The sequence below is a fragment of the Chenopodium album genome, chromosome 27, assembly GCF_948465745.1.
Source record: "Chenopodium album chromosome 27, dcCheAlbu1.1, whole genome shotgun sequence".
NCBI lineage: Eukaryota > Viridiplantae > Streptophyta > Magnoliopsida > Caryophyllales > Amaranthaceae > Chenopodium > Chenopodium album.
In genome coordinates this window covers 9,896,011-9,968,099 of record NC_137860.1, presented here as the reverse complement: position 1 = coordinate 9,968,099, position 72,089 = coordinate 9,896,011, and the positions used below count along the sequence as shown (strand labels likewise).

Genomic DNA, 72,089 nt, shown 5'->3' with positions numbered 1-72,089 from the left:
GATAATGGCTCCCATTTTGTGCACTATGCTTTCCGGAAGATGTTGAAGAAGCATGGAGTGAACCAAAGATTTGGTCTTCCTTATCATCCTCAAACCAATGGGAAAGTTGAGGTATCTAATCGTCGAATTAAGTTGATTCTTGAGAAGACGGTTGCAAGGAGTAGGAAAGATTGGGCAAACAAGCTTGATGATGCCTTGTGGGCATATAGAACGGCTTTCAAGACTCCTATTGGTACCACTCCTTATCGCTTGGTTTATGGAAAGTCTTGTCACCTTCCGGTTGAGCTCGAGCACCGCACTCATTGGGCTATTAAGAAGATCAATTTTGATTTAGCTAGTGCGGGTGAGCAACGTTGGTTGGACTTGCATGAGTTAGAAGAGATTCGGTTGGATGCGTATGATTGTGCTAGCTTGTATAAAGCTAGAACTAAGGAGGTGCATGATAAGCTCATTGAGAAGAAAGAGTTTGTTCCGGGGGATAAGGTGCTTCTTTTCAATTCCAAAATGAGGCTTTTCCCCAGAAAATTGATGTCTCGTTGGACCGATGCTTTTGTTGTTCAAGAGGTGTTCTCAAATGGCTCCATTGAAATTTCTCCATTGGATTTTTCGAGGACTTTTAAGGTCAACGGACATATGCTCAAGCGGTATTATGATGGAGTATTTGTGGGGTTCATTCATGACATGACTCTCTATAATCCACCTTGAAAGAGGTGGAGGATGTCTAGCTTAAGACTCTAAAATAAGCGCTTCACGGGAGGCAACCCGTGTTTTCTAACTTTTTCTTCCTTTTCCTTTTGGTTTTTCTTTGTGTTTTGATGGTGTTTTTGTGATTTAATCTTGTTGTGTTTGATGTTGTAGGTTGGTTTGAGTTGATTTCCAACAATTTTGATGCCAATTTTGAGGTAAACTTGTCCCAATTCTTAAGTTGGAAAAGTGGGTAAGTATGAAGAATGGTGAATACTAGTGTTTATTTTCATGATTTTCATGTTTTTCACTATCCAATATGAAGTGTAGCTATTGCCTATATGGTTCCCCATGACCATCATAGGGGTGTGCGCACAAGATGATGGAGGAAGAAACTCGGAATTTATCTCCAGTATGTGTGCGCCCGCACATCAGCAATGTGCGGCCGCACACGAGCTCTGTGCGGGCACACATCTCTCATGTGCGGCCGCAACTAGCTGGGTGTACGAGGGCTTGTTTTCCCTCCTCTTTTAAGCCCGATTTTCCTTCTCTCCTTCTCTCCTACTTCATTCTACTTCCTTCTTAGATCTATTTGGGTTGCTCATAGTTATCCTTCATCTTCATCATATTGTTTTTCATCTTTCTACATCAAAATCTCCATAATTCTCACTACTTTGTTACCCAAGTCATCATTCTACATCTTTAAAGGTAATTTTCTCACTCCTAGTTTGAAAATTTTGGGTACTTTTTAATTGGAACTTGTTGGTATGATTGTTGGAGATGTTTATGTGTAGTAGTGTTTTTCTTGCTTAAATATAGATCTTGTGATTTTCTATCAATTGAGAGTATAATTGCATGTTTTATGTGATAAAGTTTCAATTTTTATACCTCATGAGAATTTGAGCATGACTAGTACTACCCTCACTCTCACCACCATTACTACCACTACTTGTTCTTATGTTGATGAATATGGAAATGTTGATGTTGGTTTTGTGAAATTTAATTATGATGATATTATTTGAGCATGTAATGAATTTTGGCATGAATCTTGTTGGATTTTCATATGATTAGTTTTAGGGTATTTTGTTGATGTTGATGGTGATAATGGAGATAATGGTTGTTGGTAGTATGGTATATTGTTGCTTTTCTTAATTGTGATTTGGGGTAATATTTGTGTCAATTGTGATGCCTTGATTATGCATTATTCACCTCTATTGAATTTTTGTTTAACCCATGGAGTATTGTGCACTTTATTTTTCCCCATATTCATGATTAATTTTTGGTATACTATTCCTATTTTTGAAACCATTCTCTTTGTCCATTATTTTGTAGATGGGTGGTTCAAGGCAAGCTAAGCGCACCAAGGTTACAAATTCAAGGAGAACTATTGATCCAACTTCCACCATCAAAGAAACATACGGCATCAAGTTCACGGTTCAAAAGCATTGGGACCGATTCGAGAGTCTTTCATCAAGGAAATTGTATTCTACGAGATTTTATGATCATGACACCACTACTCTTCTAGGGATCGACGATGATGTATGGATGTTAGCTCGGAATTTGGGCCTTGAACAATTCATTAACCTTAGTGCTCCCACCTTTGCAAGGCTCACATATGAATTTCTATCGTCGCTCGATGTGCAAAAGAGTAACAACGACAATGAATGTCCAACACTATCTTTCCAAGTATTCAATGACGATTATTCTATTCCCCTTTCATTCCTAAACAAGATGTTCAATTTTCCGGAGCCCATCGAGGGTGTGCCTTTGATTTTTCCGGCCTATGAAACTCTTCATCGTGACCATAGGTACGATAAGAATGATTGGTGGGATGATATTTCTATTGAAGACGCTTATTGTGCTCAATCGTAAAAGTCGGCCTCAATAGTCCATGGAGCGATGCGCTATTTTAGCCGCATCCTTACTTATGCATTTTTCTCCAAGGAATCTCTTGGAGCCATGTCTCAAGAACAATTAAGTTGGCTATGGTTGGCTAGTCGACCCAAGGATGATGAAGTGGAGGTGATCGACTTTGCAAGGCACTTGCTCGACCGTTTCATCGACATTAGGGACGACTTCTTTCTCTCGGGTAGCATACAAATAGGGGGTATGATTACCATCATTGTGTTGTCACTTAACAAAAAGTATGCATCCAAGATTGAGGATCTTAAGGAGATTAAGAACCCTTGAGAGAAGTCTTCATCTTGTTTGTTGGGCACGTTTGCCTTGATCACCCAAAAGTTCATTGAGCGCACTATCATGGATGATTTGTTAATTTGGAAAGTGTCGAGGACTACCGATTGGTGCCTTATTCCCTATGAAGGGTCGATGGTGAAAGACAAAAATTCATCCTACCCTTGGAAGCCGCCCAAGAGAGATATTCGAAGTTCTTTTCGTCGGGATTCCATGCCTTCTTCGGGTAATGCTCATCCAAGGTCTAAGGCCTCATCATCTAAAGGAGGTAACCCTAGTACTTCTTCTCCTACTCCTCTTTCTCCTTCATCTCCTTCATCTCCTTCCTTGCATGACTTGTCTAGCTTGCATGAAAAGATTGATGCCCTTACTTTTGCCTTGTCTTCTTCCTCTTCTATGGGGAATGGTTGTTTTGAGGGTAGCTTTGATTATCATGCTAGGAGGGTGTATGACTATCATGTTTCTAGGGGGGATATTGAGCCTTATGTGAACTACCCGTACCTCCCGGTCCAAGAGGGCCCTATCCCACAGTGGGAGCCTTTTGACAAGGCGGTGGGGCCCCGTCTCTGCTATCCTTATTGGGAGGGCCCACAAATGGCACATAGTTCCATTCGTGGGACCTCTAGAGGGGATTATGATTTCAAGAGGCAGGGAGGGTGTGACTGGAGTTATGATCCAGGAAACCCTACTCATTTCCCTTCCCCTGAGACTGAGGAGAGGTGGGGTCGTTCGAGTCCCCCTGTTTTGGATTATTGGTCTGAGTATTTTGCTGCTGATGCCCTCAGGAGGTTAGGTAGGGCTAAAGGGAAGGAGGTTGTTTCTATGGGTGGGAGGAGTCCTAGTTCTACCCCCTACTTTAGTGCCGAGTTAGCCATGTTGGCTACCCCTCTCCGTATGCATGTTTTTTGATTTTGTTTCATGTTTGCCCTACGGTTGGGTTTAGCTTGGGGGAGGGGTAGCTCATTTCTATCTTGGGGGAGTTGGTTTAGGTTGGTTGTGGTTTGCATGTTTTCCTCCTTGCTAGTGGTTCATTTCGCATTTTCCTTCTTAGCCTCCATGTCCTCTGTCTGCTCTGATGTCTCTGTGATGTTTTATCTGCTGATTTCTTTGATGATGACTTACACTGTTCCTTATCTATCTGCTCTGCTGTTATTCTGACGATTCTTGTTGCTGATGATGTTTCCTGATGTTTCATTGTCTCTAATATATATTTTTCATTTCCTGTCGTTATGCTGCCGAATTTTCGGCCGATTTCACTTGGAAGTTACTAACAATTTTTTTTGTATATAGATTCTTTTATTTTGTTTTTCTCACTTGGTTTCTTGACGAAGCTTTTGTTTATGGAATGCAACGAGGTGGCTTCTACTTACTTCGTTTATTTTTGCTAAGCTTGGGAGCCCGGTGAGATCTTTCTTATTTTTCTCTTTATTTTTCTTGGTTGCATAGAATAGGATTAGTTTAGGGGAAGTTGAAGGGTTTGAGGATGCATGCTTGTTAACACATAATGTGTTTGGGATCGATGACATTGATGTTGATCGATCACTTGTTTGTCGATTGGGATTCTTATGTGTTTAACTTGCTTTCTAGTCCTTTTCATACTATTTCTCCTATATTTCCTTTTCTATGTCTCCCTTTCTTTTACTTTCTTTTATTTTCCTTTTCTTTTACTTTCCTTTATTTTTCTCTTTATTCTTGATGTAATTTTGAGGCATTATTTTTCATTTTTCTTATGAAATGAACCTTCTACATTGGACTTGTCTTTTGCATGATTTTCTTCCTAGGTTGTAAGGTATGCACGGTTTGAGACTATGTTTGGTTGACTCTAGGATAGTGTATGCTAGGGTAGTTGGTTTGAACTAGTAGGATCATGAAGCCGGATTCTACTTGCTTGTGGCATGTTGGTAGTTGCTCCCTATAGTTAATTTGACACCACTAGTGAGTTATTGCCACATCCTTGTGAGGTTACTTGTTTTTCTAGCCTTCAACATTTCTTGTATGAGCGGCGTGGATCCTTGACTATGCAAACCTAATCTAATAAAGGTTGATGTATGATTCTCAAACCCGAGACCGAACTATCTAAAAAGGAAAAAGGCACCTTTTTCGGGGTGGTATTCTTAATTTTTAGGATAGCTTTACTCTTTTTGTTATTTTTGGGTTTACATTTGCCTTCTTGAAACCATTTGAGCCTTATCTCTTCTTTTCAAGCCACATCTTTAGTTATTTGAGCTTTTGTTTCATTTTCTTCTTTTCTTGGTTTTTGTGAAGCAAAATGATCATTTGTGATGGAGTTTGTGGTGGATGAATTGGAGTTTTGGTTTTTATGAATGCAAGTTTGTGATATCATTTTCTTTGTGAATAATGAAAAATATTTGAGTAACAGCTGTCCTACTTCTAAAAGGCGTGGACAAATAAGTTGCTTATAGAAAAAGCCGTCCGAATTAAGTAAAAGGCAAGGACATTGCACATTCAATATAAAAAAAAAGAGAAGAAACAATTGAAAAAGTGGAAAATTCAAAAATATTTTGATGTCTTCTTTTCTCCTTCTAAGCATTGAGGACAATGCTTCTTTTTAGCTTGGGGGAGAAGCGTGTACGCTTTTTGTATATATTTCTTTGTGAGTATAGCCTCAAGTAAGCTTGGGGGTGTTGTTTGTTGGAATATTTCCAATAATAATGTTATGTGTGAGAGATTATCCCACATGGAAAAAGTAAGAAGGGAATGTATTGTTTATATTGTAAACAATTAGATATGAGTTATGAAATGGGCTAAGTGGTGTTTTTGGACATGTGGGCTAAGTGGCTTATATATATTTATAATCAAAGATTTAGCACTTAGCACTTGGCCACTTGACACGGACACGGGTTTAAAGCCTAAAACGATAATTAATTTTTGTCAGTTTATTTTAACTCTGATTATTTAATTATATATTATTTAATATATAATTAAATGAAAATTGAATAGTTACAATTATCATAACTGTTCATTCTTATCTTTTCGTTAACTGCCAATTTTAATCTATTTAAGATCAATACTGGATGAATTCACGTTCATTAGTTTTTCTCCCCTTTTCTCTGTTTTTCCTCAAAAAGTCCAGGGTCTCAAGATCATTAGTACTAAACTCTCTTAAGTGTTCAATCTTTGTATCCCAAAAACGTGTTCATCATAGCCTTGTTAGTACGGTGGGGCGAATAACGTTTTTAGGAAAGTATTCTTCGTACAAGCCTAGATCCATTGTATATTTTGTTGTTCCAATCTATTTTTCCACCAACATTGTTTTTGTTTGGTGATAACTTAGTCTTGGAGTAAAGATATGCGCAATCTTTGCTTCACTATTAGGAAAACCACCAAATTTTAAATTTTAGCCTACCTTCACCCTTATTGCCTTACGTTACAACCTTGGGGAAAGACCTTTTGACCTAGATAGTTGTGTCGCTATTCAGGGGAGGGCATCATGGGTCATTGCCTAAGGAAAGGGGATGCATAGTCAAGATTGTCGAGTAGCCTAAAAATAATTCTTTTTCCGGTTCCTTCGAGGAATCATTAGGACACTCACTAAGGGGAGATTTGAGACTAGTGGGGAGAACGCGGTAAGATTGTTTGGGATGAAAGTGGATTGTGATAACTAGTTCCTATGCCTAGCATACCCTATGTTTCAATCAACCTTGGATATCTTGAAACGTGCATACCTTAACTACTTGAGAAAGATTGTCATTCATTTGCATTATAGTCTTTATGTTAGTTCATTTCGCAAAGGTTTGTTTTCATTTTATTTTCCTTTCTTTTTATGGTTTGCCTCATTGATGTTTGGCGGAGAGTTATGGGTCAAACTCTTAGGATACCCTTACGAGACCTCACTCGTCCTCATAGGCGACTTTGGGGTTTAAGGGGCTTGTTGTAGCTAAAAACAACCGTGATTCCTACGACAGTGAGTTTTAGTGTATATTCTTATCTTGAGTCTTTCTTTTCATTTTCAATAAAATTTTCATCCTTTATCTTTCTTGCTTTGTTTAGCTCGAGGACGAGCAAAAGTTTAGCTTGGGGGAATTTGATGAGCGACATTTATGGCACTCATTTGGTCCCTTTTTGGATGATTTCTATTTCATTTTATCTCTCTTTTCTTTAGTTTTCCTTAGTTTTATTCTTGTTTTCTTCATTTTATGCTTTTTGTAGTTAGTTTCTCTATTTTATGCATTTTTCTAGTTTACTTGCTATTTTTCCCTTTTACTTGCTTTTTATCCTTTGATTGTAGGTTGTAATTGATTGTCCAAGGATTCCCGAGCTTTCTCTCCATAGTTTTCCATTGATTTTCATGCCTAAAGCTTGTGCAAGAAGTCTCAAATCAAAGGGAGGACCAATGAGCATGCTTCAAGGTCTTGTATATGCCTTCTTCATGGCTTCTACCCTTCAAGAAATTCAAGGAAGTTCCTGCCTACCTTGTCCTCCGTCACCATCATCTAGGATGTGTGCACCGCATGAGCTAGGACGAAGAAGAAGAGAAGGAAGCAGCAGAGTTGTGCGGGCGCACTCGAGGAGTGTGCGGCCGCACATCTGTCGAGTGCGGCCGCACACCAGGTGCGTGCGGGCGCACCTATCTGGGTGTGCTCTCATGCGTACCATTCTCTCTCCTCTGAGCGCCCGCACCGGCGTGGGTCTATTTTTGGACGACTTTCCCAACTTCCACTTTGTATTTGGTAGTTATTTCTATCCTTTTATAGGGGATAAATGAGATCTTCAAGAAAAGAAAGGAGAGAATTAGATTAGATTAGATTTTAGAGAGAGAAAACACTAGTTTTTAGCATTTTTAGAGAGAGAAAGTGAGGGTTGATGATTGATGATTGAGGATTGCTTCATTTGATTTGATTTCCATCAAGTTTGTAAGGATTCTTTACTCTTTAATGCAATTCAATGTTTGATTTCATTAGTATTGTTGTTTGATTTGGTTAATTGATTGTTTGATTGATTTTGATTTAATTTGTTGGTTTCAATTTGATTTCAATTGATGAATTTGGGAAAGATGATTAGTTTAGCTTTGAATTTGATGTTCTTCATGGATTGTGAGTAGTTTAATTGCTAGGGTAGTGGTGAAGCATGTATTGATGATGAATTGAGATTAATTTGGGGGAAATTGATTGAGTTGATAATGTGATTAAATTGGTTGATTGATTTTGTGCATGTGTGTGCTTGATTAGGCTTGATCACCCATGTTATTCACACTAGATTGCATTGTGAGTTCACATTGATACGGACCATTGATTTGTGGCTTACATTTACTCGATTGAGATATCTTGTGATGTTTCCTAGCTAGTGTTTGATGTAGTTGACGCTAATTAGACCTCTAGGAGAATAGCTTGGTGTACTCTCTTGGTTGCAATTTCGGTTTTCCCTCATATTGCTTGACTTGATTGGTTAATTCCCCAAGTTGATTGAACTTCATTGTTGATGCATGTGGATCCATTCCCCTAGTGCCTTAGCATTCAATTAGTACTAGCCTTTTTCATTTCCTAGCTTAGCTCTAGTTTCTACCATAAACCCCTACTAGACATCGGAATAGCTTAACTTAGGCATCGTGCATTCGACCTCCATTCCTTTGGGTTTGACCTTGACTTACCACTACACTTTATAGGAATTAGTTGAGTTACAAATTTTGTTTGATTGGGTGGGGTGGTAGCCCAACGACCTACCGTTCTCCTTCCCACCATATTCCTAGCCTATTAGGGGGAGAGAAAGTGGACCCACGTAAGAAAGAAATAGAACTTATGTGGAATGCGACACAACTTTTAATGTTAGACGACCCTTGAACAAATATGTGTGCACAAGAAGTCAAGAAAATTGTTCATTTACAAAGTGTTGCAAATCAATTGCCTGATGCATTTGTAGGCACAAAGAAGGTGACAAAATCACATATACCATCAAAAAATGCTCATGCACGTTATGAAATCCCAACTGGTAAAAAGGCCATAGAAAATGAATCTCAAGCACGCAGAAAGCATGGGAGACCACTTGGTTCAAAAGACTCTAAGCCAAGAAAATTGAAAAGATTGGATGGAATAGAAAATGAGACTAATGATGTTCCCCCATCAGAAGGTCAAGGAAGCCAATATGTGGATAAAAGTAAAGAAAATGATGATTATCCAAAAGGGGACGAACAAGAAGACAACCCTACGGGGAATGAACAAGACGTTCAAAACATCGATAAAAATGAAATTTCAATGAATTATGTCTCTACCAAGACTCAGTGGAATCAGAAAGATGTTATCGTAGATGAAATATTTGCAAATTTCATCGCAATTGACATTGTGTCTGACGAAAATGATGTTGAACCAAGAACAATAGAAGAATGTCGACACAGGAGTGATTGGCCAAAGTGGAAGAAGGCAATGCTGGCTGAGTAAAAGTCACTTGAAAAACGTGAAGTTTTCGGAAAAATAATCCTTACACCAGCAGGCGTAATACCCGTTGGATACAAATGGGTATTTGTGAGAAAACACAATGAGAAAAATAAGATAGTTAGATACAAGGCAAGACTTGTAGCTGATGGGCGTTAGAACGGTCGCTCATTCCACACTCAATCAAACAAATTTATTAACAAACACCTTACAACCCAAGCATAATGACAAGTAAGAGTTCGGTCCACAAGGAACGGGACATGGTTGCTAAAGATCTTAACATTTAAGCTAATTCGAAGTCAATGGTGAATTGGGGTTCGTCAAGTAGACAAATAAACTATTGTTCTAAATCAGTGGATTAAAGACACTAGGGAATGGGATCCACTCAACCAAGGCAATTAGGCAAACGGGGAGTAAAATAGACAAGATATAGCAAGGACTATATGTAAAATCAACCTCATGCAATAAGAAAACAACTCACACTACTAAACTTCGATTCCTCATTAGTCTAGCAATAGATGATACATAATCAAATTGCAATAAGTAATGATATACTAAATTTACGCTTCCATGTCAAATTAGGCATATCATGCTATCAAGCTCCTAAGTCAAGGGTAGCTAATCCTATCATGAAGAACTAACAAGCAATCTCATATAATCAATTTAATTGAAATACAAACATCAATGTTTCTCCCACATTTGCATAACTAACCCAAAAGGGTGAGCTTCAGCCAACCCCTAGCAAGAGGACTACTCACAACTCATGTTTATCAACATGCAATCAACAATTAGGGTTCTAACTACTTCAATAATTTGAGAAAAGTGGTTAACAATTGAAATAACTATCATCCAATAACAAATTACCAAGAACTAAGAAGATTTAAATACCATGCAAAAACCAAATAAAATCTGAAATTAAGTAGAAAAGGTTGGAGAAATTACTAATTGAAGCTTCAAATGTTGAACACAAATTGCCAAACCTTGAGAATAATTCTTGAATTTCCTAATACAATGATTTGATTTGATGAAAACTAAGCTAAATTAATTAAATGGAATGTTCAAACTAAGAGAGGTTTCTGAAAACTAGGCTACTATTCTCCTCTACTAAAAGATCTAAAGGAGAAGTATTTATACTCCCTGAAACACATAGGAAAATCCGTTAAAAGAAAACGGATTCCCAGCGAGGAGCGCCTGCTCCACAACGAGGAGCGCCCGCTCCTAAGCTAGAAACGCCCGCTCCTTTCGGCTGCACGCCCTATCCAGAATGCTTCAATGAAAAGTCAGATTTGAAAGTGTTAGGGAGGAGCGCCCGCTCCTCACATGATGCACGCCCGCTCCCTTGTTCCACAGCATGGGCAGATTTCAACTTCAAAGGGAGGAGCGCCCGCTCCTGGTCAGGAGCACGCCCGCTCCTAATTGACTCTGAATTTGGGCAGAATATAGCTAAAGTCGAGAATCGCCCGCTCCATGAGAGGTGCACGCCCGCTCCCCTGGAGCGCCCTCTCCAATCTTTAATTCTCTTGTCTTAAACACTATTCATGCACCAAAAGCTTGCCAAATTGAGTCCATAGACCTACAAAACGTGGACAAACACAAACCAAGAGGGGGAAAGCCGAGACAAAACATTTTCATTCAAAATTGGGTTCGAAAGAGGGGAAATGATCGCAAAATCGGGTTTAAATTTACACAATAAGTAGTCAAATAAACCACTTATCAAATCCCCCCAAGCTAGCCAAATGCTTGTCCTCAAGCAATTCACATTGCCCAAAAACAAACCCAAAGATCAATTTGCTCAAAGAAAAGCACATGCATAAATATGAGAATCCTTAAGCAATAAAACTCGAGCATAAGGTACATGCCTAAGATCAACCACGGTCATGACTAGCCAAAGCCTATCTAACCTTCCCGAAAATACTCAATTCAAGCCTATTCAACATATCTTATCGCGTCCCTATCAAAAAGTTCAAATCCCCCCTAATGGTAGTGTCTCATGACTCCACGAAGGAGCTGGAAAAACATAGATAAAGCGGGTTTCGAACGCTCGACATCTCAATGAAAGAGTACCCTCTCCATATGCTTGCGAATCAACTCCCTCCACCGATAAAGGCATCCACTACTCTCCTAATCATTACAAGACTCAAGGACTACGAGACAAAGTTAAGGCATATATATAAAACTAGAAGTGTTTTGCAATATGAGCCAACTAAGTTGTATCATTTATAGCAAACCCAAAAAGGCTTCTAACTTTGACCCAAGTTGCAACTTTGAATGAACTTTTTAGAGTACACCCCCAAGCTTAATTGGTTGCTAGGGTGGTGACAACACATTCCTTCTTCGCATTATTTCCCTTTTCTTTTTATTCTTCATTCATTCCCTTTTTCTCTTTTTTTTTTTTTTTTTTTTTTTTTTTTGTAGAATACATCACTAACTACTATAGAGAACTAAAAATTAAACTATGGAAACGGTAATAACAGAAATAGGGAAAATTTTATGCCTTAACCCTTTGTGAACAAACATTACATGACACCTTTTATCAATACTAAGAGTAGTTTAGGCCACGGCCTTGGGAGTTGAGACTCAACTTCTCGATCTAGGTACCAAATCAAAGAGGATCCTTGCCACTCATGTAAAATGTAGTAGGCTTGAAAAATAGTAAAACCTCACCTTTTGTGGAACAATGTGGGATCAAATACTACCATCCGGGGATCAAATTCCTTTGAGATAGACGACTCCATCTTACCACGAACCTAGACTTTAAGTCTCGTACATTCGGGAAAGTTATTCTCACACTAGCCTAAACTAACCAATTCTATGTTCAACCAAGGGCATCTAAACCATGCTCGAAATTTTATTAAAAAAAGAAAACAAATATCCACCACATACAAGTCAATATCATCATTGCAAACCGATCAAAGGCAAACAAAATCTTTTTTTTTTTAGCTCATTTTTTATTTTTTTTTAGAAAGCTGAAAATGGGGGAAAGGAAAACTAATTAAAGAATTTGGATATTAGGGTTTTGGATATTAGGGAATTTCGATGTTAGAGGGGTTAGAGGATAAGAAAAAGAAATTTGGATATTAAGGGAAACCATCATCATAAATCCACACAAATCATCATCGAAATTCATCATCAAGAAAAAAAACCAAGGACAATGCCAAATAAACCATGATACCAACCAACAAGCAAACCAACCAAAGAATAATCATATCAAAGCCATAGATAAGATGCTCCAAATAGCACACACATAAGGAGAAGTGAGACAAAAAACATCAATTGTTCTAGCCTAGGCATGCCATAAAAACGTGAAAAGGGCAACAACCAACCTAAAATAGGCATGCAAACTATAACATAATACCATATGAATCCTACCACAAGTCCCAAAGGCTAGACTAAGCCTTTCATGCCAAACATTCCACATACAAACTCAAACTTCTCCATACATAGCACAAAAGGCATCACAAGAAAGCACATCTCCTATCAAAACCGAAAACTACCCTAGACACAAAGACCCCAAGACTTCCCCCAAGCTAGACATTTGATTATCGTTCCCACGATAGATGGACACAGTGAGAAACATCTCCCCCCAAGCTAGAACTCGACACCGGCCTCGGTGTTACACATGATGGGAAAAGAAGAGAAGGGAACGGTAAAAACAAATGTCTAAAGGCTACTTCCGATCATCCTCCCTAGGCAGCGATGGCATGTAGTTATAGTTGAAGTCTACATCGCCAGAAAATGAAGGTTGATCCACGTATGGAGGAAGATCATAGTTGGGGCAACTACGATAGTGACCGTAGTCCGGTGCATCACTAGTGCCCTAACCACCATTGTACCCGGGTGGGAACTCGAAGTATCCCCTTTGGGGGTGGTTATCGATCTCCTCGGGAGTCATATTACCACATGTCTCGGGGACGTGGTAATATGAAGGGTCCCCCCTAAAATCACAACCCCCGGGTTGTGTATAATCGTAGGGAGGGAAGGATCGTTGCTCCGAAACGGAGCTACGAGGTCCTTGCCAATAAGAGTAGGTGGGTTGGTTGTTGTTCCAACCCGCAACCGGCCCCTCTTGAACAGGGCGGTTAGGATAGTTTACATAGGGGAGAAAGTCTCCCCTCTCAACTTGGTTTTGATAGGTCATTTGAGACACATAACTTTGATATTCATTTTCTTCAAGGATTCTTTGGTTGGAAAGATTTAGGTGGTGAAAGGCCGATTCAAGGTCGAAGGAGGAAGAAGAAGAAGAAGAGGAGCCGCCGAAAAACCTAAGAACGGTAGAAATACTATGGCGACAAGGTTGAGATGGTTGGTCAAGGTTGGGAACATTCACGGGGAGTGGCTCAATTGGCACTTGCCAAGTGTTCCCCATGGTGTTCTGATGAGTGACATTTATGTCACTCCTAAGGAGTAGTTTTAGAGTCTTTTCCGTGTTTATTTTCCCTTATTTTCCTTTTATTCTCTTGTTTTCTCTTTAATAAAGTTTCTAGTTTATTTTGGTAATTTTGGTGTGTTTTAGTTTATTTTCTTTATTTTATTAGTTTTAGTCTATTTTCCTATTTTATTTTATTTATTTCTATTTTATTTATTTTATTTTATTTGTCTTGGTTTTATTTTATTTCGTCCTTTTTCTATTTTCATTTTTATTTATTTCTATTTTATTTATCTTATTCTATGTCCCGGTTCTCCAATGTGTATTTTTGGTTGTGTAGGTATGTTTTCGGGTTGAAGCACGGATTTCAAAGTCAAGTGGTTTGCATTGGATGTTCGAGACCCGAGTCAATCAAATGCATAAGCTGCTGCTCTTCCCTAATTCTGCTGCCAGCCTAACCTACACCACCCTTCTTCTTAACCTACACCACAACGCGCAGCACAACTCACCCACAAATACACCAGCAGCATCTCCCCTGCTCCTAGCCACCTCTCGCAATCCCATCACCAGCCACAAAAACAACAACGATAACTGCAACATCAACAACAACTTCTATCAGCCAACACCAACATCGCAACTCCCCTAATTCTACCACAACCACCACCAATTAAACCCCGCAACTCACGCAGCACAAAGCTCAACCTCCCCTGCTGCTCCAACCTCAACAACACCTCACGCACCCATCTCTCCTGTTCCCTTGCTTCACCCCGCAACACCACACACACACCACAGCATCAACCACCTCCAATCATCACCAGAAATTACCACCGAAACCACCACGCAACACCACCAACAGCAACACCAATTACAACCAGCAGCAACCCCTGCTCCAATTCACACACCTCGCGCAACCCCAACAACCACCAGCAATCACAACCACAACTCACAATCAACCAGCCGTACACAGCCACCACAATTACCTTCTCCCGCACCACCTCAACAACAACAAAACGACCACCAACAATCAGCAGCTTCAACCAATGCAACTCCAATTGCGACTACCCAGACCTTCGCGGCCGCGCAACTCTGTCAGAAGGCGCACAAATTGAGTCCAAAATCAGAGTCGAGGCAAAAGCTATCGCGCGACCTCTGTGCGACGTCTGTGCGGGCGCGCAATTATGGGTTAATCACGAGCTTCTCACGCGAGTTTTAATGAAAATTTAACGGCCTTGATTGATTGAAGCTGATCGACGGTGATGATTGATGATGGTGAATGGCGGTTGAATGGTGGTGATGGTGATGAATGGAAATCAGGGAGCCGAAGAGAAGGAAATAGGGTCTGATGGTTCGTGATTTTTGGGGGAATTGGTGGGTTTTATTTTTATTTCTTTTTCTTTTCCTTTTCTTATTTTCTTTTCTCTTTATTTCTTTTCTCTTTTATTTTCTTTTTATTTCCTTTTCTTTCTTTATTTATTTTCCTCTTTTATTTTTCTATTTTTCCTAGTTTTATGAAGTGAGTATAAATACCCATTTTTGGGGGTAATTAAAGGGGGGATCCATTTTTTTTCTACTCTCTAATTAGTTTTAGGAGAGCTTCTCTCTCTAGGTTTAGCTTAGGATTAGAGTAGTTTAGAGAGAGAAAGTGAGGGTTTCACCATTGTTGAGCTTGGATTTTGAAGAAGAAGATTGATCATCTTGTTTGTAGACTCTCATCTTCAATCAATGAGAATCTCTAACTCTCTCTCCTCTATTTTTATTGCTTTCTTTTGATTATTATTTTTGTTGTTGGTATTGCTTGTTAATCATGTTGATTCTTGGTTATTTGTTAATTAATCTTGTTATTATCATGATTAGTGAGTAATTTCCCCATTAAGGGGATGGTTGTGGTGTAGTTGGATTTTGAGCATGTTCTAGGTTTAGAGTTGATTTATTTGTGATTAAAGTCTTTATATGCTTGATATTCTTTAGTCTTCTTGCAAGTGCACATTGTTGGTTGATTAAAGGTGAATCTTTGCTAACAAGGAACGGAAGTTGACTTAGTTAAGGTTCATTATTATCGATTGTTATTTGATAGTACCTCCTAGTATATGGTTCTAATGTGGAAGCATAGAGGCTATGTTAGGAGAAGCCAATTGACCCCGGAAGGCGGCTAGATTGGACTCTTTTATTTCGATATTTGAGCATGTTTAGTTCATAATTAATTCAACTTCTATGCTTTTGTTTATGTTCAAGTGAATGCTATACCTAAACCATTTCCCTTAATGTTTTATTTCTTGTTTTAGCATATTTAGACTTAAGTTTATTTATCTCCTATTCCGGACTAGCTTAATTGTCGATAACATTTGGTGGTGTTTATCCGTTCTCTGTGGTTCGACCTCTATGCTTGCCTTATACTCGTATTAGGTTTGTTTAGGTTGTATAAATTGTATTTGATCTAGGGATAGACAATTGACGACGCGTTTATTCCCTTGTCAAATTGGCGCCGTTGCCGGGGAACGGCTTCCATTACCGTTGTGTTATCTTGTTGAGACTAGTCCATTGTATATATTTTTCCTTTGATTTATTTTTGTTCTCTTTGTTTTGTTTTTGTTGTTGAAAAATGGCTTGTATTTCTATTCCTCAATTTGATAATGAACCGTTTTGGGTGTATTTTAATAGACTTGAGGATTTCTTGGATGGTGTTAAGGATTTTACCAAGGGTGATTATTGTGAAATCATTAATTTGGGATTAAATGAGCATTTTAGAGGAGTGGTTGATAATATGCTAAATGGTGATCTTGAAACTATGTCTTTGGATAAAGCTTGGGATTTCTATTCATGGTTAGCTAGGGATAATTATGATTGGGAGAGGGCCAATCATGTGACTTATGTTCGGGATTCTCATGCTTTTAATGTTGATGCTAATTGTCATGATTTGTCTAATATGAATTCCCATGATGTGCTTGATGCTCCCCATAGTGACCATGTAATGCATGATTTCAACTCCCCTACCTCTATAGCTCAATGTAATGAGGTACATTCTAATGATGATGAAGTGCATGTTCTTTCTCATATTGCATCCGATTTTTGCATGAATTCTAAAGGTGTGTCCCATAGTTCCCTAGATGATTCCAATGAGCAAGCTTTTGACTTGTCTATCCATGATGATTTGGACTCAATTGAGATTATGGCACAAATATTTCTTGAGTTTCAAACGGTAGCCCATAACCTTATGAGTGAGTTCATTGATAAGGCTTCATTAGAAAGAGATGAGTTTGAGAGAAATTTGCCCCCATTCACTCCTGATTTTGAGATGGTAGGCCTTGAGAAAGGTATGGGAGATGTTGTTCAAGATGGTGAAGAGGAGGTTGAGGTTGAATCATTTGGAGTTTTTGAGCTTGAGGGAGATGTAGATCGTGAGGGTTCTTCATTTGAGGATTCCATGATTGATTTCCATGCCCTCATTAGTGATGTGAGACCTTGTGGTGAGGGAATAGCTACCCCTTTTCCCCTTTCTCATACACCTTTCTCCCAAAGGTTTAACCATATCCCCTACTATCCTATGTTCCTCCCATCTTTTCTCAAAGAACCGCTTAGGAATCCTCTTCCTATCCATGCTTCCGAAGCCCCCAACTCTTTTATTATTGATGAGGAAAAGAGTTATAATGCCAACCAAAAAGATTTTTGTGAGGATAGTTTGCCTCCCTATCTTTCTTTTTCTTCTTATTTTGTTGATTTTTCTTTTGATTCTTTTACTTTTTCTTTTCCCCCTTCTCTCAAACATAAAGTCTCCTTGCACTTTATGTTTGCTTGTCATATGAGCATCGCCTATGCTCTATTTCTCGATATGTTTGCCGGTGCATATGACAAGCTTTTGCGTTCTTTGTCGGGTTATTTCCTAGATTGGTCATGCTTGGACGTTAAACAAGCCTTTGCGGGAAGTAACCCGTGTTTTATTGCTTTCATTTTCTTTTGTCTTTAGATTAGATTTTCTCTCATGGACGTGTTTGTGTTCCTTGCTAGGTACACAACTTGATATACTCTTGCGCATTGGTGATGTTCAAGAATCAAGGAAATGTGCCTCAACTTACATATCATGTGGAATTCAAGCCTTATTTGTAGAGATTGTGGCTCATATGAGGTTATTTCCGGTTCTTGTGTGATTTTGCATTTATCCCATATCCGGTAATATCCTTCCTTTCCCTCTCTCTCATTATTGTGACTTGAAGATCATGTGTTGGTAATGTTGGATAAATTTTTCCTTGTTTTCCCCTCCTTGGTTTCATCGTTTATGATTTGAGAGCTTGGTTTCATTCAAGCTTGGGGGAGGGTATTCTATCATGTTTGGTGGGATGTTGATTCATATATGTCATGCACTTGAGTATATGCATTTCCATGTTTTTCATGCTTTTGGAAAATCCAAAAATATTTTTGTTTACTTCAAGGCAAGTTTAGCAAAATGTGTTTTGTTTGTACTTATTTTGGACATTATATCTTTTGGATTTGTTTACTCTTGAATGCCTTTCTTCCTAAGTGGTTAATGTGTGCACGGTTTGAGAGTGTCATTGGTTGACTCTAGGATATTACATGCTAAGGTAGCCGGGTTAAGAACTTTTAGGGCGCCATGAAGCCCTAGTTCACGTGGTATGTGGTAAGATGGTGTTGCTCTCTATAGTGGATTTGGCACCCTTAGTTGGTATTTGCTTAGTTATAATCCCGTGTGAGGTAACATTGTTCTAGCCTTCATCACTTTGTTGTGTGGCACATTTGGATCCTTAACTATGCATGTCTTGATCCTTGTTTTGATCTATAGCTCCCAAGATCGTGACCGAAGCACTCTAGGGGAGGAAAAGGGCACTTCTTTCTCATTTTTCTTTATCTTCTTTTTATTTTGTTACAAATTTGATTTTCTACTTTGCATAAACCTACTTGCTAACCAATTTGAGCCTTATGTTTCCCGCTCTTGTTTCAACCACATTACAAACCTAATGGCCTATGTTTACCAACCTTTTAGTTAGTGAAGCATTGGCATGTGAGGTTTGAGTTTTGAGTTGTTGATCATAGACAAGATGCATTTTGAGATTTGATTAGAGTTGAGCTTGTAACGAAATATGCAAATTTATGGAAATCAAATGAAGTTTCAAGAAAAAGCCGCCCAAAGTTAAAAAGGCAAGGACAATAAATAAAGTTAAAAAAAAGTGAAAAAAAAAACAAAAAAAAACAAAAACAACAAAAATATTTTAGATGGAGTCATTTTCTTCCTTAGTTTAAGCATTGAGGACAATGCTTTGTTCAAGCTTGGGGGGAATATTGTGTGTTTGTGTTGAATAAGCTTGGGGGAATGGCATTAGTGGTATTTTTGCTTGATATTTAGTGAATTCTTGAGTTATTTTTGAGTGTCGGCCGCACTTTTTGCTTCACTTAGGAATTATCACCAAATTTAAAATTTTTACCCCGCCTTAACCCTTAGCCTTACGTTACAACCAATAAAAAGACCCTTAGACTCTAGTGGGATAGGTCAAAAGAACGATGGAGGGAGATAGACTTCAAACCTATGGAAAGAGTATGCATAGTTGAGATGTCGGGATTACCTTCTCAAATTTGTCATTTCTTTATATTTTTCCGGTTCCTTCCTGGAATCTTGAGAAGCTAGCTTAAGGGTTGATTTGAAGCTAGTGGAGAGAACGTGGCCCGTTTGGTTGGGGCTAGGGTGGATTGAAACCTAAGTAGTTCTCTATGCTTAGCATGTGTTATGTTTCAATCAACCATTGACATCTTGGAACGTGCATACATTTGTCCATTTAGAAAGGTTTGCATTCATTAGTACTTGTCCTTATCTCTTGTCCATATATAAGCTTGTGTTTTGCTTTTTCTCTTCGTGTTTCCTTTCCTTTTCCTTTTGTTGCCTTGCCTTGGCTTTTGTCGAGAGTTGTGGGGTAAGCTCTTAGGAAACCCTCACGAGACCTCACTCGTCCTCATAGGCGACTTTGGGGTTTTAAGGGCTTGTTGTAGCTAAAAACAACCGTGATTCCTACGACAGTGAGTTAGTGTACATTCTTTCTCTTTGTTTCTATTTTTGTTTCTTTTGCTTTCAATAATTCCTTCTTGTTCTCTTTTGTCTTAGCTTTGCTCGAGGACGAGCAAAGGTTTAGTTTGGGGGAATTTGATGAGTGACATTTATGTCACTCCTAAGGAGTAGTTTTAGAGTCTTTTCCGTGTTTATTTTCCCTTATTTTCCTTTTATTCTCTTGTTTTCTCTTTAATAAAGTTTCTAGTTTATTTTGGTAATTTTGGTGTGTTTTAGTTTATTTTCTTTATTTTATTAGTTTTAGTCTATTTTCCTATTTTATTTTATTTATTTCTATTTTATTTATTTTATTTTATTTGTCTTGGTTTTATTTTATTTCGTCCTTTTTCTATTTTCATTTTTATTTATTTCTATTTTATTTATCTTATTCTATGTCCCGGTTCTCCAATGTGTATTTTTGGTTGTGTAGGTATGTTTTCGGGTTGAAGCACGGATTTCAAAGTCAAGTGGTTTGCATTGGATGTTCGAGACCCGAGTCAATCAAATGCATAAGCTGCTGCTCTTCCCTAATTCTGCTGCCAGCCTAACCTACACCACCCTTCTTCTTAACCTACACCACAACGCGCAGCACAACTCACCCACAAATACACCAGCAGCATCTCCCCTGCTCCTAGCCACCTCTCGCAATCCCATCACCAGCCACAAAAACAACAACGATAACTGCAACATCAACAACAACTTCCATCAGCCAACACCAACATCGCAACTCCCCTAATTCTACCACAACCACCACCAATTAAACCCCGCAACTCACGCAGCACAAAGCTCAACCTCCCCTGCTGCTCCAACCTCAACAACACCTCACGCACCCATCTCCCCTGTTCCCTTGCTTCACCCCGCAACACCACACACACACCACAGCATCAACCACCTCCAATCATCACCAGAAATTACCACCGAAACCACCACGCAACACCACCAACAACAACACCAATTACAACCAGCAGCAACCCCTGCTCCAATTCACACACCTCGCGCAACCCCAACACCCACCAGCAATCACAGCCACAACTCACAATCAACCAGCCGTACACAGCCACCACAATTACCTTCCCCCGCACCACCTCAACAACAACAAAACGACCACCAACAATCAGCAGCTTCAACCAACGCAACTCCAATTGCGACTACCCAGACCTTCGCGGCCGCGCAACTCTGTCAGAAGGCGCACAAATTGAGTCCAAAATCAGAGTCGAGGCAGAAGCTATCGCGCGACCTCTGTGCGACGTCTGTGCGGGCGCGCAATTATGGGTTAATCACGAGCTTCTCACGCGAGTTTTAATGAAAATTTAACGGCCTTGATTGATTGAAGCTGATCGACGGTGATGATTGATGATGGTGAATGGCGGTTGAATGGTGGTGATGGTGATGAATGGAAATCAGGGAGCCGAAGAGAAGGAAATAGGGTCTGATGGTTCGTGATTTTTGGGGGAATTGGTGGGTTTTATTTTTATTTCTTTTTCTTTTCCTTTTCTTATTTTCTTTTCTCTTTATTTCTTTTCTCTTTTATTTTCTTTTTATTTCCTTTTCTTTCTTTATTTATTTTCTTCTTTTATTTTTCTATTTTTCCTAGTTTTATGAAGTGAGTATAAATACCCATTTTTGGGGGTAATTAAAGGGGGGATCCATTTTTTTTCTACTCTCTAATTAGTTTTAGGAGAGCTTCTCTCTCTAGGTTTAGCTTAGGATTAGAGTAGTTTAGAGAGAGAAAGTGAGGGTTTCACCATTGTTGATCTTGGATTTTGAAGAAGAAGATTGATCATCTTGTTTGTAGACTCTCATCTTCAATCAATGAGAATCTCTAACTCTCTCTCCTCTATTTTTATTGCTTTCTTTTGATTATTATTTTTGTTGTTGGTATTGCTTGTTAATCATGTTGATTCTTGGTTATTTGTTAATTAATCTTGTTATTATCATGATTAGTGAGTAATTTCCCCATTAAGGGGATGGTTGTGGTGTAGTTGGATTTTGAGCATGTTCTAGGTTTAGAGTTGATTTATTTGTGATTAAAGTCTTTATATGCTTGATATTCTTTAGTCTTCTTGCAAGTGCACATTGTTGGTTGATTAAAGGTGAATCTTTGCTAACAAGGAACGGAAGTTGACTTAGTTAAGGTTCATTATTATCGATTGTTATTTGATAGTACCTCCTAGTATATGGTTCTAATGTGGAAGCATAGAGGCTATGTTAGGAGAAGCCAATTGACCCCGGAAGGCGGCTAGATTGGACTCTTTTATTTCGATATTTGAGCATCTTTAGTTCATAATTAATTCAACTTCTATGCTTTTGTTTATGTTCAAGTGAATGCTATACCTAAACCATTTCCCTTAATGTTTTATTTCTTGTTTTAGCATATTTAGACTTAAGTTTATTTATCTCCTATTCCGGACTAGCTTAATTGTCGATAACATTTGGAGGTGTTTATCCGTTCTCTGTGGTTCAACCCCTATGCTTGCTTTATACTCGTATTAGGTTTGTTTAGGTTGTATAAATTGTATTTGATCTAGGGATAGACAATTGACGACGCGTTTATTCCCTTGTCATGTTCATTACCGCCGCATTAGGGAGAATGCAACGGTGTTTACCCTTGACCAACCAAGAGTATGTGGTGACATTACCACGGAGTTCCACAAGCATTTGCATTGAGGCAAGTCCTTGAAGGTCAAGGACATTGGACCCATTCACCGGGGTTAATTGCTCAACCCAATCAGTGAAACCCAAAGACTTGGCAATTATTGTGATCATGCCACCACATTTTATCTCCCCTCTCAACTCCGTACTCCTCTTAATCTCAAGGCACCTTTGGATAAACAACATATTCACATTACCCTCAAGGTCTCCCTCAAATCGGGAAGCTATAAAGAGGCATTTGATCTCCTCTTTTGTTAGCTTCCCGAGATCTTGTTTCGAGAAACAAGCATACCCCATAATTCTCATGAATATACGGAGTACGGGGTGGACAATGTGGCTAGCATGGATACCCCGCGATAGTATTCCACCAATTTTGCTCTTCGTAGCTAGAAAGGTAGAAACTATCGGGGTTGTCTATTTGATTATACACGGGCCACTCAAATATTTCATTGAGGCGAGTTAAGGTTAAAGTTTTTTCTTGATTGAAAAGTCTAAACTTAATCTCACACTCAAGAGGCTCTCCCTCACCATTGATTCGGCGCATGGTTAGGGTTGAAAGGAACTCGAGAGTGATCGATTCGTAGGTTAGCTCCCTCTTCTTGAGGAAGTTTAACCATCCGAAATTATCCGCCACTCGCCGAATTCCTTCATCTATACCTAAGAGATGGCAAGTTGTTTGGCCATAAAATCTTGTAGGAAGGATTTTTCGTTTTGAAAGCTCGGAGTGATACTTTTTGAATTTTTCGGGAATTCTAATGGGAGGAGGAGCATTGTCTTGGTTTTGTGTTTGGCTTTGGTTTTGGTTTTCGGGTATTTGGATGCCGAAAGTCTTTCTTTTCTTTCCTCTCGCACCTCCAAATAATCTTAGCACCATCTTGACAAATGCGGAATAAGGAATAAAAAGGGGTTCACTCAAAGCACCTCACACAAACACCAAAATTCAATAAACACAACCTCCTTAACTTCAGACCCCCAAATTAATCCAAGGTACCTGCTCACAATTCTATAATAATTCCACACAACAATTCTATAACAATCTCAACACAACAATTCTCACACAAAAATTCACAAATTCACAAACTATAATCAATTTTTCATGCACAAGCCATTCCCTTACTCCACAATTATCCACAAAAATCAACAATTTAATTATCAAAGGCAAGAAAATTTGTTTAAATCACCTAATCATGCAACTAATTACACAACATTCATGAAATAAACAAATTGAGAGAAATATTGAAGAAAAACCCTTAGGTTTAAGAGGGAAAGTGAAGTAAGTAAGAAGATTATACCACTTAGAGTATGAAAATACTCTAAAATCCTCCAATTTACCCAAATTTTTCCTTTACTAACAAGCTTGGCCCCTTTCCCTTTTGATTTTCTTCAATTCCCATTTGTGGGTCTTCGAAAATTTTGCCCAAATTTTTGTAAAATTGTGGTTTTTGGAGAGAGAATTTGATGTAGATTAAGAATTTGTGAATTTTGATTGAAGAAAGTTGAGATTTGATGATGAAAATGAAGAGAGAAGTTGGAGAATATGAGGTTTTTAGAGAGAGAAGTAGATGGGAAGGAGGAGAGAGAGTATGAATGTTTGAATGAGGGGTAAAGTGATAAAAAGAGAGAAAAATTCCTCTTTTTTTTACCCGGACAGGTAGGAGCGGGCGTGCAGAGAGGTTGGAGCGCCCGCTCCTAAACGAAATTGGGTTTCTGCCCTTTCCTGACCCAGCTTGGAGCGAGCGTGCAGAGAAGATGGAGCGCCCGCTCCTAATCGAAATGGAGTTCCTGCACAATTTTTCCAAAGCTTGGAGCGGGCGTGCAGGTAGGATGGAGCGCCCGCTCCTGAAGATGACTTAAGTTCCTAATTTATGCTTGACATTTGGAGCGGGCGTGCAGGTATGCTGGAGTTCCCGCTCCTAAAGGTGCCTGAAGTTCCTGTTTTGTATGGACAGTTAGGAGCGGGCGTGCAGTTTCTCAAGAGCGCCCGCTCCTACCAGTCTTGAAGCCTACTGTTTCTTTCATTAAGCTTGGAGCGGGCGTGCAGTTGTGTTGGAGCGCCCGCTCCTAACTGTTAACAGCTTCTTGTTTTGTTTTCTTCGGCTCTTTTTGCTTCAAGTTCCTATATCAAAACCACAAGAATATAAATTCAACAATATTGGCCAAAATCAGATATTCCCAACACTCTTATTCTTTTCTTCTCTCATTTATTGTTTTATTTTTCACTCCTTTTATTTTCTTGACTCTCTCTTCTCTCTCTCTCTTTTTTTTTCTTTTTTTTTTTACTCGGGTTTCCTCCCGGAAGCGCTTCTTTAACGTCAATAGCTTGACGACCTCCACACTCAGGAGGTAAGATTACATTGAGTTGATTCTAAAACACCCACATGAGCACCCTCGTAGTAAAGCTTGAGGCGATGCCCATTCACCTTGAAAGATCTCTTGCCGTCCATATCCCAAACATCCACGGCTCCATGAGGAAACACTTCCTTGAGAACAAAAGGTCCACTACACCTTGATAAAAGTTTCCCGGGAAACAATTTTATCCTAGAGTTGTAGAGGAGTACCTTATCGCCTTTTAGAAATGCTTTCTTTTCAATGTTCCGGTCGTGGCATTCCTTAGTGCGATTTCTATAGTTGCTAGCACACTGATAGGCTTCCAACCTTAGCTCTTCAAGCTCATGCAAATCAAGCCATCTTTGCTCTCCCGCGCTAGCCAAGTCGAAATTAATCTTCTTGATCGCCCATTGGGTCCGGTGCTCAAGCTCCACCGGTAGATGACAAGATTTTCCATACAGTAGACGGTATGGAGTTGTGCCTATTGGGGTCTTGTACGCCGTTCTATATGCCCATAGAGCGTCATCAAGCTTTTCCGACCAATCCTTCTTATTCTCAGCAATCGTCTTCTCGAGGATTAGCCTTATTTGACGGTTAGACACTTCCGCTTGTCCACTTGTTTGTTAGCATCTTTTGGTGGACCTCGTGCTTTTTTAGCATCTTTTGAAAAGCACTATGAATAAAATGTAAACCATTGTCACTCACCACCGCCCTTGGAATACCGAATCTTGGAAATATGACTTTTTTGAACATCTTCATGACAACCTTGTGGTCATTAGTTAGGGAGGCAATGGCTTCCACCCATTTTGATACATAGTCGACCGCCACAAGGATGTATTGATTTCCATAAGAATTTGGGAATGGCCCCATGAAATCCATACCTCATACATCAAATACCTCAAGCTCAAGAATCGGTTGTTGAGGCATCTCATTGCGCTTGGATATGTTGCCGGTTCGTTGACACCGGTCACAAGTCTTCACAAATCCCCAAGCGTCCTTGAAAATGTGAGGCCACCACAAACCGCTATGCAAGATTTTCAATGCTGTTTTGTTGGCTCCCATATGCCCTCCACATGGATCGGAATGGCACATCTTGAGCACTCCTTGCACTTGTTCATCCGGGACACACCTACGGAGCAAACCATCTACTCCTCATTTGTAGAGAATGGGATCATCCCATACATAATGTCTTGCTTCCCTTTTTAGCTTCTTCCTTTATTCTTGGAGAAATCGGGTGGGCATTCTCCACAAGCCAAGTAGTTCACCAAGTCGGCGAACCAAGGAAGCTCCTTTTCATTCAAGATGTAAAGCACATCATCTCTCAATTCATCACATATAGGGAATTCATCATCTCTAGCTTGCACATTCTCTAGTCGGGAAAGATGGTCCGCAACCACATTCTCGGCCCCCTTTTTATCACGGATTTCAACATCAAATTGTTGGAGGGATAGGACCCACCGAAGAAGACGTGGCTTGGATTCTTTCTTTGCAATAAGGTACCTAATGGCTGCGTGATCGGTATAAACAATAGTTTTGGAACCAATGAGGTAGTTCCAAAACTTCTTAAAAGCATGAACCACGGCAAGAAACTCTTTCTCCGTTGTGGTGTAGTTCCGTTGAGCTTCATTCAAGGTCTTAGACATGTAGTAAATCACGTGAAGCTTCTTCTCTACCCTTTGCCCCAATACTCCTCCAATCGCAACATCACTTGCATCGCACATAAGTTCAAATGGCAAATCCCATCTTGGCCCTTGCACAATTGGAGTTGAGATTAAAGCCTCCTTTTATTTGTTGAAAGCTTGGAGATACTTTTCATCAAAAATAAAGATGGCATCCTTTTGAAGAAGAGCATTTAGGGGTCTAGCGATTTGTGAGAAATCCTTGATGAATCTCCTATAGAACCCGGCATGCCCCAAAAATGACCTTACTCCTCTCACATTGATTGGTGGCGGTAGCTTCTCTATCACTTCAACTTTGGCCTTGTCGACCTCAATCCCTTTGCTTGAAATCTTGTGACCAAGGACAATTCCCTCTTCCACCACAAAGTGGCATTTTTCCCAATTCAAAACCAAATTGACCTTCTCACATCTTGCCAAGCACTTGCCACAAACAATCCTCGAATGAAAGGCCCCCTACCGAGAAATCATCCATGAAAACTTCCATTTCGGCTTCAAGCATGTCCCCAAAAATACTCATCATGCATCTTTGGAAGGTTGCCGGTGTGTTGCAAAGCCCGAAGGGCATTCTCCTATATGCAAAAGTTCCATAGGGACAAGTAAAAGTTGTTTTCTCTTGGTCATCCGGGTTTATAGGGATTTGAAAGAAACCCGAATAACCATCAAGAAAGCAATAATACTTGTGCTTGGTTAGTCTTTCAAGCATTTGGTCGATAAAAGGGAGAGGAAAATGATCCTTGTTGGTGGATGCATTTAGACGCCTATAGTCTATGCACATCCTCCAACCGGTCACCGTTCTAGTTGAAATGAGATCACCATTCTCATTTTCAGCTACGGTCATTCCTCCCTTTTTAGGGACCACATGAACGGGGGAAACCCATCTAGAACTCGAAATGGGGAAGATGATGCCGGCATCAAGGAGTTTGGTGATTTCTTTCTTCACCACCTCCCCCATTTGAGGATTAAGTTTCCTTTGCCTCTCAATGGAAGGCTTAGCACCCTCCTCAAGTGTTATGTGGTGCATACATAAAGCGAGACTAATACCTTTGAGGTTATCTATGGTATAGCCTAAAGCACCTTGGTGGTCTTTCAAAACACCACATAACATTTGAGTTTGGCACTCGTTCAAAGAAGAATTCACAATAACCGGAAAAGTTGAATCGGGGCCCAAAAACTCATACCTTAGGTGTGATGGTAGAGGTTTCAACTCTACCATTGGAACACCCTTACCTTTTCTTGAGGTAGCTACTTCTAATGCATCATGTGTTGTGATTCCCATGCACACTTGTTCATCGCTTGATTTCGTACTTCCTTCAAGCATCTCTTCATACAATGCCATCTCTTTGCTTTGGTCACCTATCTTTTCCTTGTTCAAAAGGACATTCTCAAGGGCATCGTTAGTAGTGAGCAAGTGCTCATTCATAGAAGTTACAATATAATTAATAGTATCAATCATCATGCAATTATCAAGATTAGAGCTTGGATATTTCATGCTCTCATTCAAATCAAATTCTATTACCTCATCTCCTACTTTTAGTGAAATTTTAGCACTTTTAACATCTATTACAGCACCTGAAGTAGCAAGAAAAGGTCTTCCTAGAATTATTGGAATGTTAACATCTTCGTCCATCTCTAACACAACAAAATCCACCGGGATTACAAACTTTCCCACCCTTACAGGAACATCCTCTACCTTACCCTTTGGGTTGAAGAAACCGTAATAAGGATTCTTGGGGCATGCGAGGTCTGTGGGGATTCAGAAAAAAAAGGAGTAGACATTCTTGGAAAAATGCAAAATCTAGGTCCCTAATTTGTTCAACAAAATGCTTGGCAGAGCTGCAAAAACAGCAATAAGATCCAAGGCTCAGTTGAGCAGTTTAGGGGGAAACCCGGTTATGGCACAAGAAGGCGGAGATTGATCAGAAAAAGGCCGAGTACCAGGCAAATCCACTTCTCGTTATCTTGTTCCTGGTCAAGCTCCCGTACCCGCTCCTTATTCCCATTCTCCTCATCGAATTAAAGTAAGGTTTCTTTCGTAAGAAAGAATTGCATTAGCTGTTCTTCGTTCATTGATTTCTAGACTCTCTTCACAGTTCTCTATGAAGGATCTAGTGGGCGTACTGTTGGACCTGTCCACTCAAGGCATTGCGAGCAAATGGTTTTTGATCACAGATGTCGTCTTGAGAGTTCCATCCTCACCCGGGCTTAGCTCTTTGAAGCAATAGAGCGATCGGCCAACTGTAGGGTGATGTTGGTGGGTAGAAGTTCCCCTATCCCAAGTCTTTCTTATACCGAGTATGGCATTAGGCTAACACTAGCCCCTAGGTCACACAAAGCATTATCAATTTGCATCTTGTATATTGCACATGGGATAGAAAAGTTACCGGGGTCTTTCAATTTGGGTGGCATCTTGTTCATGATAATTGCACTACAATTCTCGGTGAGATTCACCGTTTCAACCAATTCACACTTTCTCCTTCCACTCAAAATGTGTTTTAAAAACCTAACATAATTAGGCATTTGCTTGATAGCATCGGTAAAAGGAATTGAAAGATGAATTTGCTTCAATGTCTCAAGAAACTTTCCAAATTGCACATCTAATTTGTTTCTAACAAATTAATGAAGATATGGTTGCTTTTGCAATTGTTTTGTTTCTCTCTCTTTTCTCTTTTCTCTTCACTCTCTTTTTCAAAATCATTCTCTTTTTCAAACTCTTTTTCTTTCTCACATTCTTTTTCTCTTTCACTCTCTTGATTTTTCTCTTTTTCTTGCTCACAATCACTCTCAAGGGGAGGCTCACTCATGTTCACTCTTTCATTACTTTTCTTAGGAGCGCTCTCTTCCAACACCCTCCCACTCCTAGTAGATATGGCATTAACGGGCCTCTTAGGATCTAGTCCTTGGGGTGGAAGTTTGGAAGTGCTAGCCCCTTCCTTCAAAGCATTGGCGAATTGTGAAATTTGAGTTTCAAGCATTTTATTATGAGTCATTACTTCATTAAACTTCTTGTCACTCGTGGCCATGAAAGTGCTGAACAATTTAGTTTGACTTTCCATCATTTCCTCTAGATTGGACTTACTAGGTGGTGCTTGGGCATAATAGTTATCTTGGGGAGCTCTATTACCTCTCACATTTGAATTGGAAGCATTTTGATTAGAAAAACCTCTATTGTTATTGTTGTTCCAATTATTCCTATTATTAGAGTTCTCCCCTTGGTGATATTGGCCTTGATTCCCATAATTCCCTTGATTATTATGGTTATGGTTACCATAACCACCTTGTTGGTTGTAGTAACCTTGGGGATTTTGGTTCCTTTGGTTCCTATTACCCCATTGGTTTTGGTTATGGTAATCATAATCATTTCCTCTTTGGTTATAAGCATTTCACCCTTGTTCCCTTCGATTAGGTGGTAAATATCTTTGATTGTCATTCCTAGGTCTATTATCATAAGACAAAGCATTGACTTGTTCATTTTCATTATCATTACCTTCTTCATAATGGGATTAGGGTTGGGAATCATAATTACAAGAAGAGGTATCATGGTCATATGACCCACAACTTTCACAAAAGAAACACCCATGTGGCATGTTATTAGATGTAGAAGGAGAAGAGTTAGAATTCATACCTCTCCCCTTAGATTGGGAGGGATGCTCTTGTTGTGAAGTGGAAGTCTCAAGTTTTGCCTTGATAGATGTCATCTCCTTGCCAAGGTTGGCTATTTGAGATGTCAAATTATTGATGGCGTTGAGGTGATCGACGGAGTAGACCGCATTTCCTCCTTTGCTTAAAGACTCCCTCTCTCCTTCTTGCCAATTCATGTGGTGTCTCACCACATCCTCAATTATCTCGATGACTTGCTCCTCCGTTTTGTTCATAATCGGGTCACCCGCTCCTGCATCCAAGCTAGTCTTTCCTTGTGGGCTCAAGCCCCCATAGAAAATTTGAAGCACTTGATATGATGGAATGCCATGATGAGGGCACTCCCTTTGATATTCCTTGTATCGTTCCCATGCCTCATATATGGTTTCACTAGCCTTTTGACGGAAGCCTTGGATCAAAGCCCTTGCCTCGGCCGTCTTCTTTTGAGAATAGAATCTCCCTAAGAAAGCCGTGGTGACCTCGTCCCAAGTTCTCAAGGAGTTAGGCCTCACCTCCTTCTCAAGCCATTCAAAAGCCCTTCCTATTAAAGAAAAAGGAAATAGCTTTAGTCTCACAAACTCTTGAGTTACCCCATTTACCTTGATTGTGTTGCAATATTTTCGAACTCGTTCAAGTGTGCAAGAGGGCTCTCATGTTTTCCTCCACTATATTGCCTCCTTTCAATCAAATTTATCATCGCGGGCCGAATCTCGAAGTCATTGGCTTGAGTGACGGGTGGAGCAATGCCACTTAAAGCTCTATAAGCTCCCGGAGTTCCCAACTCCTTTAAAGGTCTTTGAGGTGGTGGTTCCGCGTCACTCATTTGATCTCGATCCTCCTCGAAATTGGTCTCTCTAGTTGGGGGGGAGTATTAAACGTCCTAGAACCAGCTCTTTTTCTCCTTCTATAAGTTTGCTCAATCTAGGGATCGTAAGGTACCAAGATCCTGTTATGAGTTCTGCACATACACTCTCAACAAACGCAATTAGTACCAAGGCGACAAGTGTAGCCAAAAAGAAACAATCTTTTTGAATTTTTTTTTTTTTTTGTTTTATGGTGAACTAGCTAGACTCAAGTAACCAATTAGCAATCAACAACACCGTTCCCCGGCAACGGCACCATTTTGATGGGCATTAGAACGGTCGCTCATTCCACACTCAATCAAACACATTTATTGACAAACACCTTACAAACCAAGCATAATGACAAGTAAGAGTTCGGTCCACAAGGAACGAGATATGGTTGCTAAAGATCTTAACACTTAAGCTAATTCGAAGTCAATGGTGAATTGGGGTTCGTCAAGTAGACAAACAAACTATTGTTCTAAATCAATGGATTAAAGACACTAGGGAATGAGATCCACTCAACCAAGGTAATTAGGCAAACGGGGAGTAAAATAGACAAGATATAGCAAGGACTATATGTAAAATCAACCTCATGCAATAAGAAAACAACTCACACTACTAAACTTAGATTCCTCATTAGTCTAGCAGTAGATGATACATAATCAAATTGAAATAAGTAATGACATACTCAATTTACACTTCCATGTCAAATTAGGCATATCACGCTATCAAGCTCCTAAGTCAAGGGTAGCTAATCCTATCATGAAGAACTAACAAGCAATCTCATATAATCAATTTAATTGCAATACAAACATCAATGTTTCTTCCACATTTGCATAACTAACCCAAAAGGGTGAGCTTCACCCAACCCCTAGCAAGAGGACTACTCACAACTCATGTTTATCAACATGCAATCAACAATTAGGGTTCTAACTACTTCAATAATTTGGGAAAAGTGGTTAACAATTGAAATAACTATCATCCAATAACAAATTACCAAGAACTAAGAAGATTTAAATAACATGCAAATACCAAATAAAATCTGAAATTAAGTAGAAAAAGGTTGGAGAAATTACTAACGGAAGCTTCAAATGTTGAATACAAATTGCCAAACCTTGAGAATAATTCTTGAATTTCACTAATACAATGATTTGATTTGATGAAAACTAAGCTAAATTAATTAAAAGGAATTTGAAAACTAAGAGCGGTTTCTGAAAACTAGGCTACAGTTCTCCTCTACTAAAAGAGCTAAGGGGAAGTATTTATACTCCCCGAAACACATAGGAAAATTCGTCAAAAGAAAACGGATTCCCAACGAGGAGCGCCCGCTCCTTTCGGCTGCACGCCCTCTCCAGAATGCTTCAATGAAAAGTCAGATTTGAAAGTGTCAGGGAGGAGCGCCCGCTCCTCACATGATGCACGCCCGCTCCCCTGTTCCACAACATGGGCAGATTTCAACTTCAAAGGGAGGAGCGCCCGATCCTAACTGACTCTGAATTTGGGCAGAATGTAGCTAAATTCAAGGAGCGCCCGCTCCATGAGAGGTGCACGCCCGCTCCCCTGGAGCGCCCTCTCCAATCTTTAATTCTCTTGTCTTAAACACAATTCATGCACCGAAAGCTTGCCAAATTGAGTCCATAGACCTGCAAAACGTGGACAAACACAAACCAAGAGGGGGAAAGCCGAGACAAAACATTTTCATTTAAAATTGGGTTATAAAGAGGGGAAATGATCGCAAAATCGGGTTTAAATTTACATAATAAGTGGTCAAATAAACAACTTATCAGTAGCCCAAGGATTTTCTCAAATTCCAGGGATTGATTATGAAATCTCCAGTAGTTGATGCAACTACATTAAGAATTCTGGTAAGTTTGACAGTCACAAAAAGGTTGCAAATGCGATTAATGGATGTAGTGACTGCATATTTGTATGGGTCACTCGATACAAACATTTACATGAATGTCCCCGAAGGACTAAAACTACCATAAAACCACAAGCCTAGACAATTTCTTTCCATAAAACTAAAATGGTCACTTTATAGATTGAAACAATCTAGAAGTATGTGTTATAACGTCTGAGTGAATACCTTATGAGAGAAGAAGGATTCAAGAACAACCAAGTAAGTCCCTATGTTTTCATAAAGCGTTCACAATTAGGATTCGCTATCATTGCAGTATATGTTGATGATTTAAATATCATCGGAACCCTAAATGACCTCGAGAAAACTGCAAAATACTTGATGAAAGAATTTGAAATAAAAGACCTTGGGAAAACTAGATTTTGCCTTGGACTGCAAATTGAGCACTTGAGTCACGGTATTTTTTGTCCATTAATCAAACTTTACAGAATGAGTTTTGAAAAGATTCTTCATGGACAAAGCAACTCCAACCAACTTTCCAATGGTTGTTCGTTCTTTGAATATGAAAAATGATCCATTCAGACCCAAAGAAGAAAAGGAAAACATTTTGGGTCCAGAAGTACCATACTTAAGTGCAACTGGAGCCTTAATGTACTTAGCTAACAACACTAGACCCAACATAGCTTTCACTGTGAACCTTGTTAGCCAAGCACAGCAATGCACCAACATATAGGCATTGGAAGGGGGTTCGACACTTACTCCAGTAGCTACGAGGGATACAAGCCCTTGGTTTATATTATCAACTGAAACAAGATGCTGCTCTCATTTGTTACGCAAATGCTGGATACTTATCGGATCCTCAAAATGCTAAGTCACAAAATGGATATGTGTTCACTTATGGCGGCGCCGCAATATCATAGAAATCAACAAAGCAGACATTGACCGCGACATCATCGAATCATGTAGAGTTGATAGCTCTCTATGAAGCAGGACGAAAATGTGTATGGTTGAGGTCGATGATCGGTAATATCCAAGAAGAGTGTGGAATGAGCGCAATAACAAGAAATCCAACCATCATCTTTAATTTGAAGATAATACAAAACATATTGCCCCAAAGCTATTCTTCACGCATGATCTGCAAAAGGATAAGGAAATAGATATCAAGCAAATTCAATCTTGTGACAACCTTGCTGACCTGTTCACCAAATCACTTCCTTTGGAAGAATTTTGAGCAGTTAGTTCACAAAATCGGAATGCGACACTTTCGTGAACTATGCTAAAATCAGGGGGGTTATATGTACTGCACTCTTTTTCTGTTCGATCAGGTTTTTATCCCACTGGGTTTTTCCTAACAAGGTTTTTAACAAGGCAGTATACCAAGACATATAATATAATATAGTTGTACTCTTTTTCCCTAGCTATGGTTTTTATCCCATAGGGTTTTACCTAGCGAGGTTTTTAATGAGGCAACATATTCCTTTTCTGCATGAGTATGGGCATTTAAGGGGGAGTGTTAGAAGATAAGGTGAATGCCAAGTTACCAATTATCGATATGATTTTACAATGTTCAAATAAGTCCAAAGACTTGTGAACTTACATGGCAATATATGAGTATGATTGTACTCTAGTGTAGGACTCTTGGCTGTATATATAGGATATCATGCAAGCAAATTTTACGATGTAATACTACTGCACTACAATTTCACCCATCTCCTTTTACTCCTTCTTTACTTCTCCTTTCATTGATTAAAAGACTTTCTATCGGTAAATATTTAACATCCTTTATAATTCATGCAATTGATATAAGATTTGGTGTATGAAAATGATATTTGATAAAATAAGAAGGGTAGTAGGAGACAATTTGATACAAAGTTTTTTCTACTTTCAAATCTTTATAATTGGACGATCGTAAATACTCGCCTCATTTACTTATTAAACGGATCTGACCCATTTATAACTTGGGTGGGTTATGGCTTTTATTAATATAAGGCTCCAACACATTGAATTTGCTCTGTCAAAAAAAAAAAAAAAAAAAAAAAACGGATGAACATAGCGCTGCCTCGTCCTTCTCTCCCTCAGTTCTCCATTGAAATACTTGTATCCTCCATTAAAGCAGCTTCAGAGGTAAGCTATTCGTTCATTTTGTAATCATCATATAAATTTCGCAATTAAAGTTGGTTGCTAATGTATTACAGAACCCTTTAATGTTAGGATTGAACTATGATATTAGACCTCAACTCCCTTGGCCTAGGGTGGCCGCCCCACCTGCCCTGTCTCATGGACGGGCCTGGTTTCATTTGGGGTTTAGGTTTAAGCTTTATTGTGTTTCAAATACATTGGTTTCACACTTGAAAACCTCAAAATTTGTCAATGGTAAAAAGAAGAAATATGGGGGTACTTTACCTTCTGTTTTAAGGTCTTTAGATTCTGAACAAGATATTGAGAAAACCCTTAATTTGTATGTGGGTAAGTTGAGTCCCAAGGAATTGACTGTGATTTTGAAAGAGCAGGGTAGTTGGGAGAGAGTATTGAGGATTTTTGATTGGATTAGGATACAGAAGGATTATGTGCCTAATGTAATTCATTACAATGTTGTGTTACGAATGCTCGGTCGAGCTCAGAGATGGGATGAGTTGAGGCATTGTTGGATTGAAATGGCTAGAGACGGCGTTATGCCTACGAATAATACTTATAGTATGCTTGTTGATGTGTATGGGAAGGCTGGTCTTGTGGAGGAGTCTCTTTTGTGGATTAAGCATATGAGGGTTCGGGGTGTTTATCCGGATGAAGTGACGATGAGTACGATTGTTAAGGTGTTGAAAGATGCTGGTGAATTTGATAGGGCGGATAGGTTTTATAAGGACTGGTGTGATGGAAAGATTGAGTTCCAAGGTCTAGATTTGGATGATTTGAATGATATTCAGTCGCAATCTAAGCTCAAATCTTTGAGTTTGAAGCATTTCTTGTCAACAGAACTGTTTAAGATTGGAGGAAGGTGTTCGCCTTCAAAGGGGGAGAATTTTGAGATGGAAAATGCTGTTAGAAAGCCTCAACTTACGGCTACTTATAATACTATGATTGATTTGTACAGCAAGGCTGGACGTTTGGATGATGCAGCTGGTGTGTTCTCTGAAATGTTAAAGTCAGGGGTGGCACCTGATACAATTACATTCAATACTCTCATTCACACTTGTGGGAGTCATGGACATCTGTCCGAAGCTGAGGCGTTGTTTGAGAAGATGGAAGAAAGGGGAACTAAACCAGATACAAAAACTTATAATACTTTTCTTTCTCTTCATGCTCAAGCTGGAAATGTTGTTGCTGCCCTGCAATGGTACCATAAGATCAGAAAGGTTGAACTTTTCCCTGATGCGGTGACGCAAGGAGCTGTGCTCCATATGTTGTGTGAGAGACAGATGGTTAAAGAAGCAGAAGTGGTGATTAGTGAGATTGAGAGATGTAAAAAACATATTGATGAGCATTCCATACCAGGTATTGTAAAGATGTATGTGAATCAAGGACTGCTTGAGCAGGCTAGAACTTTTTTTGAGAAGTGTGTGGTAAATGGGGGGTTGTCATCGAAGACATATGCAGCAATTATGGATGTATATGCTGAGATAGGAATGTGTGCTGAAGCTGAGGACATATTCTATGCAAAAAGAGATGTTAAAGGGGCGAAGAAAGATGTTTCTGAATACAATGTGCTCATCAAAGCATTTGGCAAGGCAAAGCTTTATGAGAAAGCCTTTTCAGTTTTCAAGAGCATGAGGAATCATGGAACATGGCCAGATGAATGCACTTATAATTCTATGATACAAATGTTTGCAGGAGGTGATCTGTTGGATCAAGGTAAGGAAGTTTTGATCCAAATGCAAGAAGCTGGATTGAAGCCACATGTGCAGACTTTTTCTGCTGTGATTGCTTGCTATGCACGCCTAGGACTGTTATCTGATGCCATCAGTACCTTCCAAGAAATGATTAACGATGGTTTAAAACCAAATGAAGTTGTTTATGGGGTTTTAATCAATGGATTTGCCGAAGCTGGTAGAACTAAAGAAGCTTTATACTACTACAGAATGATGAGAGGTCATGGGATCCCAGAAAACCAAATCATCTTGACGTCCCTTATTAAGGCATATAGCAAGGGAGGTTACCTAAAGGGGGCCAAAGAGATGTACGAGTCATTGAAAGGATTAGAGGGTGGTCCTGATATAGTTGCTTCAAATAGTATGATCAGTCTGTATGCTGATCTTGGTATCGTTTCTGAGGCTAAAGCTATGTTTGATAATGTGCGACTAAAAGGCCAGGCAGATGGTATAACATTTGCTCTAATAATGAACTTATACAAGAACATGGGGATGCTTGATGAAGCTTCTGAAGTTGCTGAAGAAATGAAACGGGCTGGTTTAGTCACCGATTGTGCCTCATATACCAAGGTAATGGCATGCTATGCAACAAATGGCCAGCTAGCTGACTGCGGTGAACTGCTATATGAGATGGTTGCTCGAAAATTCTTGCCTGAAGCTAGTACCTATAAAGTATTATTCATGATACTGAAAAAGGGTGGGATGCCCAGTGAAGCAATCCGGCAGTTAGAAGCATCTTACCTAGAAGGAAAACCTTGGGCAAGTCAAGCTGTCATCGCATGTGTATTCTCAGTCGTGGGGTTGCATTCTTTTGCAATTGAATGTTGTGAAGCATTTACAGAAGCCATAAACCTCGATTCTTTTGCATACAATGCAGCTATATATGCTTATGCAGCATATGGAAATACTGATAAAGCTTTGAATCTTTTTATGAGGATGCAAGATGAGGGGTTTAGACCTGATGTTGTTACTTATATTAATCTTGTTAATTGTTATGGAAAATCCAATATGGTTGAGGGAGTCAAACGGATTTATGGTCAGTTGAAATATCAAGAGATTGAGGTTAATGAATCCTTAGTCAACGCCATTGTAAATGCTTATAAAAATGCTAACAGACCTGATCTTGCTGAACTGGTAAGCCAAGAGATGAAGTTTGGCTTTGACTTAAATTCTGAGTCGGAAATTGAACTGGATTCTGAGGAAGAAACCTGAATATTGACAGCTTAAAAATTTTTGTATGAAGTGATAGCTCCCCTTGGATTTTACTGAGTAGATGTATTGCCTACCAGAATACTTAAGAGTCGGTTATTTGGTTAAACATGTGCAGTATGATCAGTTCTTCCCCCTTCTTTTTTTTCGCTCCAACTTTCAGATCTTTTGTAAAATATTTTGTAGTAAATTTAGTAATGGTGAACTCCATGATTGTAAACATAGTGATAGACTAGCAGTAGTGATGCTGTAAATGTAGTACTCCATAATATTGATGCAGTAGCTTGCAAGTTATGGCACTGTAGATAAGTTTTGTTTATTATGATTAAAGCGCATTTGTTATAAATTAGTAAGATTTGTTTACTTTTACCTGTAATGCAAGATAGATTATCATCTTGACTGCTTGAATTTTCTAATCATTCTTTTGATCAGGCAGCAAGATGGGCTTGAATTACCGTATATTCTTTTCTTTCTATTTTGGGAATCTAATTGCGTTAATATTCCTTGTTGCAATTAATCTTCTCATTGAATAGGTTTCCTGTTAACAGTTTTTCTGACTGCAGAAATGAGGTCCTGACTCCTGACTTTGCTCAGAGCATTCTAAAGATATTTATCTGGAGTATTGTCCTTGTATGGCACCTGCACGACTAACTCAAGCCACAACTATTTTTCTTCTAACTTTCTTCGGCATCACGTCCACTAAAATCCCCCTTTACCTTGTGTTGTTGCACAACATACGTTTTACAGCTAGAGCTATTTTCATCGTTGGTCATTGATTAATATGTTAAAGCTATAAATTATTGCAACAGAATACAACAGTGTAATCTGCAAGGTAAAATAGACAGCCAGTAAATTAGTTGTAATTGAACCGTCGCTTTAGTGCAGAAGAATAGCTTCTGTGAATTCTCAACTGAGTGTGAAACTCTCAGTATACTCCATACAAAAGATGAGAAGTTCGGACACAGATTTGGAGTTCAGGGTCAATGTACTAGAAGAGCAATATGATCCTATGTGCGGTGTTACTGTAAATTTCTGCAGAGTGATTCTACAATTCCGCCAAAACTATTGACCTGCTTGCTTGCTATGGTACTCGGGCCATTCTTTATCTCAAGTATCGGTGCTGGATCCTTAACACGTAGCTGCTCCAAAATTGGCTTGGTATTAAAACTTGATACTTCAATTGGACTAATACATGGATACTTTTCTTCAAATACATGTTCCTGACACAAGTATCTAAGTTGCATGTAATAATGTAATATAGCTTGCTTGTCTTTTTACTGAGAGAAAAAAGTTTAAGACGGAAAGGTAATAAAAAACAGCCCGGGATTGCATACTCATACGAAGTACAGTATATCCTAAATCCAATCTGCAAAGTACATCAGAAACTGGAAACAACAAATGGTACAGAAGTCAATCTGCATATTCACAGTGTAGTCGGAACAAAATTCAGTTTCCATAATATGTGACAATTGTTTTATCACATTCCAGTTTCTCTGTTACACAAGTAGTTTATACACCCTCCAATGATGGTAGATTTGAAAAAACTCAGATATGTTGTCAACCCAACACTTTCCAAGAAACTTTAGAGCTTCTCTTTTGTGTCACCTTAGTACACTCTCAATGTTACTATCACCAATCCGAACTAACCCAAATGCATTTTCAACCCAACTCTTGCCAGGCAACTTTTCTGCTCCTCTATCGTCCATTAGCTTCCGTATCTTTAATGCATCATTCCAACGACCATCACATTTGTAAACATTGATAAGGTGCACATAACTTAGATGGTTTTTAGGTTCTAGTTCCATCATTTTTAGCGCAATTCGCTCCACAGCAGCTGAATTTCTGTTGGTTGTACAAGCACCTAGAAGAGCTGGCCACAGAGAAAAAGAGTCTTTGCACTCAGCTTTCTCAATCAAATTTTCAGCTTCGTTTATCAACCCAGCTCGACCTAAAAGGTCCACCATGCAATTGCAATGCTCGGTTCCAGGTTTGATTCCGTATACTTCAGTCATAGAGAAAAAATACCCCCGCCCCTGCTCAACCAAGCCAGCATGACTACAAGCAAAGATGACACCAAGAAAACTAATGTAATCAGGCCGAACACCCTCTTTAACCATTTTATTGAATAACTCAATTGCTTCAAGACCTCTACCATTCTGTGCAAAACCACATATCATTGAGTTCCAAGAGATCAAATTTCTGGTAGACATCTGCATAAACAATCTCTGCGCATAATCAATGCACCCACATTTTGCATAGAGATCAACTAATGCAGATTCAACAATAACATGTCCCATCCTACCCTTCCTTATATACTGACAATGAACCTCTCTTCCCTGTTTTACAGTAGCCAAACCTGCACAGGCCCGGATAAGGGTTCCGAAACTGTAAAGATCAGGATCCTCCATTTTCCTGAAAATCTTAACAACAGACTCAAACAACCCATTTTGACAGTACCCATTTAGCAAGGCACACCAAGACACCGTATTCCTTTTCCTCATTCTATCAAAGATGCGTTGAGAGTCTCCCATTCGCCCACATTTCCCATACATATCTACCAGGCTACTCTCTGCCACTACATTTCCACAAAGCCCAGCTGTGATGACCCTAGCATGAACCTCTTTCCCTTGCTTCAATCTCTCTAAGTTCCCACAAGCTGTCAAAATCGACCCATACGTAAACTCATCCGGCACCACCTTATGCTCCCTTTGCATAACATAAAAGTATGCCAAACCCTCCTCATACAAATCATTCTTTATCAAAGCCGAAATGATCGAAGACCAACAAACAGGATCGGGTACAGACAATTTATCAAACACATTGCGTGCATACTCCAAACACCCATTCTTACCATACATATCCATCAACGCACTAGCAATTACATCATTTAACTCGAACCCACCTCGGAAAACAACCCCATGAAAGCATCTACCAAGCCTAACATCCCTAATTTCAGAACATGCCTTAATTCCAGCAGATAAAGTAAAAGCATTAGCCTCAATACCATCATCTAACATAGCCCAAAAATATTCAATCGATTTCTGGGGTTTCACCCTTACATATCCAGAAATCATTGATGTCCAAGAAATCACATCTTTTGTACACAATTCATCAAACAGTTTTGTTGCTAAATTCAAATTCCCGCCCAATTTGAAATACAAAGATAATAAGCTATTACCCACAAGGCTGTTTGCAATAAGACCAGATTTTGTGATGTAACAATGGAGTTGTAAGCCATGATTGAAGCACTTGATTTTGGTTGCTGTTTGTAGAAGAGAAGCATAAATTAAGGGTTTTACATCTGAACTGATTTCTGCTGAATTAATGGTGTTTAGGAGTTTGAGAGATTCGAACAATGCGCCTGATTTGCAGAAGGAGAGGATTTGAGATATGTGGGATGATAGGAGAGAGGTATGATTTCGGTTGATCAAAAGTTTCATTGAATTAACACCAATTTCACCATGCGAAGATGGAGGGAGTTTTGTATTTCAACAATTTATAACTTTTTTTTTGGAAAATTTGTTAGTTAATTTTACCCTAAAAAAAAAGGGGCCAACAAATTTTTTCAAAACCGCCGACATTTAATGTAAATGGGCACAAATACACAATCATCACTCCCCAACCACCATCAACCACAACAACAACAAATGAAGGGAAGCAGTGGTCTCGACGGCAGTTCGTCGGAGGTGGAGCTATCCACGGCAGTGGCAGCAACGGAGGTGAAAGGGTAGTACCTCTGATTTTTTTTTTTTTTTTTTAATCTCTAGGCGCTCACAATTGGCATGCAAAACCGATTAAACACCACGGTAATTGATTTTGAATGTCGGTCAACCTGGTCATCAATCGGCGTGCAAAACCGGTCATTTGGGACGGTAACCGATTTTGGACGCCGATTACCGTGGTCAACCAGCACTTGAAACTGATTGATGTCCTGGGTTACCAATTTTGAAAACCGATTGCGCTGGTCGTCGGGGATAAAATAACCACCTTCGCGAACGACAAGGAAGGTGGTAGGTCGTCGTTATTTCGATGGTGGTAAACTGACTTGATGTTGGTGGTTGTCGGAAAAATAAGTCGTAACTTAAAATATTCTGGTACCTTGATCTAGTCCTCTTGGTTGTTGTGGGTAGTGATGCTACAGTGGGTGATGGTGGTTGTGGGCAGTGATGGTGCAATAGTGAGTGGTGGTGGTTGTGGGCGGTAATGGTGCAATGGGTGGTGGTGGTCGTGATGGTGTGGGTGGTGGTTGACGATTGAGTTTGAGGCTTAATGGACTTAGGAGAGAGAAAGCAAAGTTGGATATGAGTAAGGGTAGTTTGTCTTTTCATCACTTTTGTTGGCGATCTGATAAAAAAACGTGGGTGGTATTTAGCAATTCACAAAAACTACGCTAAAATTGATTAATTGTACCGATTACTATCTTTTTCCCTTTTCCGATCACTTAAGCTTACTGATGACATCATTTCCCAACCAACTTAATTAGTAACTTTTAAATCCTAACTAGTGTGTAGCCTGGGCGTTGCACCGGTTGCTACTTTGATTAGATCTTGTGATAATCAATTATATACATTTATTTTCATGTTTATAACATAGTTTATGATTTGCTTAGATGGTTAAGTAACTATCTTTCTTATACATAAAAGGTTGGGTCTTCAAATCCCCTTTTCATCATTTTTTTTAGATGAATCAATATGAGTTTGATTGAGTAGTGATGATCTGATGTGGCATAATGAGAGATGAAGTAGGTGACGTGGCATGGTCTACGTGGCACATAGATGTTCTTAGTAACGCCTTTTAATATATTAGTATAGATTTGTATAGATTAATTAAAGGAAAATTTGTTAAAAAAATCTTGAGTTTTTCAACATGATACCCTTGAGTTTTTTAGTTTTCTACCTTGTACCCTCTTAAATTCAAATTTCTACAAGGTGACCTTGAGTTATTAGTGTATTTTACATTATACACTTGAGTTTTTGGATTTTTCTATATAGTTACCTTGAGTAGTAAAATAAATTACTCTAAGTTAAATTGACTCAAACCCAACCCGATCTAAACGACTTATTTAGTACCCTCAAAGACACAACTAGCATGTTTATTGCAATATATATATATATATATATATATATATATATATATATATATATATATATATATATATATATATATATATATATATATATATATATATATATATATATATATATATATATATAGAAGACTTACAACTTGAGTACCCTCTAAAATAAGCTTTTGTAGTTAAAGTAGGAGCAAAAAAAAGTTCTTATCTTCCATCTCAAACAATCATACAAAAGTTCCTCTAAATAGCGAATAATAAAGATTGGTGATTCCTCCATTTAATATAAATATAAAAGTGGTAAATAGATCATTAAGATGGTGTCAGTTTGAGTCAAATTAAGTTAGAGTCATTTATTTTACAACTCAAGGGTACCATGTAGAAAAACCCAAAAACTCAAGGGCACCTTGTAGAACTTTGGATTTAGAAAGGTACACTGTAGAAAATCCAATAACTCAGAGGTACCGTGTAGAAAAACCCAAATACATCATTTTGCGAAAAAAAAACCTTTTAAAAGCTTTTTTGTAAAAGAAATCCGATTGTGAATTTTTTTTTTTTTTTATGACAACCTAATGTCTCTTATTCACTTAATTAGTCTCTAATTACTTCTAATTACCCTTTAACTCTCACTTAACTATTTAATTATTACATTTAAAATTTAAGTTAATTTAAACAAACAAAACCTAACATCCCCACTACCAGCCAGTCACTCCTTTTTCCCCTCCTCTGGCAGCAGCCCACCTCCCACGCCGCCGCCTTGAACCCCTCACCTCCAGCGACCAAAAACCAAGAAATTCTCATTCAAAGAATCCTAGTAAACTCAATATTCATTACTCATATTTTTACCCTAAACAACAGGCCCAATCCGAGCCCGCCACGTGTCACTGGAAGGGGCGCCACCTTCGACCTTCCAAACGATGACACTTGGCAGGTGGATATGGCCCCCTGGAAATGGCGGCTTTCAAGGCCCAAATCCCAAGGGGCCCTGCAAAAACGGCGTGCCCTTCCCTAGGGCAAAAAACCTTAGGAAGGGCACATATTCCTAGGATCCTATAAATAGGGAACATTCCCTCATTTATAGGGACCTAATCTGATTTTTACAACTTTTATGACATAACCTTGATTGAATACCAATCATTGTCTGAACTGTCACTCTCATGAAACAGTACTCCTGAGCTTGGAATCCAAGCGGATAACCTTTCTTTCCGCACGCTTTCTCTCCGAATCCGTACTAACTTAATCTTTGGAGGCGGACCATCGACCATGCGGTGCTCCGTTGTTTTGCAGGTACATGTGTCTCTTGCTGAATCCAGTCTTAGTGTTGTAACTCTCCCAAGGGACACAAAAAACCCCAAAACATTTGGCGCCGTATGTGGGGAGAGTACCTCTAAGATGCCTTCATAGGAACCTGTACCGACTCCTGAGACCAATCGGCCTCCGGAGGATGTATTAGTCTAGACGGACCATGATTTGGGGGACGACGCTGACGTCGAAATCTACATGGGCCGTGATGGGTCCCTCATCTCTAGACGCATTCGCAGTAAATATTAGCAAGAACGTCACCATGAATAGGCGTGACCAAGCAATACTAATGGACAGCCAAGAAAGTCCTCAGGGCAGCCGGTTGATTCTTCACAGGCGGCAGGATCAACCCCAGTCACCCGAGACGAACTCATGAAACTCGTGAGCAGTCTCAGGGGTGAAATCAAGCAACTAACCACCAAGAAGTCGTCTACTCCTAGAAAGGAGTAGTCGGCCAAGAAGCCAGCCCAGCCTAGCAAACAGAAGTCGGTTAGGGACCGTCAGCTGACTCCTCATCCTGCCCCTAAGAAGAAGGCTCGGCCTCAATTTGACCTTTCCAGACTCCGTTTCCCAGTAACGGGTACAAGAAAAGCAATTCGGCAATTGCAGCCAGATGGTAGCAAGAAAACGTTCTCTGATTCTCGACATTACATCGAGCAGAAGAAAACTCATCTGTCAGAGTCGGCCTCTACGTCGACTTATCATGATAGCTTTCAGAATACCTCCGTGAGGTATTCCTAATCTGTACATGAGACTCCAGCAACCAGCCCTCGGGTTCAGCCTGGTCCTCATGTGATACAGTCGGCCATGTACATGGCTCCGCTATTATACCAGCCGCCTTCTTTACCATACATTCAGCCTACCTTCTTTGGAGGACAGGCGGCATGCGGCTATCAGCCCATGGATTGGCAGCTTAGGCTGCAGCACCTTGGAGATCAGCCCTCTGCGTTCTCCAGGGAAATAGCCGAAGCCGAACAGCCGGGTAAGGTTAAAAATGTTTGGGTTGGGACCTATGATGGGACCTCCAACCCTGAATACCACCTGCTAGCATACACCCACCACATATATTTACAGGGGTTGGATGATGACGCATGGTGTCGTTGCTTTTCAGCCACCCTGATGGGCATAGCCCAACAGTGGTTTGGCAATCTGCCGGCTGGTTGCATCAATAGCTTCAAGACGCTTGCGTTCTTGTTTGATTCTAACTTCTCTATTAACATCCCTACCAAAAAGACAAGCCTTGATCTTGCAATGTACAGCAAGGGTTGTGTTCCTATGTCAGGCGGTACAATCTAGTGAGAATCCAGATCCATGGGCTGTCTGATGAGGTCGCCTATACAGACTTCTTCAAGGGTCTTCACTCTACAAGGGGCACTACGAGAGGCGGAAGCGTATATACAAGTGACCGAGCTCTGCTCCTCCAGCAAGGAGTCGGACTCAAAGAACTCCGACCGATAGAAGAAGAGTCAGCCTGCTCAACCATCTCCAATGCCCGAAGAGAGCAAAAAGAAAAAACGGTTCTGGGCCGTTGATAACTCCGATCAGCCGGCCCAGAAAAAGAAAAAAGAGTGGAAACCATTCGTTCCAAGGTACGTGTAGACACCTAAAAATGTCTCCCCAAAACCAAACCCGATGATGAACAACTTTTAACCGCCATTATTGGTCGGGTTGAGTATGTAATCTTTAGAGTGCTTAAATCCATGTTCAATCCCAATACATTTCTTAAACCAACCCAATTCCAAACCCATTTCACCAAACCATAACTTATTTTCCTCATTTCGTGCCTTTAAACCCAAAATAATTCATTTCGTGTCCTTTAAAATCATTCATTTCGTGTTCTTTTTATAAAAACGTTTAATCCAGTTTATTTTGGTCCATAATCTGGGTCCAATTGTTAAACTCTTGGATGGAGATTTAAAAGAGCTTTCCAACGATATATTATAAGCCCAAATCCGAGTTATAACGAATAAGTTATGGCTAAAATACTAAACTGAGTCTAAATCGAACCTAAGCCCACCTTACCTACGACCCAATGATCATGTGGAGGATCCAAAGGATTTAATCCCACTCCTAATCCAATTAGGATTAATTGGAAGCTTCTATAAGTTTCTAAAAGATCCTAATTATCCTTTTTGAAAAGATAAGATTAAAGAGTTTGAAATAGAATAAAACTCCTCTAGTAATTTAATTTGAATAGAAAGACGTTAAAAGATTGACAGATATTTTTTTCGTTTGTCACTGTTTTTATCTGATTATTAGATGGTTGGATAGCTCTTGAAATTATCTTTCCAATGATATATTATAATATTAATTCCGAGCTATAACGAAAAAGATATACAAAAAATACGAAACTCTATCCAAAACTGACACCGTCCCACTATTTCGGCCATATTTTTTACTCTACAAAATATTTTAATCTGATTCTAATTGGGTTAGAAAGTAGACTTCAAGATCTTTCCAAAGAAATCTTATTCATCTTATTCCGATTTCTGGATCAAAAGATATGATAAAAACAAAAACCACAAAAACTGTTGTCTATCGCAAGAGTTTTATCCGATTCGAATTCTTATCTTTTCTTGATTCGACCCCTCTTTTTTCCCTATAAATAGAGGTCATATCTCCCCTTTTTCAATCATCAACAAGCTTGATCATCAAATCCTTCTCTCTTCCTCTCTCCCTACACCAAAAATATTCTCTTCTCTCTCATATTCTAAGCCTTAAACCTATATTCTTAAACACTATTCTTCCCTTAAGCACTTTAAGGAGTCCATACAATACCCAAAGTTCTATACTTAAACCAAGGCGTGAAAGGTAGAATTAACTGAGGGTTTGGACCAAATTAACTCTACCCTTTATGATGTAGCAATTTCAAGGAAACGCGGAAAGTGAGTAATTAATCACTTAATTACTCTTATTTTTATTTCTTATTGCTAGTATCAAGATTAGGTTTATTTTTATTTGATTTGGACTAACGCTATTATTGTTGAATTGCTTCTAATATTAATGTTGATTCTATTATTATTATTTATGATCACCATATTGCATGTTTAAAGGGAATATGTAATTGAATATCACGCTTAATAAGATAATTTGGACAATCGGTTTAGGTTCCTTTTTAATCTTGTTGTTTAATCAAGTGGTCACGATATTATAGAATTATATGTTGCATTAATATTCAACTAATTTAGCTTAATAATAGTTTGGAGCGAATTTGATTTTTGTTTGTATGCCTTTGAGATCACAGGGATACTTTTCATAATAAGAATCGAGTAGAGGCCAATACGGGCGAATGTGACTCCATGACTCACTTCGTACCATCATCCCCGATCCTCCTTTCGTGGTTCCGAACCATATGGAGTTAGTAATCTCATGGATTATGAATGGGGTGTAACCTTCACGGGTCAATCGTTGTTGCCTTTCGTTGTCCCTTTTCGTGGTTGCCTTATAATGATCCGTGAACGGTTTACATGTTCCTTAAAAAACTTGTTGGCGGCTCCCTACTTTCCTTGTCCCTAATCGTTATGTCAATTCCCACTTCCTATGAGTGCCAAGCATATTCACCACATGCTTTTAACGTAGGCGCACTTTGAGCGACGCCTACAGTACGAGTTCCACAAGGACTGCTGCTCCATCCTCTTGGAGATAAAGGATTGGCTAACTCTTGAGAAGCCAACTCCTATGAAAGGTTCCGCTAAAATTCGGAACAAAAACAAACACTGCCACTTCCATGAGGTTGTCGGCCATGACACAAACGACTATTTTAGTCTTAAGCGGGAGCTTGACCGTCTGGCCGACAAAGGACAACTGAAGTCCTATGTGAAGTCCAAAGTGACTTCCAAGGCGAATCCGGGAAGTCCAAGAAGAAGACTCCCCAGCCTACTATTAGTACCGAAACAGATGAAGATCCGCCATATACAATAGCAGGCGGGGTTCGCCGGGTGTGGCCCGACCAATCGGGGCACCAAGGACCATCTGAAAGAGATGGTCAATTCTGTTAAGAGGGAGAGGCGGCAAGCACATCCGCCTTCCCTGAAGTCATCATCACCGAAAAGGACAGAGGCATAGTCCGTCAGTCGCATGATGACCCTGTGGTCATTGAATGCAAAGTGGACAACCAACTGGTTGGTCGAATTTTGATTGACACAGGCAGCTCCTCTAACCTTATTAGCCTCAAATGCTTATCAAACCTCAAGTACAAACCGGATAGCATGATGAAGGTCTCCCACACCCTTGTTGGGTTTGGGGAAGGACTTGTGCACCTAGTCGGACAGATTAATTTGCCCGTGCGCGTGGGAAAGAAGGGAAACGGTTGGCACATTACCATCCGTTTCCTAGTGGTTGAAGAGCTCACTGCCTACAACCTCATCTTTGGACGACCCACTCTGAACGAGTGCAAGGCCGTCATTATTCTTGCTCTCATGCTAGTCAAGTATGAGAAGGATGAGGGAACAGTCGGAACCCTTAGCGGGGACCAGAAGACAGCCCGGGAGTGCTATCTCTCGGACGTCAAGCCCGAGGCCGCAGCAGCCATCCGGGGCAAACAAACAATCGACCTTGATGATGTCAAGGAAGATCAGGCGGCCCCACCAGCTGGTGAAAATAGAAAAACCGATCAGCTGGTGGTGGTCAAAAAAGAAAAACAATAGCAATCACTGACCGGGAAATGGTCAGACGACCTCCGTCCTCAGCCTACTGGTGAACACATCGACATCCCTCTGGACGACAGTCGGCTAGACCGGACGGATAAACTGGGGACGGTTGCATTTGCTAAGCTGGGTGACAGCCTACACCAGCTGCTGAAAGAATTCAAAGACATCTTTACCTTTGAAGTGGAAGAGATGCCAAGCATCAGCCCGGATCTCGATGTCCACAAACTCGCCGTGGATCCTAAAAAGAAGCCCATTCGAGAAAAAAAAAGAGAAACCACGGCGCGGAAAGAAGTCAGGCAGCAGCAGCTGAAGTTAAAAAGCTGCTGGACGCCAAGTTCATTCGGCCATGCAATTTCCCTTATTGGGTGGCTAACGTTGTGTTAGTAAAAAAGCCAAATGGAACTTGGCGCATGTGTGTTGACTACACCGACCTGAAGAGAGCATGTCCGAAGGATAGTTATCCATTGCTAAATATCGACAGTCTGGTCGATTCAACAGCTGGACATGCCCTGATGAGTTTTATAGACACCTATTCAGGTTTCCACCAGATCCCCCCGTGGAAAAAAGATCAAGAAAAGACGGCATTTGTCACTGATCAGGGGTTATTCTGTTATACTATGATGCCATTTGGTTTGAAGAATGCGCCTGCTACTTTCCAACGAATGATTAATACGGTCATCATTAATCAAATTGGGAGGAATGTAGAGGCGTACATTGATGACATGATAGTCAAATCCAAACAACAGGCGGATCACATTGTTGTTCTAAAAAAACATTCGCCACACTCAAGCGGCACAAGGTCATGTTAAATCCAAAAAAGTGTGTCTTTGGTGTTGAGTTTGGGAAGTTTCTCGGATTCTTGATTGACCAAAGGGCAATAGAGGCCAACCCTAAAAAAATACAGGCGGTAATCGACATGCAGTCGCCCCGTACTGTGAAAGAAGTGCAAAAGCTGACAGGTTGCCTGGCGGCCTTGGGGAGATTCCTCAGCCGGTCAGGTGACAAGTGCCTCTACTTCTTCCAGGCAATCAGGAAGAAGACCAACTTTGAATGGGGGGATGATTCAGAGGCGGCCTTTCAAAAGTTCAAAACTCATCAGCACTCTTTTGCCGAGGCTTGTTAGCCCTCTGCCCAAAAAGAAGCTCTTCATGTACGTATCTGGCCGTCTCCGATCATGCCCTCAGTGTCGTTCTCTTACTTGAAAGAGACGGCATCCAGCTCCTGGTCTATTTCATCAGCCATGTTCTTAGGAACGCTGAGCTTCGGTACCCCATGGTTGAAAAATTTGGTCTCGCCCTTTACATGGCCATCAAGAATTTGAAAGCTTACTTCTTGGCGCATGCGGTAATGGTTTATATTGACCAACCGACCAAGCGGGCACTTACAACCTTGGAGTCTTCTAGACGGATGCTCAAATGGGCGATTGAAATGCAAGGACTGGAAATCACTTACGAACCAAGGAAGGCAATAATGGGGCAAGCATTCGCCGACTTTATTGTCGAAATGACAAGGTCGGCTGCTCCGGACAACAACAGTTAGTTTGGAAAGTGTATGTGGACGGGAGCTCCATTACGAACGGCTGTGGTGCAGGAATTATCTGTCAATCTCCTGAGGGAGATAAGTACGAGTATGCACTACGGTTCAAGTTCAAGGTCTCTAACAATGAGGCTGAATATGAAGCCCTGCTAGCGGCATCCGGTATAACAAGGCGACAGGGGCAAAGAAAATTGGCGCCTTCTCTGATTCATAAATGGTCATACTCCAAGTCAATGGAACGTACGAGGCCACTCACCCGGCCATGATAAAATTCTTGCAGACGGTTAAAAGTGAAGTTGGGACACTTGAGGAATTTCTTTTAAGTCAAGTGCCCAGGTCTTCAAACAATCAGGTGAATGCTATGTCCAAACTGGCATCATCCACCTCCTGAAACGCCTCAGTCAGTTTTCTGGTAAGTCATGAAAAAAAGAAGTATATCTGATGAAGACCCCATTGGAATCCTTGACCAAAGCTTAACCTGGATGGACAGCATCCGGGCCTATCTTGCAAACGGCACGCTCCTTGATTCACCCCAGGAGGCGGCTATTCTGAAGAAACGAGCGGCTAACTTCGAGCTGAGAAAAGGAGAACTCTTCAAAACTGGTTTCTTGAAACCTCTATTGAAGTATGTTACCCCTGAGAAGGGCAAGGAAGTCCTCAAAGAGTTGCATGCGGGTTACTGTGCCTCCCTTATAGGCGGCAGATCCCTAGCTGCCAAGGCCAGGCGGCTTTACTTTTGGCCAACTTTGGAGTCGGATGCAATGGAGATGGTAAAAAGATGTGACAAGTACCAAAATTTTGGCAAGCTCATCCATCGTCCGGCTACAGACCTGACGGCCATCCACAGCCCAATACCCTTTGCTAAATGGGGCATGTATATACTTGGGCCTTACACAGCTGCTCCAGGCGACAAGCGCTACATATTGGTGGCTGTGGATTATTTTACCAAGTGTGTAGAGGCGGAGGCGGTCAAAAAATCAAGACGAAAGATGTCATCTCCTTCATGTGGAGGAATATTATCACTCGTTTCGGGGTGCCCATGTCTATGGTTTTTACAATGGTCCTCAATTTAAAACGCCTCAGCTCAAGACTTGGCCGGGAGACCAGGGGGTCTCAAGTTTCTTTGCATCAGTCGGCCGGACTCAAGCAAACGGCCAAGTCGAAGCCTTCAACAAGTTAATCTCAGACGTGATTAAAAAGAAAATCGAGCGAGCTGGCGGCCTTTGGGCGGATAATTTACCACACGTCTTTTAGGCCATCAGAACAACTGCAAAAGGGGTAACTGGGGAAACCCCATTCCTCATGGTGTATGGTGCAGAAGCTGTCCTGCCCATTGAACACTATGAGCTGACTCTTTGAATCATGTTGTATGACGAAGATGCCAATTGGGAGGCCATGTGGCTAGCATTTGACTCACTTCCAGAGCGCAAGGGCAATGCCGCTTTGCGCCATGAGATCTACCGTTTGAGAATGACTCGGGCTTACAACAAAAGAGTACACAAGCGTCCTCTCAATGTTGGGGACTTTGTGGTACGGAAAATGGAGGCAGTCGGTAGGGAAAATGAGCAGGGAAAGCTAACCCCAAATTAGGAGGGCCCCTACCAAATCTACGATGAAGTAAGAGACGACACCTACCGCCTGGAAGAACCAGACGGTAGGCAGCTGCCCAGAACTTGGAATGTAGACAACTTAAAAAAGTATTACTTCTAAGAATTTTTGTAAATATCTCAAATTTTGTTAATGAGAATATGCCTTCATTTCCCAAACTTGTCTTTTTATTAAGTTTTGTTAAATTAAACAAAATTAGCGTCACCTGTACAAAGTGCAGACGGCCAACCTATTTGGAAAGCGTCTACTTCAATAGCAGACGCCCAAATTCCTCTGAAGGAGCCGACTGCATCAAAGCGGTCGATCCTACGAGTTTGCTTAAGTTAAGTCCAACACTTGACGACTATTTACCATTTTTAAAAGAGGCCTAAGGCCAGATAACATTATGACGAGGCCAATGGCTAGATATTATTATGACAAGGCCAATAGCCGGATATTAATAAACAAATAGAGGCCGATGGCCACAGTCTGCTCCAACATGAGTATGACCGTCTGCTCCAACATGAGTTAGATAACCGGCGACGTCCATTCAAGCGAATTCGTCGGGAGAAGCATCTCCCATTTGGGTGGCACATTGCTCTACGAATACATCAAGCGGCCCTACGGAATGCTAAGGCAGCATTCGCAATTGTTTGATTTAATCAAAAGTGAAATCTAAAAGGCCTAGAGCTCTCCAACTGTTCTAGTACAATTGGAAAACGGTCATTGTTTCATGATTAGAGGCTATCGAGGCGTAAAGCCGGATGCGCCTGCTTTTATCCTGGGGCTAGACAGGAGAAAATTCTTTTTCAATCAAAAAAGCTAAGTAAAAAACTTAGCATTCTATGTAAGCGAGGCCTATGGCCGGATGCACCTGTTCTTTACTTTGGGGCAAATCATGCGGAATAACTTTCTTTATCAAATAAGCTGAGTTAAAACTTAGCATCTTATTTTAACGAGGCCTATGGCCGGATGCACCTGTTCCTTGCTCTCGGGCAAAACAGGCGGAGTATATTTCTTAAGCAAATAAGCTAAGTTTAAATTTAGCATCTTATTTCAACGAGGCCTATGGCCAGATGTGCCTGTTCTTTGCTCTTGGGGCAAAACATGCGATATTTTTCTCTTTAGCAAATTAGCTAAGTTAAAAACTTGGTATTTTATTTGTGCCAATGGCCGAATAAAAATATTAGATCGACTGCTCCGGATGGCCGTTTGTTGCTTGGTATGGGGCAATCACCATAGTGATTGATTGACTTAAACCATGCATACTCTTCTAAGTATCAATAATTTCTAATTCAATCAATCCAATCAACTGAAATCAATCGACTTCCGTCCAGGGGCAAGAATATTCGCATGGTATACAGGTTATAATTACTTAGCCAAAAACATGCAAAGAAAAATTTTAAGACAATATGAATAATTTCGGCCAAACAGCCGAATGCTTCTTCAAATTAAAAACCAATCGCCATTAGACGATTAGGAGGGAATGTTAACCGGCAAAGCGAGGAAATTGTCAAATCACACGATCCCTTGGTCGGTAAAAACAAAGATACTCGGCACACAGGCAGAAAAGACAAATACATGGCCATTCGGCCGCAGAAGAAATTCACAAAAATCTTAAGTAGCAGGGGAGAGGTTCTCATTGTTGGCAACCGCCTCTCCAGTATTCCCACCAGTCGGCTGCACATCAGTTTCAACATCCTCCTCTTCCTCCTACTCATCCCCGAACGAGTCCGATAAGGAATCAGACTCCTTATCCTCAGCAGCATTCTTAGCCGTCTTATCCTGAGCCTGTTGGAGAAGCTCAGCATTGAAATCCTTGTTGGCTTGAGTAAACTTGGATTTCCAGATGCTATAGTCAGCACCCGGCTGCACCGCCTCCCATGCCATATGCATGATGGCTTCGTTATCATCCATCATTTGTTTGACAAGGGCTTCCTTCTCCTCCTCGGCCAGGGACTCAAACTTAGCCTTCAGCTGCTGTTCCTGGTTCGCCGAACGCTTCTCCAGGCGGCCAACCATATCCTTGGCGCTCTTGGCCTCCCTCTTGGCCTCTTGCAGAGGCTCAAGCTTTTCCTTAAGGCCTTTTATTTTGGCCTTAAGCTCAGTAATTTTGGAGCGGGCCGAATCCAAGTCCTTCTTCACCTGCAGGTTGGCGTCCGCCTAGGAATACATCATATCAAGGGTCAGTAGCTCATTTTGAGCAATTTCAAATTGAGCTCGGTCTAAGGCGGACTCGGCTTGAGCATTAGCAGCCGTTACCTATTTAGACTTGTCTTGGAGAGGCTTCCTTAACCCTTGAACGCGCAGCATGGTCTGCAATCAAGAAAAGAGACGAATGGTTAAAACCGGTTGGATATGAACTTAAACATAAATAACTCAAGTCAATTCTTTGCCTCACAAAGGTTACCTAGGATGGCACAAAAGTCAAGGTTGCCGACTCCTTTCACAGCCGCCTTGTCCTTCGGGTCAAGCGTCCTCAGCATCCCTTTGGCCATCTGGATGATAGTCAGCCTCTGCACAGGAATTGCAAAATGAAAATGAGTTAGTAAAATTCAAAATATCTATCTATGAGATAGCATCAAAAGTAGAAGTGGTTTTTACCATCTTTCTGAACCTCCTCCTATTTCCCGTGACGCCTCTTCTCTCCTGCTGAGCCGACAGCAATGTTGGGTGGCTTGAAGCCACCCTTCGATGCCTTGTTGACATCCGGTTTGCTGACCTCCCTGTCAGCTTCGAGAGAAGAGCCGTTTGCGGGTGTAGACACCTAAAAATGTCTCCCCAAAACCACACCCGATGATGAACAACTTTTCACCGCCATTATTGGTCGGGTTGAGTATGTAATCTTTAGAGTGCTTATATCCATGTTCATCCCGATACATTTCATAACCCAACCCAATTCCTAGCCCATTTCTCCAAACCATAACTTAATTTTCTCTTTTCGTGCTTTTAAATCCAAAATAATTCATTTCTTGTCCATTAAAATCATTCATTTCGTGTCCTTTTTAAAAAACGTTTATATCAGTTTATTTCGGTCCATAATCTGGGTTCAATTGTTAAATATTTGGATGGGGCTTGAAAATAGCTTTCCAACGATATATTATAAGCCCAAATCCGAGTTATAACGAATAAGTTATGGCTAAAATACTAAACCGAGTCTAAATCGAACCTAAGCCCACCTTACCTACGACCTAATGATCATGTGGAGGGTCCAAAGGATTTAATCCCACTCCTAATCCAATTAGGATTAATTGGAAGCTTCTATAAGTTTCTAAAAGATCCTAATTATCCTTTTTGAAAAGATAAGATTAAAGAGTTTGAAATAGAATAAAACTCCTCTAGTAATTTAATTCGAATAGAAAGACGTTAAAAGATTGACAGATATTTTTTTCGTTTGTCACTGTTTTTATCTGATTCTTAGATGGTTGGAGAGCTCTTGAAATTATATTTCCAATGATATATTATAATATTAATTCTGAGCTATAACGAAAAAGATATAAAAGAAATACGAAACTCTATCCAAAACTAACACCGTCCCACTATTTCGGCCATATCTTTTATTCTAGAAAATATTTTAATCTGATTCTAATTGGGTTAGAAAGTATACGTCAAGAGCTTTCCAACGACATCTTAGTCATCTTATTCCGATTTCTGGATCAAAAGATATGATAAAAACAAAAACCGTAAAAACTGCTGTCTATCGCAAAGTTTTATCCGATTCGAATTCTTATCTTTTCTTGATTCGACCCCTCTTTTTTTCCCTATAAATAGAGGTCATATCTCCCCTTTTTCAATCATCAACAAGCTTGATCATCAAATCCTTCTCTCTTCCTCTCTACCTACACCAAAAATATTCTCTTCTCTCTCATATTCTAAGCCTTAAACCTATATTCTTAAACACTATTCTTCCCTTAAGCACTCTAAGGAGTCCATACAATACCCGAAGTTCTATACTTAAATCAAGGCGTGAAAGGTAGAATTAACTGAGGGTTTGGACCAAATCAACTCTACGATAATTTAATTTGATTTACATTTGATTTATTATTTATTCAAGTTACTAACAGTTTATTCTTGATGTAGCAATTCAAGGAAACGCGGAAAGTGAGTAATTAATCACTTAATTACTCTTATTATTAATTCTTATTGCTAATATCATGATTAAGATTATTATTTGATTTGACTAACGCTATTATTGTTAAATTTCTTCCAATATTAATGTTGATTCTATTATTATTGTTATTTATGATCATCATATTGCATGTTTAAGGGAATATGTAATTGAATATAACGCCTAATAAGATAATTTGGACAACCGGTTTAGGTTCCTTTAATCTTGTTATTTAATCAAGTGATCACGATATTGTAGAATTATATGTTGCATTAATATATAACCAATATAGCATAATAATAGTTTGGAGCAAATTGAATTTTGTTTGTATGCGTTTGAGATCACAGGAATACTTTTTAATATAAGAATCGAGTAGAGGCCAATACGGGCGAATGTGACTCCATGACTCACTTCATACCATCATCCCCGATCCTCCTTTCGTGGTTCTGAACCATATGGAGTTAGTAATCTCATGGATTATGAATGGGGTGTAACCTTCACGGGTCAATCGTAGTTGCCTATCGTTGTCCCTTAATCGTGGTTGCCTTTTATGATCCGTGAACGGTTTACAAGTTCCTTAAAAACTTGTTGGCGGCTCCCTACTTTATTTGTCCCTAATCTTTGTCCCTTATCGTAATGTCAATTCCCACTTCCTATGAGTGCCAAGCATATTCACAACATGCTTTAACGTAGGCGCACTTCAAACGACGCCTACAATTTGGCGACTCCACTGGGGAGGATTCTTGGTCGCACTTCAAACGACGCCTACAATTTGGCGACTCCACTGGGGAGGATTCTTGGTTATTTATCGATTTGAGTGATCGGTATTTAATGAAGATGAGTGGATGAGACTTGAAAGATTCTTGAATTGTATTCCTCAGATTTAATTGGCATTGTCACATATGCATATGCATATTAGGTTACCTATTTTTCCACAATAGTACGTGTTCTACGTACGTGGCTAGCCCGGGGGATTTAAGCTCTATCAACCCAAAAACGTTCATGACAATAAGGGTTCATCCGAGTTTTTAAATCCACCCAAACCATGGAGTCGAGTTCGATTTCATCATGAACTCGCGGAGCCGCCCGTTGGCATACACCCTCAAGGGAAGCTGCCTTGCTAACGCGTCCAAACTCTTAACCATGGTATCCTTTGACACCCAAAAGCTTGACCATAGTGGAACATAGATCTTGACTTTAGGTTGCGAACTTCATTGCATCATTCGTGACAATGTGCTTATGTGTGCATATTTTTATTTTATTATTTCTTCTCTTTTTTTTTTCTCTTATCAAACCTTTTTTTTTTTGTTAGAGTCGAGTCATAGGATTTTTTTTAATTTATCTTGAGTCAACCCGGATTTTTATTCCCGTATCCTGCATAAGAGTCAACTTGTTTTGGTCATATCCAGAGTTCTAGAAAGAGTTACGTGTCGTGCCACCTATGGATCTGTAGCCCCGAGTTTTATCTTTTATTTGGCGTTGGTTTCGCCACAATCAGAGTCACAGAATAAAAGTTATAACCGATATACTACAGCCTGTCCAGTTTAGGTGTCTTTTTATTAGTGTGCAACCTCTTATTTTTATTTCTTCGTGTCAAGCTAGTTTTAGCCAAGTCCTTTAATCCGTGCCAACTCATATAACATAGGATTATAGATTTTTATTTTAATTTATTTATTTATACCCATGAGATCTAACTCTTCTAGAATTCCACTCATCTTTTTAGTTTCTTGTGATTTTTTGTGCTAACCTTAACATGTGTTCTTTGTTGTTGATTGTGGTTGATCTTATTTATGACTAACGATTGCCAATGGACCGTTTTCACCTAGTAAATAGCATAAACATTAAAATTGGGCAAAATTAATCAATTTAGTTTGTCTTTTAGTCTTCCGTGCTATTTGGTCCTTGATCCTTTGTTTTTCACAATGTCCTCATGTCTAGTCATGCAATCATACCACGAGTCTTATAAACTCACCTAATCATACATGTTGAGTCGTTGCACATACTTTGTCTTCGAGTTATGCACTATATTGCTTATAATCGTATACTAGGACCATGCATGCGTCGTTTTTTGTCGTAATAGGAATGAGTAGAGTATTTCACATTGGTTTTGAAAATTTTTTCATACACTCTTCCTTTCCAATCCGAGTATTGAGTCAATGCATTAAGTGAGCTCATTTTGTTCCATATATAGTACTCGAGTTCAAGAATCACTAGGCAAGAGTTGGAAGAATAAGGGGAACGTCATTCCTTCCTTCTTTTCTTCCAATCAAAGCATCAGCAATAACAAATTTCTTGTCCCTCTTGGCGGTAACAAGTAATTCATAAGCATCTTTGAAGACGAAGCACAAGACAAGTTTCCATACAAGATTTCATGTTTTTTTTCTTCTTTCGTTCCAACCCTTTTTCCCTAATAAGTCTAGCATAGGTTCTCCTTATCCTTATGTCTCTATTTCCTTTGCATTCGATCATGTCATTCGCAAAAACAAAAAAAAAAAAAAAAAAAAACCGCCGAACTAAACACAAGGTACACCAATGATTTGAGGCACCTTTGCAACCCTGTCATTCCCCTTAAACCATTTCAATCACATATCCATTTCTTCATCAAACACTTTGAGCCTCATCTAACTTTTGGCCTTAATTTCTTCAACCCACATTCACCTAACCATGGGATGGGAAGATGTGCAATTTGTGTAACATTCAAAAATCAAGTTCAAATGAAAAAAAAAAAAGAATAAGTAAATAAAAAAAAAAACAACGTCTAAAGGCAAGTGTTCCAATGTCTTTGATATGAACACGTCTCGAATTGCGTCTCTCATCGAGTGCTTGGTACCGTGCCTGAGAAACATGAATGCTAAGTGAGTGATGGACCGCATGATCCGGGATTTCCTACATTGATTCAAAAGAGCAAAAAAAAAAAAAAAAAAAAAAAAAAAAAAAAAAATCAAAGCAAAAAAAAATGTGAAAAATAAAACTTGCGAATTTAAAATTTTCAAATACACAATTGCATATCTTGGGGGCTTCTCTCGGGTCTTGAGCCTTTTACCTTTTTTTTTCCTTAAACCATCAACTTAACTACATTACAACCCTTGAAAGACCTCTTTGAGGTGTACATACACTTGTGCAAAGTTCGGTTAGAGCTACGTTCGGCCTGATTCCTAACGGATACGTAGGCAACCTCGCATTGAGGTGCGGCCATATTCATATTCATATCTATGCATGATTGAGTCAAAGAATATCCAATGCTTATCCCTACCCATTTAGAGCTAGACTTGGGGGCTTGAACCCACATCACTTAGCTTACCCAGCCTAAAGAGAGTCATCATCTTTGACTCTTCTCACATCTATTTCTATCACCACAACCTTTGCAGCCAACCTTAGTATCACTTTCACACACTTCACTCACACATACATAGCCATATCATCTTTCCCTTTAAGAACCCTTTATCATGAAATCTTGTTTCAACACTGTGCATGTCATCATCTTTCAAGACAACATTCATTAGAAAAAAAACATTGTATACTTGCTTAGCTTCCTGACCTGAGCAATATTCATTATTTCATGCATCGCATAATGTGCTGAGCAACATTTATATATCAGTGATTTTTAATCATACAAAGCATATCGTGCTTAGCTCCTTGACTTAAGCAACGTTCACTATGCAATAATCACTTCGTCTATATACGTGCTTAGCTTCCAGATCTAAGTGACGTTCAAGATCGTTTCTTTACACCATATATCATGCTTAGCTCCATGACTTAAGTTCATTAATCTATCGTGTCACATGATGTAATTGTCCTTAGCCTCCTTGCCTAAGAACATGCATCATGCATACAGGACAAGCAATTCAATCCATACGATTCATTTCGTCTTGCTCAACGAGGAAGTTTTAAACTTCTTTTCCTTTTTCGTATTTTTCTTTTGGGGAAGTTCAAAAACTTTTTCAAAATTTACTCATTTAGGGAAGTTCGAAAATAAAACTTTTTTTTCATGTCTTTCTTTTTCGGGAGAAAGTCGGTACCCTCCTCTCATGACAAAAATGACGGAAATTTTTTGCTTTTGCATCTTCGTTTGATTGTGTTTGCTCATACTCTCAAATCATACATACACACACATACACAAAATCACAAGTCATACACATGTCATGTCATGTCGTGTCAAGTCAAACTTGGTCAAGTCGGTTGGTCAAGTCAATCATAGTATATACGAGTCCCTTGGCAAATTTTATTTTGCAGGTCTCAACTACAGCCCACGTCTGGGGACAAGCGGACCATCCACAGCCCACGTCCGGGGACAAGCGGACCATCCACAGCCCACGTCCGGGGACAAGCGGACCATCCACAGCCCACGTCCGGGGACAAGCGGACCATCCACAGCCCACGTCCGGGGACAAGCGGACCATCCACAGCCCACGTCCGGGGACAAGCGGACCATCCACAGCCCACGTCCGGGGACAAGCGGACCATCTACAGCCCACGTCCGGGGACAAGCGGACCATCTACAGCCCACGTTCGGGGACAAGCGAACCAATTACATCCCACGTTCGGGCACAAGCGAACCAATTACATCCCACGTTCGGGGACAATCGAACCATCATCATTTTAGTGATCATCTCCCAAGCAAAGACGATTCACGGTGCAAGGTTCTCGATACACAGAGACTTGCGATTTCATCATCAGACAAGTTTTTCTTCAAGCATCGAAAATTGTCATCTATCGAATTTCCTCAAGCATGGAGAGTATCTCAACCGGTGGGTTTCTTCAAGCATAGAAAATTGCCAACATCATCTGTCGACTCTCCTCAAGCATGGAAAGTATCATCCGGTGGATTCCTTCAAGCATAGGAAGCTACCAAACTCATTTGTCACCGATACACTGGTGTCAGATATGCATTCTATCCCTTTATTGTTTATTCTGTGGAACTAACGTTTTTCTGCAGGTATCGGCGTATACAGAGTGATTTAGGATCGCAGAACGTCTTAAATCATTCTCCGTCCCAATCAACTACTTTGACTATCGTTTTTGAAACTGTCGTTTCTACAAACTCAGTCAAAGTGGGGGATTCTGTAGACACCTAAAAATGTCTCCCCAAAACCAAACCCGATGATGAACAACTTTTCACCGCCATTATTGGTCGGGTTGAGTATGTAATCTTTAGAGTGCTTAAATCCATGTTTATCCCGATACATTTCATAACCCAAACCAATTCCTAGCCCATTTCTCCAAACCATAACTTAATTTTCTCTTTTCGTGCTTTTAAATCCAAAATAATTCATTTCGTGTCCATTAAAATCATTCATTTCGTGTCCTTTTTATAAAACGTTTATATCAGTTTATTTTGATCCATAATCTTGGTTCAATTATTGAATATTTGGATGGGGCTTGAAAAAAGCTTTCCAACGATATATTATAAGCCCAAATCCGAGTTATAACGAATAAGTTATGGCTAAAATACTAAACCGAGTCTAAATCGAACCTAAGCCCACCTTACCTACGACCTAATGATCATGTGGAGGATCCAAAGGATTTAATCCCACTCCTAATCCAATTAGGATTAATTGGAAGCTTCTATAAGTTTCTAAAAGATCCTAATTATCCTTTTTGAAAAGATAAGATTAAAGAGTTTGAAATAGAATAAAACTCCTCTAGTAATTTAATTCGAATAGAAAAACGTTAAAAGATTGACAGATATTTTTTTCGTTCGTCACTGTTTTTATCTGATTTCTAAATGGTTGGATAGCTCTTGAAATTATCTTTCCAATGATATATTATAATATTAATTCCGAGCTATAACGAAAAAGATATAAAAGAAATACGAAACTCTATCCAAAACTGACACCGTCCCACTATTTCGGCCATATCTTTTATTCTACAAAATATTTTAATCTGATTCTAATTGGGTTAGAAAGTATACTTCAAGAGCTTTCCAACGACATCTTATTCATCTTATTCCGATTTCTGAATCAAAAGATATGATAAAAACAAATATCGTAAAAACTGCTGTCTATCGCAAAGTTTTATCCGATTCGAATTCTTATCTTTTCTTGATTCGACCCCTCTTTTTTTCCCTATAAATAGAGGTCATATCTCCCCTTTTTCAATCATCAACAAGCTTGATCATCAAATCCTTCTCTCTTCCTCTCTACCTACACCAAAAATATTCTCTTCTCTCTCATATTCTAAGCCTTAAACCTATATTCTTAAACACTATTTTTCCCTTAAGCACTCTAAGGAGTCCATACAATACCCGAAGTTCTATACTTAAATCAAGGCGTGAAAGGTAGAATTAACTGAGGGTTTGGACCAAATCAACTCTACGTTAATTTAATTTGATTTACATTTGATTTATTATTTATTGAAGTTACTAACAGTTTATTCATGATGTAGCAATTCAAGGAAACGCGGAAAGTGAGTAATTAATCACTTAATTACTCTTATTATTAATTCTTATTGCTAATATCATGATTAAGATTATTATTTGATTTGACTAACGCTATTATTGTTAAATTTCTTCCAATATTAATGTTGATTCGATTATTATTGTTATTTATGATCACCATATTGCATGTTTAAGGGAATATGTAATTGAATATAACGCCTAATAAGATAATTTGGACAACCGGTTTAGGTTCCTTTAATCTTGTTATTTAATCAAGTGATCACGATATTGTAGAATTATATGTTGCATTAATATTCAACCAATATAGCATAATAATAGTTTGGAGCAAATTGAATTTTGTTTGTATGCCTTTGAGATCACAGGAATACTTTTTAATATAAGAATCGAGTAGAGGCCAATACGGGCGAATGTGACTCCATGACTCACTTCGTACCATCATCCCTGATCCTCCTTTCGTGGTTCCGAACCATATGGAGTTAGTAATCTCATGGATTATGAATGGGGTGTAACCTTCACGGGTCAATCGTAGTTGCCTATCGTTGTCCCTTAATCGTGGTTGCCTTTTATGATCCGTGAACGGTTTACAAGTTCCTTAAAAACTTGTTGGCGGCTCCCTACTTTATTTGTTCCTAATCGTTGTCCCTTATCGTAATGTCAATTCCCACTTCCTATGAGTGCCAAGCATATTCACAACATGCTTTTACGTAGGCGCACTTCAAACGATGCCTACAGCTGGCTTCCTTGGTTTGTGAGCTATGTGCTTCCGGGATTTGTTGGATGCACTCACATCACCCGCCCTAATCTTCTGCACTTTGGGGTCGGATGGTTGGGAGGGAGAAGGTTTGATGGAGCCACTCTACATCAACAAAAGGAAACGGCGTCAAAAACCATGCGGACAAAATTGATCTTGCTTAAAAATACCTAGTATGGCAAACAACTACCTTAGGGGTCTCGACTGGTTTCTGCTCGTCATTCGTCCGATTAAGGATATTTGAGCGGTACTTTGCTGCAGAAATGGCAGCCGACTTCTTGGATGCAGAGACTTTTTCCATAGCTTTGTCTGCATAAAAACAAGAGTTAGAATCTTCAAACAAGTATTGAAAAGCAATTTAAAGTTGCATAAATGTCAGACGGCCGACTACCTCTCGGCATCTCAGAACTTAGCCCTCAAGCAGCCAAGAACACCCCATCCTCAAACCATTTGTATTGAGGAATTTAGCTTTGAGGGACGACCTCTTTGTCCCCCTGTTCATTGGTCCGGACGGACACTTGGAACAACCCCTTGTCAAAAGTTTTATCATGGGCTCGCCTAGGGAGAGGCGGCAGGGCACTTTTGCCAGCCAGGAGGGGCGGATCCTTGTTCCGCCGACTGTACTTCAGGTTAAGTCGGCTATTTGAGGAATGGACTATGTGGAACTTTGTTCTCCCGTCCTTCCACTTATTCTCTTTGCCGACTGCCATCATATACCCCTTGTATGTGGATAAGGTGTACCAGTCGTCCCCGCCCTTAGCCGGAGCTCGGCTGAGATAGTGCATATGGGCGAACGCCTCAAAGCTAGGCTCAACTTGCAGCACATCGCAAGTGGCAACGTACCCAATGATATCAATCCATGAGTTGGGCACAAGTTGCCAGATACCTAGTTTGTATCCGTCCAAAATTCTCTCCACGGCCGGATGGAGAGGGAAGCGGAGGCCAGCTTGGAAGATCGCCTTGTAGCAGTCAAATGCTTGGTCCTTGTAGCTGCCCAAGCTTGGCCAAGTTATGGTGGCGTTCTTCTTTGGGACCGACAGAGAAAATCCATGGCCCATAATGAGCTTGTGCTTAAAATTGGCAAGGCCGGATTCCATTGAAGTCCGCTTTCTGGGCGAAACATGATGATAATAGGGAGCTCGCTCCAATTGCCGAGAAGCACTCGGCTCGGCCCAGCCTTCTCCCATCTCCACTGACAAGGACTCCCTTGCAGTGCTTATCTTGGTCCTTGCCTCCTAAGAAGTGATGGAGGCATTCTCAGAAGATGACGAGGACGACTCATCACCTGAACTCTCCCCATCAGCGGTGGGGGACTGCCAACTGGTACTGGCAGGGTCATCTTCCAAACTCTCTTTCGGCACCTGTTCTGAAGGACCGGGTCTATATTGATCATCTGCCTCCTGTAGAATTCTATCACTAGGAGTTCCACTAGAGATGGACGAATGGTAGTAGGTGGGGGTTGGAGGAAGGTCAGAGAAAGGGCTTGGAGAGTTTTTAAACACCTCGTTAACAGGCACCCTCACTGAGCCGTCTGAATAAACAGTCGACCCATCCAAATGGTATGTACCATCCGAGTTATACTTTCTAGCGGTTCTCTTTGTTCTGGCCATAATGTCCTGCACAGACATAGAAACGGTCAAATTTAGGGAAGTTCGCAAAGCAGGATCGTTAGCTAAGTAGTCGGCACCGCTAGTTCTAGATTCAGCCATCCCCGGTGACCGGCTGATCACTATACTGTGCCGTTTCGCGCGCGTTTGGGAAACTATTTTTCAAAAATAAAGAAAAAATGTAAAGTAAAAGAAAAGAACAGGCGGTTACCTTAGAAAAAGGTACTGAGAGGCGCTTGGTTTGCTGGAAACAGACGGACAGTGAACCTAGTGTTGGATGCTTGAAAAAGTCAAGTCTTTGGAAGTCATTGAGAGTTTTTGAAAGTCAAAAAGTCCAGGGATTCTCCAAAGATTCGCAAAGGTGTGAATCTAAGGAGGGGGTCAAACCTTCCTATTTATAGGGGGGTAAAACCCTAAATTTCCCTCCAACAGTAATTTTGAATCCGACTAGCCGGATAGCGACACCTGTCATAGGCGACACGTGGCAAGCGCGTGTCCCCTGTGAGGGGAAAATGATTTGGGTATTTTTACCCTAAACAGCTGGCCCAATCCGAGCCCGCCACGTGTCACTAGAAGGGGCGCCACCTTGGACCTTCCAGACGATGACACTTGGCAGGCAGATATGGCCCCCTGGAAATGGCGGCTTTTAAGGCCCAAATCCCAAGGGGCCCTGCAAAAAACGGCGTGCCCTTCCCTAGGGCAAAAAACCCTAGAAAGGGCACACATTCCTAGGACCCTATACATATGGAACATTCCCTCATTTATGGGGACCTAATCAGATTTTTACAACTTTTATGACATAACCTTGATTGAATACCAATCATTGTCTGAACTATCACTCTCAAGAAATAGCACTCCTGAGCTTGGAATCCAAGTAGATAACCTTTCTTTCCGCACGATTTCTCTCCGAATCCGTACTAACTTAATCTTCGGAGGCGGACCACCGACCATTCGGTGCTCCGTTGTTTTGCAGGTACAGGCGTCCCTTGCTGAATCCAGTCTTAGTGTTGTAACTCTCCCAAAGGACACAAAAAACCCCGAAACACTCATCATACCCAGATTCGTCAATGGATCAATATAATTCAAACTACATTTCTCAAGCACCCATTTCCATTAAATAATCATACCAATTTTCTCTCTCCTTTTTGTTAAGCGATTCCAGGTGTTTCTTTGAAATGGGAAAGTTTCATCATACACGGGTTTTTGATTCGAAATTTTTCAGTTGCATTTTCATTGGAGTTCATTAATGGCGGAAAGTGGAGATCAACCATTGTTACAGTGGAGGAAAAGGAAAGAGGACTGAATTCTTTGAGGATCTACATAAAGGTGGTTCGCCGGTGGAGGAGGGTTCAAGGCAACGACTCGGTTGGGGGAAGAGGGCTGCTGCCAGGGGAGGGGGAAAGGGAGGAGGTGGCTGGCAGGTGGTTATGGTGGTGGTTTTTGTTTTTGTTTTATAATTTATAAATTAATTTAATTATAAACAGATAAACTAGAGTCAGAGAGTAATTAGTAGGAAATAGATGAAGCACGGTTTGTTTGAGTTTTTTAAAACATTTTTTTATTTATGTGCTAAAAATTGTTACACATTTAGATAAATTTTGTAATATCAAAAGATGATATTTTATATTTAATGAGTCTAAACTTAAAAATCTTATTCACCATTTTTACTTACGTGGTAATTCTAAAAAAAATAATAATCTTTTATTTGATTGGCTAAACTAAAATTTATAATCCTACATGGCATGCTTAGAAAATTAAATTCTACGTGACTCTCTAATACTCAGGAAAAAACACCACTTTATATATATACTAGATATAAGCCCGTGCGACATGGTTCTACTAATTATTTTTGTTAAATCTAGGATTTTGTATATCTATGAAGACCATTCGTTACATATTTGGATAAATTTCCTTAATCATAAGATAATTTTTTAAAAAAATTTTAACACTAAAGTTATCTTTCGTAGGTTTATATATTTAACGTGGCACTTGAATTTAAAAACTCATTAATTTTGCTTAGGTGACAATTTAAATTTTTAATAAAAATATAAATGACAAATTATTTTATTTATTAGTTAAAATAAGTCATTTGCAAATGCGTTTTTTTTATATACTCGTTCTGTTTCAAAATGTTAGTCTCATCTATAATCTTTTTAACTATTAAAAAAATTAGGGTTCTTCTAAATTTCTCTCTATATATAAGGAAAAACATAGTCACAGTTTTATTCATTTTGATGTTTACATTATTAATATATAATTATTATGATATTTGCTAGGGAGGGATTAAAGATATTTGTGATCAAAGATTTACATCCACCTTTATGTAAAAAAAGATAATTATTAGTTTTTTTTAAATAATTTAAACTTTAATTGTTCACTATTCGTTGATTTTACTTAGGTGGCAAAATTCTTAAATCTTATTCGTCACTTTTGCTTAGATGGCGAGTGAATTTTTTAATTCTAAAATAAATTATTAATCTAATATTTCATTGGTCAAAATAAGACCTTTTCTTATGTGGCGGGCCGAATGCTCCCGAAAAATGTCTACTTTATTTATATATATTAGATTAGAGCCTAATTAAGAGGATTAGAAGCACTAGGTTGTCTTCAACATAATAATTTTAACTTCGAGTTTTCTCTAACGATAAACCTTTTAAAAGGGGTTTTTTTTTTTGTTTTTTTTTTTTTTGTTTTTTTTTTTTTTTTTGCAAAATGCTATGTTTAAAAGGTTTTTTTTTTACAAATTATTACCACCTTTCCACCTCCACACCACCATTGCTCCACCTCCGTCAGCCCATTTACCTAATCCGATACCCACCACCGAAATTCCCCCCTTCCCCTGCCCCACCACCGCAAACCCTCCTTCTTCCTTTACCACATCGCAAAACCCATCCCCTTACCGTCCCCAACATTGATTACTGCTCCTCTACATTCACCTAACCCCTAAAACGGGTATGTCTAAAAAGACTGAAGTATAAACTTTAAAAACAGTCTCAAAGGGAAAGTATAAAACTTACAAAAGTAGGGAGTATATAGATTATATTTTCTATTGATGTATTTTAATTTTGATATGTCTTTATAGCCTTAAAACTTTAGGGTCAGTTCGGCATCACAATGATTTTAAGTTTCTTTTCTTTTTTTTTTTTAATATTTTGAAAGTATCGTCATATGATATATTAGATAAAAATAAAAAACATCATTATTTTTTTAAAAAAAAAAACCAAAAAATTTAAAATAAAAAATAAAGACAAACAAACTAAATCTTTGGTTTGAATAATAATAATAATGACAATAATAATAATAATAATAATAATAATAATGTTTCGGGGATTTTTTTGATAACCCGAAAGGGGGGGTATGGATTCCCGTGGGAGACAGATCCGGAACGCTACATTCGTACAGCCCGAACACCTACAAAACAACGGAATTCCGGTTTACCGGAGATCCACCTCCGACGATCAAGTTAGTGACCGGAAAACAGAATTTTAGAGAGAGAGAAAGTAGAGAGAAGTGAGAACATATTTTGGGCATTGTGCCTTTGGGAATTGTGTGTTGTTCCCTTCCATCATGAAATGACAGGGTATTTAGAGGGAAGTAGAAATCATGCTCGTAATCGGCTGCCCTATACGTGGTTGACATGTGTATTAGGGTTTCCTTCATGCTAGGCATGTTTCCTTAATGGGCTTTGAGCCCTTCATTTTCTAATATCTCTCTTTAAGCCACGTGTCATGCTCTTATTAGCCTTTATTTAGCTGAGATGGATGCCACGTGTCGGCTTATAATTGGGCCACTTGTTGGCCTCTAATTTGTCTATAAAAAGGGGGATAAAAATACCCCGAAACATAAGCCCCTCGAGAGGGGTGATTTCTCTTCTCAAGAGGGATTATACCTCTCGAAAATGAATTTATAACTTCTTTGAATTCGACATCCTGTCTAGTTCAGTTAAAAAAGGTTTGATCAACTTGGAAAATTTTAATACCTTGGCCGTTATGATATTTTCTAAGTTAATCAATCATAATAATGATTGCCCTTGAACTAGACAAATGTCGATCATTATGCTTTTAAGCCCACTTTGATTGTCTTGCGACTGATAGGTTACTTAAAGTATCTTTCTTACAAGGTTTGATTGGCTATTAAGCTTTTTCAATTCCTCTTATTCATGAGGTTTGCCCTATTTGGTCTATCCTTTTCAAGGATTATTTTGGACCTAGGCTTGTTAAAAGATATTTGTCATTTAGAAATCTTTTCTTTAATGGCCAATTAGGCTTGGATGCTTTTTTTGCATTCATTCGGCATTTTCTCTAGAAGGTTTCAATTAACTTAGACTAGGATAATGCCGAGAAACATTTAACACTTGCCGAGGGGCTTTGCCTCGTATCTGTGCCAAATTAGATATAACATTTGCCGAGATTCTTAGTCTCGTCTCTATGCCACGTGGGATGGATTTTCCTTTATCTTTTCTAGGCGTCCAATGACTTTTTATTTGTTTGGACGAACCTTTGAGAGGTCAATTGACACCATCTTTTTGGCCCTCTCAATAACTTCAAGTTCTTATTAACAAGAAGTTTCGTCCTATGCCCTTGTCACTTATGACTCAATTGGGCTCGGACTTAGTTGGGGAGAAAGTTGACCATCTGTCACTTCTTTACCTTGCTTTCAGAATTCTTTTTCGCGCATAGGCTTAGAATTCCTGCATTTTGGAGTACCTTTGAGATTTCTATTCGGCATTTTCGCCGCCTAGAATCTTTGTGCTTTTGGAGTTTAAGCTGTTTAGTGTAATTTTATCGCGCCATGTGGACAACCAGAGGGCGACACGTGTCAGCCCCCAGGATGGTCCAAAGTGGACCTATCCCATCTTGACACGTGTCATCCGAGATATTTGGGAAAATGACGGCCTTCAGGCCCAAAACCCGAGAAAGCCGCAATGCGGCGCAGCCCACCACTGATTAGTGTTCTGTGACCTAATCAGGGGCACAATTCTGATGAGTGACGTTTTTGGCACTCATTTGGTTCCTTTTTGGATGATTTCTATTTCATTTTATCTATCTTTTCTTTAGTTTTCCTTAGTTTTATTCTTGTTTTCTTCATTTTATGCTTTTTGTAGTTAGTTTCTCTATTTCATGCTTTTTTCTAGTTTACTTGTTATTTTTCTCTTTTACTTGCTTTTTATCATTTGTTTGTAGGTGGTAATTGATTGTCCAAGAATTCCCGAGCTTCCTCTCTACGAGTTTTCATTGTTTTTATGCCTAAAGAAGGTGCAAGAAACTCCAAGTCAAAGGTGGATCCAAGGGGCAAGCTTCAAGGCTTTGTTTATGCCTCCCTCATGGCTTATACTCTTCAAGAAATTCAAGAAAGTTCCTGCCTACTTTGTCCTCCATCATCATCATCCTGGATGTGTGCACCACTTGAGCTAGGACGAAGAGAAGAAGGGGGAAAGACCCAGCCAAGTGCGGGCGCATCAAGGGAGTGTGCGGCCGCACCTTGGTCGTGTGCGGCCGCACACCAGGTGCGTGCGGGCGCACCAGTCTGGGTGTGTCCCGTGCGCGCCATTCTCTCTCCTCCGAGCGTCCGCACTTACGAGGGTCTATTTTTGGGCGTCATTACCGACCTCCTCTTTGTATATATAGTTATTTCTACCTATTTTTAGGAAGTTTTAGTTTTGAGATTGAATTTGATAGTTAGTTTTTGGGAGAATTTTAGAGAGAGAAACTCAAGAACTTTAGAGAGAGAATCTCATGATTTTTGGTGATTGCTCAAGGATTCCTCATTGTATTTGATCTTTAGATCAAAGTTTTGTAAGGATTTTCTTCTTGATTTCAATACAAGTTTGATTTTAGTTGATTTCATTAGTTTTTCCATGTTATTGATGATTGATTTGGTTATTGATTGAATTTTGATTGATTTGTCACTGAGGATGAAGAAGATGAGGAAGATGATGATGACGTGGAGACCTATACCACAAAGGATGGGTCCTTCATGTCAAAGTACAAGCGTTCCAGGCGGGCCCAAGCAGGCGCCCCTCTGATAGGCCAAAAAGGGAAACCTAGAAGGCCAAAGGTCAAGCCCCAGTCACCCGAGATGAGCTCATGAAATTCATGACCTCTTTCAAAGGTGAAATCAAGGCGATGATCAACAAAAACAAGGCAGCCTCTAGCAAGAGTCCGCCGGCTAAGAAGTCTCCTACTCCTGGGAAGAAAAAGCCCGTCAAGGCCAGGCGTCCAGCTCCCCATCCCAAAGACAAAGAAAGGGAGAAGGAGAGGATGGCCTCCAGACTTGACTGGTCGAAAATTCTACTGCCTAATGGTCCTCAGAGGCAGCCTCGGCATGAACAGCCGGGGACCAGCAAGAAAACAACCTCCGATGCTCGACACATCATAGAGCGGAGGAGAAACCAGCAGTTGTCTGAGTCAGCTTCTACTTCGAGCTTTCCAGACAGCTTCAAAGAAACTTCTGTAAGGAACTCACAGTCCTTACTTGAGAGTCGGACAGGCGGCAAAACCGTCAATACCGAACCTCAGCTGATGATTGGGTTTGTCCCATATGCACCTCAGGCGCAGTATGGGCAATATGGCCTACAGTTCATGCAGCCTCCTCCTTTTGGAGGACAGGCGGCATACACCCCCGCCCAGCCTCTGGGTTGGCAGCTCCGGCTGCTCAAACTTGGTGAACAACCCTCTGCGTTTGCCAAGAATATAACCGAGGCGGCTCAGCCGTCCAAGGTTAAGAATGTGCTGGTGGGCACCTATGATGGTACCACCAACCCAGAAGACCGCCTGATGGCGTACACCAACCTCATGTGCTTACAGGGTTGGGACGATGCCACCTGGTGTCGATGCTTCCCGGCTACACTAAAGGGCATTGCCCAACAGTGGTTTGGCAACTTGCCAGCTGGCTCAATTGATTGCTTCAAGAAGCTAGCCTTCTTGTTTGCCACCAACTTCTCAATGAACATCCCAGCTAATAAAACGAGCCTTGATTTGAGCACCGTTAAGCAGGGTGAGAAGGAAGGGCTACGCTCATATGTTAGGCGGTTTAAACTGGTCAGAATTCAGATCTAGGGACTGTCTGACGAGGTAGCTGATGAGTGGTATTTATACCACTCTTTTATCCTTTTCTTTAAGGATTTTTCCCTTCACTTGGCACTTGTTTGAGCCTTTTCAAGCACTTTGTTTTAGTTTGCTTTGCCTTGTTCCTTTTTGTGTTTTGCCCTCCTTTTTCCTTTGTTTTTGGCTTTGCTTTGTCGCTTTTCCTCTTTTCTATACTTATGTTTGTGTATGAGTGTTTGAGTAGGTTGGATGGAGTGCTCGTGTGGTCCTGCTCGAGGCTTAAT

At 39.9% G+C, this 72,089-nt stretch overlaps 1 protein-coding gene, 1 non-coding gene and 1 pseudogene across 2 annotated transcripts; 2 read left to right on the top strand and 1 right to left on the bottom strand.

Moving 5' to 3' along the window:
- The first annotated feature begins 30,294 nt into the window (after window positions 1-30,294).
- On the top strand, window positions 30,295-30,400 carry LOC145621829 (small nucleolar RNA R71). Its single transcript, XR_014108623.1, has one exon. It is a non-coding gene; the product is annotated as a small nucleolar RNA R71 (small nucleolar RNA).
- A 4,310-nt stretch (window positions 30,401-34,710) lies between these two features.
- On the top strand, window positions 34,711-38,133 carry LOC145621356 (pentatricopeptide repeat-containing protein At1g73710 pseudogene; annotated as a pseudogene).
- A 594-nt stretch (window positions 38,134-38,727) lies between these two features.
- On the bottom strand, window positions 38,728-42,001 carry LOC145621068 (pentatricopeptide repeat-containing protein At1g03540-like). The gene has a single exon (XM_081675802.1). It carries the CDS (start codon window positions 41,186-41,188, stop codon window positions 39,350-39,352), a length of 1,839 nt encoding a protein of 612 aa, XP_081531928.1. The 5' UTR covers window positions 41,189-42,001; the 3' UTR covers window positions 38,728-39,349.
- Between the last annotated feature and the right edge of the window lie 30,088 nt (window positions 42,002-72,089).

Bases quoted from the DNA above. Each gene is read 5' to 3' on its own strand.
- LOC145621068 (XM_081675802.1), bottom strand. From the start codon at position 41,188: ATGAAACTTTTGATCAACCGAAATCATACCTCTCTCCTATCATCCCAC.